The sequence below is a fragment of the Clinocottus analis genome, unplaced genomic scaffold (assembly GCF_023055335.1).
Source record: "Clinocottus analis isolate CAN_PGR_092001 unplaced genomic scaffold, fCliAna1.0.p SCAF_16, whole genome shotgun sequence".
Classification (NCBI taxonomy): domain Eukaryota; kingdom Metazoa; phylum Chordata; class Actinopteri; order Perciformes; family Cottidae; genus Clinocottus; species Clinocottus analis.
The window spans coordinates 13,460,031-13,530,185 of record NW_027175887.1 but is presented as its reverse complement, the minus strand read 5'-3'; the positions used below and the strand labels follow the sequence as shown (position 1 = coordinate 13,530,185).

The 70,155-nt window shown below is 42.3% G+C and overlaps 6 protein-coding genes across 11 annotated transcripts in view; 3 read left to right on the top strand and 3 right to left on the bottom strand.

The window, feature by feature from the left end:
- The first annotated feature begins 19,200 nt into the window (after window positions 1-19,200).
- emc10 (ER membrane protein complex subunit 10) lies at window positions 19,201-24,428 on the top strand. Of its 2 annotated transcripts, XM_068577828.1 has the most exons (8): window positions 19,201-19,344; window positions 19,475-19,541; window positions 20,084-20,196; window positions 20,394-20,507; window positions 21,117-21,301; window positions 21,619-21,712; window positions 22,981-23,078; window positions 23,855-24,428. In XM_068577828.1, the coding sequence occupies exons 1-7, from the start codon at window positions 19,252-19,254 to the stop codon at window positions 23,065-23,067; spliced, it is 753 nt and encodes a 250-aa protein (XP_068433929.1). In that variant the 5' UTR covers window positions 19,201-19,251; the 3' UTR covers window positions 23,068-23,078; window positions 23,855-24,428. The 2 variants fall into 2 exon arrangements, with proteins under 2 accessions (XP_068433929.1, XP_068433928.1); XM_068577827.1 differs by lacking the exon at window positions 22,981-23,078.
- Window positions 24,429-30,347: 5,919 nt separating this feature from the next.
- Window positions 30,348-36,479, top strand: zgc:195001 (uncharacterized protein LOC567531 homolog). Its single transcript, XM_068578396.1, has 4 exons — window positions 30,348-30,369; window positions 34,773-34,838; window positions 35,124-35,263; window positions 36,069-36,479. Exons 1-4 carry the CDS (start codon window positions 30,348-30,350, stop codon window positions 36,477-36,479), a joined length of 639 nt encoding a protein of 212 aa, XP_068434497.1.
- Window positions 36,480-37,026: 547 nt separating this feature from the next.
- akt1s1 (AKT1 substrate 1 (proline-rich)) lies at window positions 37,027-41,889 on the bottom strand. The gene is made up of 7 exons (XM_068577904.1): window positions 41,736-41,889; window positions 40,684-40,732; window positions 39,978-40,592; window positions 39,612-39,891; window positions 39,442-39,525; window positions 39,170-39,342; window positions 37,027-38,510 (listed from the first exon to the last, which is right to left on the bottom strand). Exons 3-7 carry the CDS (start codon window positions 40,371-40,373, stop codon window positions 38,373-38,375), a joined length of 1,071 nt encoding a protein of 356 aa, XP_068434005.1. The 5' UTR covers window positions 40,374-40,592; window positions 40,684-40,732; window positions 41,736-41,889; the 3' UTR covers window positions 37,027-38,372.
- On the top strand, window positions 41,633-51,100 carry LOC137786199 (phosphoribosyl pyrophosphate synthase-associated protein 1). Of its 3 annotated transcripts, none has more exons than XM_068577903.1 (11): window positions 41,633-41,718; window positions 43,239-43,502; window positions 43,698-43,750; window positions 44,274-44,340; window positions 44,426-44,598; window positions 44,738-44,853; window positions 44,976-45,031; window positions 45,286-45,431; window positions 48,546-48,616; window positions 48,974-49,120; window positions 49,726-51,100. In XM_068577903.1, exons 2-11 carry the CDS (start codon window positions 43,420-43,422, stop codon window positions 49,882-49,884), a joined length of 1,071 nt encoding a protein of 356 aa, XP_068434004.1. In that variant the 5' UTR covers window positions 41,633-41,718; window positions 43,239-43,419; the 3' UTR covers window positions 49,885-51,100. The 3 variants fall into 3 exon arrangements, with proteins under 3 accessions (XP_068434004.1, XP_068434003.1, XP_068434002.1); XM_068577902.1 differs by lacking the exon at window positions 41,633-41,718 and adding an exon at window positions 43,053-43,150; XM_068577901.1 differs by lacking the exon at window positions 41,633-41,718 and having other exon boundaries at window positions 43,093-43,502.
- Window positions 51,101-53,259: 2,159 nt separating this feature from the next.
- Window positions 53,260-55,151, bottom strand: rasd4 (rasd family member 4). The gene has a single exon (XM_068579096.1). The coding sequence runs from the start codon at window positions 55,043-55,045 to the stop codon at window positions 54,419-54,421; it is 627 nt and encodes a 208-aa protein (XP_068435197.1). The 5' UTR covers window positions 55,046-55,151; the 3' UTR covers window positions 53,260-54,418.
- Window positions 55,152-67,290: 12,139 nt separating this feature from the next.
- LOC137786690 (uncharacterized) overlaps window positions 67,291-70,155 on the bottom strand; it is an 11,079-nt gene continuing 8,214 nt past the window's right edge. For 2 of the 3 annotated variants that reach the window (XM_068578741.1, XM_068578740.1), the window contains exons 4-7: window positions 69,428-70,155; window positions 69,221-69,314; window positions 68,040-68,363; window positions 67,291-67,964 (exon numbers count right to left, since the gene is read on the bottom strand). The exon at window positions 69,428-70,155 is cut by the window's right edge and continues 137 nt beyond it. In XM_068578741.1, coding sequence (XP_068434842.1) covers window positions 67,609-67,964; window positions 68,040-68,363; window positions 69,221-69,314; window positions 69,428-69,430 — 777 coding nt within the window. In that variant the 5' untranslated portion in view covers window positions 69,431-70,155 and the 3' untranslated portion in view covers window positions 67,291-67,608. The remainder of the gene's footprint in view (window positions 67,965-68,039; window positions 68,364-69,220; window positions 69,315-69,427) is intronic. The other variant, XM_068578742.1, reaches the window with a different exon arrangement.

Sequence of the window (70,155 nt, the reverse complement as noted above, 5' to 3'; positions counted from 1 at the left end):
TTAATGCAAATCCCTACTCTCAGCACTTTTTCATCCTAATGTTTCTTTGTCCCACTTTAATCTGATTCCACTCTTCTTCTGGAGGGGGGGGGGGACAAAAAAATGTTACGCAAGATGGTGAGGCAAGAGGTGAAAGCTAAAAGAGGGAGAGAGAAGAAGACGAGGCCAACGGGGGTCAGGGGTGGGGTGAAGCTTCACCTTAAGAGCTTGAGGATTGGGTTCTTCTGGAGATGAGACATTTATATTTAACAAATATCATGTGAGAGGATTTTGTTTACTCGTTTTTCGCTGACCCTGCCACAGTCAATAAATACTGCCTTCAAATACACGCATGACTTGATGCTCTCCGCATTCATAAAGACAGTTTTTATTTCAAAAAGCTTATCGCTCATATAATTTGAAACCCAGAGGGCTTTAATGCTTTAAAATATGAATCTGCCATGAACTCATTCACATGAATTGTGTGTAAAGTAAGTGTGTGTTGGTTTTCAAAGAGCAGAGCACTAAAACTGACTGAGCTGGGGAATTGTTTCTGACCACAGATACTAAAAGATGTATGCATCCTTATATCTTATGATTTAACCATCCACTAAATGGCATGGGACATATATATATATATATATATATATATATATATATATATATATATATATATATATATATATATATATATATATACTGCACTAGATTCAAAGCTTAGACATGTTTTATTCAAAATGGTATGCTTTAAAATAAAGTTCAATTTTACCTTTTCTTTAACCCACAATAAACATGTTTTTTTTTTTGTTTTTTTTACAATTTGAAAGCAGATATTTATTATCATTAATTTGGAGTCTTTGTGTTTAAGTCACCTAAGTCCAATATTCTCTCTTTTTTTTAGCTTCAACTTTGGTGTCCAGATGGAAACGTCTGTCTCTTTAGCCGCTAAACGCTTCCCTATACTAGTACAAACTGCATCTCTCTGTTGTTGGTGCTGAGCAGGTGGAGTACATTGAGTCTTTAGAGCTTTTTGGCTGCGAACAGATTAAAGCAAAAGCAACGAGAGGAAACCAACACAAAAGCTGCAACACGTTCTCTTCCTGACTCGTCACATGCAGATCCGTCACTTTCTAATGCACTGACTGACCAGCACGTCCAACCAAGACGCTCCACGGTCGCAGTAAACATGAAGTTTAGCTCTGCAGTGCGGTCGGAATTTTTTATGTATTTCATATTCTCAACTCTTGTATATCTTTTTGTTGAGCAAACGAAAGGGCCGCATTGTGAGGCTGGTGGTTTATGCAGCAGCTGTCTAAGTAGCAAACATCCTCTTCTCCTGTTGTGTATGAATAAGTCTGTTTGCATGTTGCACATGTTAGTTCGGCTGTACGGACGCAGACAAAGCCCTCCTGCAGGATCCATGTTTATATCTATATGTCTTGTGACCCCGCTGAGAAGTGCTCCTTTGTTTTTAAATGCCAAAGTAGTCTTTCTACCGCTGTGCTGTATTCAATAAATACTTTAAAAATAAGTTGTTGTTTTTTTAATATTCGTCATTTCAGCCTCAAAAGACGTAACACAGGTACGGTACATCAAGTCAAACACGTCCCAAACATCCATAACGGACAAAACCAAAATAACTTTTAACACTAACAGTGGTTTCCTGGGTAAAAGTCATGTGACCTCTGTGATATGAAGCGCAAAGATAAGCTGTAGGTGAACAAAACCAAGAGTAATAACACACTAATGAAAACTATCATATTCTACTGTGAAAAAATATGGAAATACTTTGAAGTTAGTTCCCGCTGTGGCATACGATAAAAAAAAACACCATCATTTACACTATGCAGCTAAATTCACATTTATTAATGAATATATTTAGCAGGGATTATTACAATGTGAACCAGTAATGTGTGATGTTCCTTGAGGATTATTTTATCACTTGCTGGAAAACAAACATCAGCAACTCTTTATACTGAAATACAAAGAGTAGATTTGCATTTCTGTGCTTCTCCCCCCACAGTCTCTCTCTCTCTCTCTCTCTCTCTCTCTCTCTCTCTCTCTCTCCCTCTCTCTCTCTCTCTCTCTCTCCCTCTCTTCCCGGTTTGCTTTTGAAGGGTAACCTCTGTGGAATGCGCTTCGTTAATCTCTCTTGACATTTCCCTGTCTTCCTTTGCCGCGTTCGTCTCCTGCTTGTTCAGTCGGTTCAGCCAAAGGAGTCGGGCAAGGCCCAACATTACAATCTTGAAATATTTCTCTCTCGTCGCGGAGCGAAAAGCCCCAAAAAAGGGCACAACTCCTCATGTGCATTTCCTTTGCCTGAAAGTGTGTGTTTTGATGCTGAGCAGCTGCGTCTTTAAGAGCCGCCTCACGCTGCTGCTGAGGAGCGCCACCATTAAGTGGTTTTGTTTCTACTGGAGCTTGATGTTGGAGGACTGCTGAATACATTAAGTCACTTAAGCGTGTCTACAACCCTGAGCTATGGCAGCAGCAAACATGCCAGCGAGAGAGAGAGAGAGAGCGGGGGGCGGGTCTCCGGGCTGAGCACAACCCCAATTGGCGCTAACTTATTCCCCGCGACTCATCCTCTGCGATGGCAGCCTGACTCCACAGTTGCATCCCGTAGACTGGACACACGTGTTGGGTGGCGGAGGGGGGGGGGGGCGCAGGTGCATCTCTGAGCTCATGTTACCGCCATGTGGTGAGGGCGTGGCGGGATACATCCAGATCCAACACGTAGCAGCTTGCAGTTTTTAAAGGAGTCTGATATGCTCTGGAGGGCAAAATGTGCAGAGAGCCAAAGAACCAGAGGATATTTCATCCATGTTTCACTTGTAAATATTTCCGTTAGATGCGAAAAGTTTATTTGTCAGCAGATGGCGACTCTGAAAAGCAGGACCGAGAGAAGCCCCAAGGTATACGTGGCAAAAAAAAAAAAGTCTGTTTCAACCAAGAAAGTAAAGTCTGTGCATCTTAACTGATCGTATTAAGATAACACAATCTCACACACTCATCAGTCGGTGATTACGTTCTATAAAAGTGTGTTTTCTCCTTGATCGTTGTCCACAAACACACAGTCTCGCATCAGTATTCAGTTGCTCTCTTTCTTAGTTAAAGTGAGCTGAAGAAAAGTGAAAAAGAAAAAGGTCTGAGAGAGATTATTCTTAAAGTAGCACTCCGCTGGTTTTAAACATCAAGATTAGCGGCCCATAAAAATGGCTGTAAAATGTCTTCGATTTCTCTGGAGCAAGCTAGTTGGTAAAAATAACCCCGATGGAGTCATCAGGGTTGTCTGGAGTTGGCTGTAAAGACATTTTAAAAAGAAAGTCTGCTATCGAGTTGCATTGTGGGAAGTGTAGGGTCTGCATTTTCTTAAGCTTAACTGGGGACCGACTGCATTGGATTTCATCTTTCTTTAATACCGAGTCCCAGAACTTCATGGAAGTGCAATCCTAAATTGTTGGAATGACCCTTTTAGCGCAACTCTCTCGGTGCAACGGTTTTATCCTCAAGCTGGTCATATTTTCTGATTTTAATTGTGGAATTTTGTTTCAAAATTAATAATGAAAAACCGCCTCCACCCACTTAGATTGAACTCAGCAGCTCTGCTTCTGTGGGATGTTTTTAGTCACTAAGACTCCAATCCACTCCAATTTCTATGCTTATTTGGCAGCGCTTCAACAGGGAATCACCCAATGCCTTAAAAGCACCTTAATCCCACTTTAGAAGCAACTCATTTTATTATTACGCCCCATGATGACGCGCGGCCAAGACGCTGCTACTGTACTTAAACCACACTGAGATGTGTGTGTGTGTGTGTGTGTGTGTGTGTGTGTGTGTATTTGCATAATGTTTAAATATACATCATCAAAATGGGGACTAATAGGATTCATATTCAAGTAATCTATTCATAAGCCGGAGTGTGTGGATGAGTATCAGCGGTATTATTGGCACGGCGTCCACGCTGAGGCGAGAGCGTGACTGATGGAGTTTCACCGTTTTACGAGAAGGATGAAGAGTGGTGCTGTCGGCAGAATAGGGGTGAACTTAAGCCTCGGCCTCTCGACCACTCAATCACGTCCAAGTCGACAGCCTTGATGATCTGACTCATTATCCTGGAGCGATCGGAGTGGCACTCGAGACATTTAGTGCCCGTTCTAAAACTTCTTCACGATCGGTGACACTGTTTTTCTTTTTGGCCGAACAAATGTTTAGATCCCTTTAAATTTGCATTCCTGAAATAAATAATAGGGCAGCAGCGAGGCACGTGTACACGTGTGTGTTTATTCGCACGTAACAATTTGAAATAGTGCTCTCTGTTCCTGCAGAGCTGCTCCTCTACACTGTGTTCCCTGTAAGAGCTGCCAGCTTTAAAACTGACCAGAAATTAAGTGTTTGCATATTTGGTTGACCTACTTCTTGTTTTTGGCTGGAATATATTTTATATTTTAAATATTTTAAAGGATTTTTCTTTTCTTGTGAACCTCTTTGAGAACTTGTTCAAGTTTAACTTTAGCACTCTCCTCTAGTGTGTCTATTAGATCCTTTGTGGATTAAACCATTTTTGCTGAAAAAAAAAGAGGTTTATTTCCCCCCAAATAATGCAAAGTAACAAGTTCATTGCGTATTACGGTCAAATGTGTCCTCCTAGACCATTTGTCAAATGATTTATGGGTTGAGGTGATACAATTGAAGTAATCTGAGTATTTGCAGAGCAAACGATACATCAATTAATCCATAATATTACAATGAATAATGGGAAATTGTGTTTGTTTCAGCTGTTACACCGAAGGACCGCGGACTGTCAAGGTTGTTCTGTTTATATCTGATGTATTAAGCGGCGATGGAAACCCCAAATGTATTGCGTTTAATGTCGATCTCGGGAACATGCCGTGAGCTCTGCAGAGACCGCTCTACAAAGAGAAAGGTCACTCTAATGCTTGTCCAGCTGAGTAGATGAACCTTGAGAGGCGTTGACATCCCTGCGATATTTATTCTACGCCGCTGTAACGGTCGTGCATTAAGCCTGTTGTGGCGGAGGACTGAGGGATTAGACACGCAGGACTGTGCAGAGAATGTTAGGAGGGGGAGGGGCTGTTTATAACATGGGTTATAGTGATGATGATAAGAATTATGGCTTGTTTGGATTCCACCACTCTCCTTGGATCTCCTCCTCCTCCTCCCTGCCACACGTGAGGAGGAAGATTTATGGATTAACATGGGATGAGAAAGAAAAGGACTTGGTAATAGGGTTGGAAGAGGAATAAAAGTGGTACGGAACAGCAGATTAGATTTTATGGCAATGCTGTAAACTTTCCTGACCATTTTAATGAATTGTTATTATGTGAATAAAGCAGCCTCAACACCAGAAAACAATTGCCAAATGCGACTCTAATTTAGGGATGAGGAATCTGTGGTGCTCGGGAAACAAAGGCGGCTCTAAATGCCGTATTAAGCTGTCATCCACTTCGGCTTTCCATTCATTTCCCTTTTGTCTTCCAGCGCGCGTCGACACAGACCGCGCTCCAAATAGGCTAAGGCCTCTCTCAAATCACAGAGGAAGCTTTTAGAGGAAGGCATATACGTTCTGGCGGTGTGTCCACGGCACGACACAGCACTTTGGGCTGCGTTTGGAGAGACTTTGTTAACGATACAACGTGACGCCGTTCGGTCTTCACGCCGTCGTCGTAGGACCTCGTCGCCGGGTCGCTCGCCTCTGCATCTGTCAGTGATCCATCAAGCAGCGGGGGAGGGGGCGGAGCTTTGGGAGCTCGATGAGAGCCTCGGTATGAGGTAACGCTAGACTGGATCAGTGGTGAGACGTGCGGTTTAAGGGGTGCCAGGATGTTGGTCTCTTTCGAGCCGGCAGCCAGTGGGGTGGAGGTTTAACCTTCCACTGAACAACTGCTGCTCTCCAAAAACAACAAGGTGGACACGTAGATGCTTAGCGGGCTCAATTTCACAAACATATTTCAGACGGCTCTATAGTGTTTCAAAAGACTCAAACTAATGATCAGACTACAGCTGGACGTCTAAATTCATCTGCTGCAAACTATCTTGGGACGAGCGCTGCAGGAAAAAAACCCTGAGCTGAGTCAGCATATTTGTAGTGTACAAGAAATGGTTCCTAAAAAAAAAACCACTCGCCCCACAAGGCCATTGATGACTGCAGCGGGAGGAGGTTGAATGATTTAAGATATTTATATTGATACTGCAGTGTTGCACAATAGCATCAATATCTGATTTTAATCAAAGGTGATATGAATACATTTAGAATTATATTGGCCTCTAATTAAAATTGTAGAGTAAAACAGGATGACGTCAACATCATTTTGAATAGGTTTACAAACTTCAACGTAAGGAAATATACAATCCATTGGTTAAAAACTTTATCAGCAAACAAATTGCAGGTTTCTTAAACTTTAAAAAAAACAATAAAAGCAAACGCTTTTATCCAAAGCGACTTACAATGAGTGCATTCAACCATGAGAACAAATTTAGAACAACAAGAATCAAGAAAGTACAATTTCTTCAAGAAAGTCTAACTACAACGTGCTATCAGTAAAGACATTAAGGTTATACTAAAGTGCCACTACGGTGCTACCTTCCTTATTCAAGCTGTAGTCGAAATAAAGATGTGTTTTTAGACTTTCTGCTGATGTCAATGGGGAGCTCATTGGACCATTGAGGATCCATGCCAGCAAACAGTCGTGACTTCGTTGAGTGTTTAGCTCGTAGTGACGGAGCGACAAGCCGACTGGAAGAAGCCGAGCGGAGTGAAGGAGCTGGACTGTACGGTTTTACAATGTCCTGGATGTAGATTGGACCCAATCTGTTCGTAGCACGGTACGCAAGTACCAATGTTTTGAAGCGGATGAACGCGGCCACCGGCAACCAGTGAAGGGCGCGGAGGAGCGGAGTAGCGTGAGTGAATTTCGGGAGGTTAAAGACCAGTCGACCTGCTGCATTCTGGATGAGCTGTAAAGGTCGAATGGCGTTAGCCGGTAGACCTGCCAGGAGGGAGTTAAAGCAGTCAAGGCGCGAGATGATCAGACCCTGGACCAGAACCTGTGCCAACATCTTCTGAGTGAGGAGGGGACGTATTCTCCGGATGTTGGACAGCATGGACCTACAGGAACGTGTTGTTGTGGCGATGTTGGCTGTCAGGGAGAGTTGACTGTCGAGAGTCACACCGATGTTCCTGGCAGTCGTTACAGAAAACTGTAAATCATAGGTTGTTTTATGATTTTTTTTAAGTAAAAGGCTAAGAAAATTCAAATAGCGTTCAAATCGCCCAAATGGGCCCCAATGAGCCTGAACCTCGCCTGAATCTCCTGTACTAAACCCTCTAACTTTGTTCTGCTTCACTTTATCAAAGTCAACCTATTGGGAAAAAAATTTCCAATACCCCTAGTGGTAGCAGAGATACACCCTTTTTAGTTTGGGTATGCCATTTTCGAGCTAAGGCCTAAAAATAGGTTGGTTTTTAAAAGGTAAAACATGTCTGGACCACTCGGACAAGCATCTAAAGAAGAAACCTGTTGGTACGTGTGATTCTAACATGAGGCCCAAAGAGCACACGGGCTAAATCCGACATGAGACTTCGTATCAGGGAGCAGGCAGGGTGAAGTCTATTCAATATCTGGTTCAACTGATTCAGACATTTGCGTTCTCCTGTTCAGCTCCTTCTCGTAATGTCTAGATACTTTGGCTTTGGCTTTAGAAACATGACTCTTAGTTCTGAGTTAGCCTGGCGGTTGGGTGGCTGTCTCTCGAGGCGCTAATCTAAGCGCAGAAATAGGACTTATGCTGTGTTCACACCAAACGCGGCGCAGACATTTCGCACGAGTAGATTACAAAGTCAATGCAAAGATGTGAATGGACGTGAAAATTCGACCTCTTGCGTGCGAGTTGACATTTATTTTAACCACACGGCGCTGTGTCGCAAAAGCCTTTCGGCGTTGAGGTTCTTCTCCTGTCATCACTGACGACCTGCCGTTGTTGAATCAGAAACTACGGAGGAAAGAAATAGTGCAGCCGAAGATGGGCACCCCGAGCTCTATGATGCCTGATATTCATAGCGACCGAACAAAACTATGTGTATAAACCAAACGCTACAAGCAATGAAATCAACGCTTGACGTATTTACGCCTATATGACGTTACTCTGCATGTCGATGCAGCTGCTGCAATGTTAGCTTAGCCTAGCATCGATCGATCCAAGCTCCATTGAGAAAACATGCGTTTTAAAAGCGAAAACATGAATTCCGACACAAATGATCCCGGGAGTGACGTGGAAACACGCAGCACAACGACACAGACTGTCCAGAAAGACTTTGTGAAACTGTCTTCAGTCCTAGGGCTCTTAGATTAGTCTAAAGCCAGACTTAAACTTGACTTTGAAGAGCTGAGATCGGTGGCACCGATGTTTCCAGGTAACAGGCAATCAGGGACACCTTCTTACCAGCGGCACCGAACGACAAAAACCAGGGAAACCATTGCTCATAAATTGTTGTTTTCTTACAATGTAGCGGAGCGAATAATGAGAACGAGTTTTTGAGGCCGCAGTAACCTGTCGCCGATATACAGCAGTGAGGACGTCGACTGATTGTTTCTGAGCCATCGTCAAAGTCTGTCTTTGTGAGTCCGGCCCTCAGAGGGGTAGAGGGGCGTTTGGTCCCTGGCAGTGTTTGCTTGTAATTAAAAATTGGACCGTTATTTCTGCACGCGCTCAGCAATGGAGCAGCGCCAGTGAATCACAACCCTGGCATCTTGAAATTATCAGCATCAACACTGGTGCACAACGCTAATTACTAACTGGTTCCAAGGAACCCACTGGTTCAACACGCAAACACAAGCCAGAGCTGTTGGGAGAAACACTGACAGCCTGCTGGGCTGTTTTTGGCTTTTTTTTAACCGGGTCAACGAGGGGCTAACAGAGTGGACTCACACCTCCGATCCCAGAGGGATCTGTCCCTTCGTTGATCCACGCAGCCACAGCTTTAACGCTTCAGAACTATTCTCGTGGCTGTTTATTGGGATGCGTGCTTCCTCCTGATCCCCCGGGGGCTTCTTGAGTCGGCCTTTACCGCCGAGACCAAGACGCCTCAGGGGAGGGGGGGGGGGGGGGGGAGTCACAAGAGCTGAGGCCAGCTGATCGACAGGGGCAGGGGGGTGTGAGGAAGGTCAAGAGGGCCAGTGATTTGGGATGGGTGGAAACACAAGAACAAGAGGAGCCCGAGAGGAGCTATGTGGTGTGGGAATGTGATACGTGTGATGTCAGGACGCCGGATTGGCACCACATGCGTACGATATAATGAGAGTGGAATTACTGAGAATGAAAAGGGAATGCGCTCCGGAGGGAAAATATTTCAGGTCCGTCCAAATCTTCCATGACCGTATTTCATCACATGTCAACGCTGACGTCTTCGACGTGATCTTTTGAGAATCAGAGAAAAAAAAAAAGCACTTTTTTTTGTTTGTTTTTCAGTTTGAAATTGTTCGATAAACAAAATGAGGATCACTATCAGCCCATGACGGAGGATGTGACACCTCGACTGAAATCCATAAGGAGAATAAAAAAAAAAAAAAAGGAGTTGTGACTCTTTCCACACAATAACAGCGATACGGGGAACTTCCTGCAGATCGGCGAAGGGAGATGGATGCCAGCGGAGGAGACGCCGTAATAGAATGAGGGAGGCAATCAGGGTCAGATAGATTAGGTGTCTGAGGTGCAGAGATACGATGCAAGGTAGTTACACCTGACTTGGCAGAGGTCCCTCTAACAAATCATCCCCTTCATCTCTTCGCTTTTTATCTGTTCCCTGCTCCTCTCCTGCCTTCATTCCCTCCTCTGCTCATGCATGCATTCCTTCCTCCGCTTTCAAGCCTGAACCGCTGATTTACAGTGCTTTGAGGTCACCGTTGACAAAGGCAGCGGGCCATTTATCAGACTGACACTAACATTACGACACGCACTGCAGCCGGGACGGTCTAATGTCACATATCACGCTGTTGTATCAATATGGTGAGGTCATGCCGTGCTGGGATATAACGTGTGTAGTTTACGGGGAAATTACTGGATTTGACGGTGAGGAAACAAGGGGTTTACTTTCTTTTCTATGTCATTATTAATTTTAGAACTGCATTTTCATTCTTATGAACTAAAACATAATATAACTATAAATCTGCACTATGGCTTTGTGACATTTGGGTTAATTTTGCAGCATTGGGTTTATACATTCAATGTTGTAAACATGTTATATTTGTTATCATTGTATAAACATATTATTATTATTATCATTATTACAAATAATATTAATATCATTTGCTCAGGCGTCCTTCTCTTTTCTGTCTTATGCCGTCCATAACCACATTTAGAAACAACAACTTTGGATATATCTGGTTATATCTCCTGTGTTTTTCTATCTGGCTTCTCATTTCATTCTCATTTATATTCCTGTGTTTGTCATTTTGTTACCCTTTGTGCCAATAAAAAAATAAAAAATATGAACACTGTATAAAAAGACCTTGAACCTTTCGTCAGACGGGAGTGTCAGCAGTATTCTGGTTTTCCTCGGCTTAATGAAGCTGAGCAGTGACACACAACACCACTGTACGCTCCTATAAATGAGCCACCGGCTTCCTCCTCAAGCTGTTTTTCTTTCCATTACTTTTTGATGACCAGCGTTTAATCAAATAAAACAAAAATTGAGCAAATACTGGAACCAAACTGCATTATATTTTTACTCTATAATGTTAAGAATCGTTGACATTCACATGTTCCTTTTATTATTAGCATTTCTCTCCTAATTTTTTTTTTTAAAGAAAAAGAAATCTTGATAGTTGTCCCCCCTAAAAGATCGATGTATAGTCCAACTGCAGCTGCAGAACAGAGTCAGCAAAAGAGCAGAAGGTAGAGCTGATGAAGACGTGAGGATGAAGGTAAAACTCCTACCAGAGAGCCCATGTTTAACAGCTTTGACTGCACATGAAGAACAAATAAAGCATCGTCTTTTCATGTTAGTGTTTCTTTATTATGAGTGGGCTATTAATTTAATACTTATCTTATAAAAACTAGAATTTTAAGTCTGATTTCTCCCAAATTTAAGAATTTTATCAAGAATTTCCAATAATGCCTTCACATCTTTTTTGTTATTTTCTTCTTTTTTTTTTGAACTCATGTGGACATTTCACTCACATCATCAGCTTACACTTTTGTTTTTGCTCAGAGAGTTTGTTCTAATCCTACAGATTGGACCAGCTTACCTGGCTCCGGCATGTCTCTGTCTGTTTACAGTGATTCCTCTCAAAGCTTCTTTCTCCTTTCTTGTCTGTGGATCTGCCTGCATTTCCTCCCTCATCTCTTTTTATCACCTCAACACCCCCCAGAGTCCCCCTCCCAAAAACACACACCACCGCTGTCGGTGACTTCATCCCCCCCCCCCCCTCCCCTCCACCCCTGACAAGTGGAACAAGGAGGGAAGAGTGACAGAAAGGCTGTCACTTGAAACCTTGGCAGGAGCTGCGGAGCTTTGAGGAGCAGAAGGAAGACACCATTACGGGTAAAAGCCCTTCGGAGCAATAAAGAAAAGTCCGGCCCTTGAGGAAACCTGCCAGCTGATTAACTCATTAGGCCCCGGAGCTGGAACCAGCTGACTGATGCTAATAAGCACTGACTGACACTTTGATGGAGCGATGCACGTGGCTGAAAGTGCTCAGATGTGTTATGAGTTTACTTAACTTGTGTTGAATATCTCTTTCGTGGATTACGTGTTCAGGTGGGATCCGAGTTACAGTATCTATCTTTTTATTTTGGCAGAAGGGAGGGAGAGCATAGGTGGGTCTTTCATTTATTTTCATCTTGCAGGACAGAAAGATCAGATTCATCGTTTTTGTGCAACAGTGACACAATGCAGATGACAACGCGTCTCTGCATCAGGGCCTTATCTCCTGGTTTGTTTTGAGGAACTGTAGATGTTTTATTGTTAACAGATTGAACATACTCGCTTTAAAGAGTAAACCATTTCTTCACTAGCCAAAAGTCTCCTTCCTGTATCCTGCATTGGACCTAATGTGAGACATTTCTAGAGTTTACCTGTAATACGATGTCTGTACAACCCAACCTGTTAAAGCAACAACATGACGTTGAGAGTGACGACAACTGTTCACTTGGAAGCTCTTTGTTCAAAAGTACAGAGCCGATTGACTGAATTAATTTTATATATGCAATTTGGACAAAAGAAACATTTAAATATCTATTAAATTCTGAAGCTTGAAATCAGGGTGGAGTAGAGAATACCCGAGCCAACTATCAAAAACCCTGAGAAGGCTCTTGTAGAAGAAAAAAAAGGAAAATAAGGTCCCAACCCCAATAACTTTCATATGGTCCCAATCTGAAGCGAATAGGGAATAGAATTGAGAGCAAAGCAGCAGCAGCCTTGCGTTGCTCTCGGCTCTGACAATCCCATTTGTTCTCGGGAGCCGTAGAGCTGTCAACAGCATGTATTTTATGGGACCGAAAGCCCTCCGCGGGGAAGTGAAGCACAAGGTCAAAGACAGTAGAAGGAGGTCACTGACCTTGTGAATTCCTGCAGAGGTAAAGTCTCCTGAACCCACTGACATGAATATCGACACATACAGTACATGTTTGTAATAAGAAATAGCCATATATTTCCCATGTGGTATTCAATAAACAATATATAAACAGTATTTTTATTATTGTACATATAGGACTGTGGCCTTGCTTTTCACTTTCCCTTCTTTCGCCTGTCAGCCGTCGCTTTTTTGGAATCCCGCGCTTGTTTCCTCGCGTCCAAAATTTCCCAGGCTGCCGTAACCTTGGCTGTAACAATAAACATTCTCTGAGACTTTAATTTGGTCAGAAAGAGAGGCAGAGATTGAAGAGCGGCTATTTGAGGCAAGTGCAACTCGAGATTCAGATGTTCAAGGAGAACAAAATACCCTCGAGTAAGATTATGGAGGGCTGTTTGAACAGCACATAAAAGGTCCTTGAGTCTGTTCGACGTACTGTATAGTCTGGCTTTACATTACACATTTAAGATGAATTATATTTGATAAGTCTATTATAAGCATTCTAAGCTCATCTGTTGTGATTTATACTCTGACTTTGAATAGGTTGAACTCATTGTGGATTTAAGGTGGATATAGGAGACTAACTATAGGAGTCCCACATGATCCAGTGATCCGCTGTAAAGGACGACATCAGAGTTATTTAACGCTTGCATTAGTTAAGCCTCAGTGAAGTACACGTTAAGCCAACTGAAGCAGGTCCTCTCCACCTTCCCAGCGTCTTTCCCTTCACTGTTACACACCAGTTTAGAGATGAAAGCAGCCAGTACGCTGTGTGAAAATCTGCAGGTTTAGACGAAGCTAAATTCAGCATTCAAACAGATTTGTTTCCATAGATTATGGTTGTGAAAAGAAAGACAACATGCCATCAATCTAAATGGTGGTTCATATTTGTGCAAAAACTAAGTAAGCTTTCTTTAAGTCTGATTTAGCCAGGTCCAAACCGTAGCACAGGTCTATCAATCGTTCTCTCATTGTTTTGTGTTTCCTTGTGGTTATTTATGTCTCTTTGTAGTTATTTATGTGTCCTTGTAGTTATGTTGTTTCTCTTTGTAGTTATGTTGTTTCTCTTTGTAGTTATGTTGTTTCTCTTTGTAGGTATGTGCTGTCTCTTTGTCGTTTTTTATGTTTCTCTTTGTAGTTATGTTGTGTCTCTTTGTAGTTATGTTGTTTCTCTTTGTACTTATTTATGTTTCTTTGTAGTTATATGCTGTCTTTTTGTAGTTATGGTGTGTCTCTTTGTAGTTATTTATGTTTCTTTGTAGTTATGTTGCATCACTTTGTAGTTATTTGTTTCTTTGTAGTCATGTTGTGTCTCTTTGTAGTTATTTATGTTTCTTTGTAGTTCTTTGTGTCTGTACTTATGCTGTGTCTCTTTCTTGTTATTTTGAGTCTCTTTGTAATTATTGTGTTCTCTTTGTAGCCGTGTTGTGTTTCTTTGGGGTCATTTTGTAGGTGAAGATCAGGAGGCAAAGAAACCACGAAATTCCCTGCACCTTAAGGACCTCTGTTTTCCAACCCACGACCTCTCTATTACATTCAACAACTCAGTGTTGGCCCCGACCCTGACTTTCAGGGACCTCGGTGTGATACTCGACAATAAACTCTCCCTGACTGCCAACATTACCACAACAACACATTCAACAAACATCAGGAGAATACGTCCCCTTCTCACTCAGAAGTAGTTGGTGCAGGTTCTCCTCCAGGCTCCGATCATCTCGCGCCTTGACTGCTTTAACTCCCTCGCACCATAGTGGCATTTAAGTAGCACAAAAATGTCTCTTTATTGATAGCACTTTGTAGTTTGACTTTCTTAAATAAATTGTACTTTCTTGATTCTTTTTGTTCTGAGTTTGTTCTCACGGTTGAACGCACTCATTGTAAGTCGCTTTGGATAAAAGCGTCAGCTAGGAAAATTATCACCCTCCCAATGGCATTACAACTTACAGGCAGTCATGTAAAACAGACGATTGTGTCATGTTATGAGGAAGTGAAGAGATTTATAATTAAATATCTGCATAGCATTAACTGGATCTACTGTTAAACAAAGTGTTTTTACTGTTCCCTTATCTCCAGACATAATGTTTGACATAGTTTCTACCCATCAACTATATGATTAAATTACTCATGGTGTTTTAAAAATGTTGATGTAAAAGGTTTCATTCAGACATTTCAAATGTGGCAGTCTCTATTGCAAGTGACATATGACCTGAGTAGTTAAGTGTGTCCCTATGGGGTCATTATGGTGAAGACGATAAGATAAAGTGGGTTATATACAAGAATACTCGCTTCGCTTTTAATAAACCTTGCGAGGAAGAGCCGTTTTAGCAAAACTATTCGTTATTGATCCTTGAAATTCTTCAGCGATTAACCCTAAAAGCACTTTTTTTTTTCAACATTTTGTTGACTTTCCTTCTCATTTTTCCCAATGCTCCATTACTCAACAGCACACAGACTGAACATGACAGCATCTTCCTTCAAAGTCCTGTTGTTGTTGTTGTAGTTGTCATATAATTATACAAGCTTTCATATTTGACCAAGAATAGTAAGGAGACACTGTTGTTTAGGCCGGTGACAGAGAGTAATGTGCTGTACCAGGAAAGGGGAATAGATACTGTATGCACCGTTTCAAAGGCAGTGCCGAGGGGAGTCACATGCCTCAGTCACCATATGCTCCCCTCCCCCCCCCACCTCCCTACCTCCACCGAACAGGAGCCCGGAGAGAGACCGACTGCTTCATACAGGCAGTAATGTGATAACAAAAATGTGCCAAAAGCTTGTTAAAAACAATTAGTCGCAAACGATATCCATGCAAGTAATTTTACCTGAAAAATCAGAGAAAACCTTTTCTTTTTTGTTCATCATCAGCCGTTGTCTTCTTTTAGGGTTTTTTTTTTTTTGTATTCTCAGGTAGATATAACATTCGTGGAGGTGTTCTCGTGCCAATGTTTTTGTCAAAAACGTTTGATATTTTTGTCAGTGAGCCAGATTGTCATTCTTGCAAATGCCGGGACAGAAGTTACAGTGGAGGTGTGACAACATCCAACAAAGTAATTTTGAGCATTAAGTCTTGACTTCTTGATACTCTAAACTTTCAAGGATTAAAAATGGATTCAAAACTTCTTCTCAGCACTTTGATGCATAAATGTTGAAGTTTAAAATGATGGATGCCTTTCACTTGGGAGGTTTTCTTGCATGTCAGCAGAACTCCTCAGCCAGGAATAAGCATTGAGGAATAAAACACATCAATCAAATCTGGCAGAAACCTACTGCGGATTCTCTTTTCTCTCTGGTTCGACTCGCCCAAGTTTTGAGGCTCTTTTGGCCAAAACCCAAGATAAGTAGAGCTACACACATGCTGCCCCTCAGGTGACCCTTGTACTGTTAAACAGGGATTTGACAACTGCAAATACTTGTTAAATTAGTTACTGGAGTCAGCATCCAGTGTGCACCCGCAGGCCTAGAGATGTAAAACAACGATCCATGAATTCTGGTCTGGAGGTGCAACATTTTAGAGCCTGTTCTCACTGAACCTGTTCAGCTCGGGGAACGCTCCAAAGAAACAAGAGTTATTGCCATATCACAAGCAGAAAACATGTCTGTGAATCACTGAGGTGCGTGGAGGAAAAACAAATTCATGTAAGAACCGAGATACTCGTCTTCAGATTCTGAATTGATTCAAACCGTCCGAAAACAAAAGCTTTTTCTACAGAAGTAGATATTGCTACCGATGGACAGTAAGCCTTCACATCAAGTTCAAGTTGTCTCAAGTATTTGAGCAAAAATGCAGCTATGAAAGCCTACCAATTTCACTTATGCAACATTTTAGTTTTGTATAACTTGAACTTATCTTGCAGTCACTGACAGTTCAGAAACACAACCTTTGTGGTAAAATATGTTTAATTGTGCAAGTTTGGAATTAATAAATGTTACCTTTTGCCTTTGTGTGTTACATTATTGCAATCACTGACTTTTTCAGATATAACATCTTCATAATCGTCTAAGTTTGCATTCCTCCATTGACAAAAAGATAACTTATCAATACATAATCTATTCATTTTATTTGCCTTCACTCGACTGGGACAGTGGAAACGCAACATGAAATGAGGCTCCGGCTGGAATTGAACAAGAGACGCTGCCATTACATGGTCCCTGCTTACATTACAAGCCTCCCAGACACACTTGGGTAAAGAAGATGCGCCTTTATGTCTATAAAAAACAAACCTCAAACAAGTTTTTGGAGTCAGAAGCAAGAGATGAAACAGCCACTGCAACTCTCCTCTAGTGTTTCGCTCCAAGTATTTTCTCTGCTCGGTAACAGTCACAGTTCCCCTCAGATCACAAACAGGTCACATCTGATCACAAGGGGACGGTTGTTAAGTCCACTGACTTTCCTTGGAGAGCTGTAAATCTCTCTCTCTCTGCTTTCAGGTCGGCCACGCCCCTCGAGTGCCCTAATCACCCACACCTGAACCTCGTTTGATCGTCAGTGGAGCTTAATGGCTGTTTGTTTGTTTGCCTGGCTGCTGCTGCTTCTGTGGCATGTGTTACTGTTGAAACGTTGACAGTAGCTCATACAGAACTGTTAAACCATCATTTGTCCCTGCTGAATAGTTAGGCGAGCCGTAATCAATTAGTTTTGCTTTAAGCCTCATGGGGGTTCTCTGCCTTTGGTATTTTTTCTCCTTTTTCGTGGTTAGTTCTGGAGATTAGCATCTTCTTTCTGTTTGATTCTGGAGAACAGTGTTTCACAAACTTTTCTTCTGAGACCCACTTTTTACAAAAATGACAAGCCATCGGCGCCCAATTCACAATAGACCTTATCTATAAAACGAGAGAGGTTTACATGTGTGCTTGAATGAACATTCATGACCATTTTTACTGCTATTTCCACATTACCGCATATCACATGGAATAGAACCAGACAGATGTAAGTGTTATGTGTTAATTAATGCATTTAGGCAGAGTTAACAAGCTATCATTATTTCCATTCCTCATCAGTTAGAATGTATTCCTTGTCTTTTATATTCGGTAGTAATTAGGCTATAATTATTACAATACAAACATTCAGGGATCCCTCCTGTGGCTGTTCACTGCTGGTTATAAATGTAATAAAAAACCCTCTCCTGCAAACCACGTGTGGCTTTTATTTTTAATGTGGGCTTATTGTTTATTATTTTGGCCTTGGAAACTGACACATTATTTGTTTTCATTATTATTTGGTTTATCTCTGGAAATTATTTTCATATAGGGTAAATAAATGACAATTCAGCAGCCTTTTTCTGTTGTTACATAAAGGATTTTATGTTCCTCCCTGTTCTCCGAGACATAAAGTAAAGGTTGTAGCAAGGTCATTGTTGTAGCAGCAGTCCGTTCCAGCTGAAGGCACAATATGAATATAAGATGCTGATCTTGGTCTTGAGATAAGTGCTACTTCAGTTTTCTGGTCTGTTTGACTGTATTTTCTCCTGTAAAGGGACATTTAAGTAAATAAAATGTAGTCTGGGGTAGAACAAGGACTGCTGACTATGAAGAATTTACAAACACGAACAACCCTCTTCATCACAGGATATAAATATGTATTATTCAGCTGATAAAATGGCACTTTTAGAGGCTGTCGGAGAGGGTGGGGGTGAGAGAAAGGCTGAGGGTCTTTTTTGGTCTATGAGCAGCCTCTGCTGGCCCTGCATGTGTCATATCCAGAATCAATGGGTGATGGATATCATCAACACTCGCCTTGTTTGTAATGTCAAGGAGAGTGAAATGGTGTCTTTGATATTTGTTTTTTGCGCTGAAATTAAGGGAACGACATACTTTACAGTAGTGCTCTAACGATACGGATATTAGGCCAAATATACATAACACATATGGGAATTGAACAACTCAATGTAATATTTTGTATGTATTATCAGGTCTTATTCATCCTGTCACAATCTTTGTTTCAGCCAAAATATAAGGTAACACTAAGCTGACAGACAACCGAAAGCAGTAATCATAATCATAATCTTTTTTATTTGCAAAGAAGAAATGCACAATAAACTGCTGCTGACAAGTTACAAGAGAACAACAATGTAAATCTCTATATATATTGCATTTTGGTATTTTATATATATATATATATATATATATATATATATATATATATATATATATATATATATATATATATATATATATATATATATATATATATATATACATTAACGGGATGATTTCTACAAATTTGGCAAGGGAACATTTTTCACATGAGCAACAGCACTGGCTGTAGCACTGGCAACAACAGATGACAGAAGTGAAGAATAAAATAATTTGACAAATATTGAGTAGGTAGGCCATGCATAAACAAACATGCAAACTAGGTCAGCACATACCTTAAATAGCTAAGGATGTTAAAACTCAGAACAAATATATAATGCAATCCTAAAATTTAGATATGTATTAAAAATAAAATAAAATAAATATGTAAAATTAATGATTAATGATGATTTGTAATGTTTTTTTCTAGTTTGTTAGACTTTTAGTTTGTTAGGCTAAAAAAGCTCCCAATTCAGCATTTGAAAACTCTGCTAAAAGGAAATTTATGTCACGTATTTTAAAGACCTTTATTTTGAAACGCCCTTCGGAAGTGTTCAAGCTGTTGTCGTTCTCTTTACGTTGTCTTCCGGTGTCTATTTCTGTCAACATGGCCCGTCTTCTACCATTTACATTTACAGTTATCTCCACTGTTTTGTTTGTCGTATGCACGGATTTTGTATATTGTAATAATGGCAGAAGGGTAAGTGTGAAATTATACAAATAGAACCTTGAATGGCGTTAACCGGAAGCTGCAACTGTTAGCTATGAAGTTAGCCGTAGCTTCGAGCCGGTGAATGCTAACGGTGCTATATCTTCTATTTTATTAACAGGTTGGCGATATCATGGACACTGAATTCAGTGGTTTCTCCGTGCCACTTGAACACTCATTTGAAGTTGGTGAGGAGATCTTGCTATCATCATTATTATCATGGTTTATAGTACGTTATTGCTAATGTTGTTAAGCTAACGTTAAGTGAGCAGCGCTAACACCAGGATGGAGACATTCATTCAAACGTCTGTCAGTTTAATCTGGTTGATGTATCGATACATTAAGTTTGGTTTGGTTCAATATATGTGGATAACTGCCATCGTAAGTAACTCTGCATGTAACATTTGAGTCAAACGTGACTACATTTACATTCAGTGTGTCTATATCTGATGGACCTTTCTTACGTCAGACAGTTTTGACTTGTCGTAGCAGGAAGAGCACAAGTGATATTAAAAACATTAACGATGGCACGGTTGCATTGAATGTTAGCTGTTGCATTTAGCCAACATGTGCAATACCAGGAACTCCATGAAATGGAATGCAGCCATCATTAATGTGATTAAATAAACCACTGTGTAATGTCAATATATACACTGAGAAAAAGGTCCCTTCAGTTATTCACTCAAGCTATCTGCTGTGTTCTTACTGCCTGTTATCCACACTGTTTCAGATGATGTAGCACAGTTTCGAGTGCGTGGAACACTGGTGTTGAAAGCTGGAAGGGAGCCCAGCGTCTCACTAACTCAGAGCCAGCTGTCAGAGGAAGACAGAGCTCGACTAAAGGTGAGACGTGATGCCGTTTCAAGAAGCGCTTTTGGGACCATTATGCTCATGGACATCCAGAGACCACAGGGCTGCCCAAGATTTCACACATTTGCGCTGAGCATGGACATACAATTCTTGCTCAGAGAGCCAGAGGTCATACAGAAGGATTTGAGTGCGATCAGCATGGCATAACGTCTGTGTTTTTTGAACTCCAGGAAGTGGCTGCAGTGGACGGACTGTACAGAATCAGAGTGCCGCGTGTTTTCCTGCAGGCCGACAGACAGACGGAGCGGCAGATGGAAGGTTACCTCACAGCATTTGTCAGAGCCGTATGTATTTCACTTATCTTCACTAGGGAATAGTGTTCAGAAACACAAAAAAAGTGCTTAACAAGCTTGTATTGAACTAAGAGATAATTAGTACATTAAGCGCTTTGTCAGTAAAAATGCACCTGCTCTATGTAAGACATGAACAATTAATGGGGCTTAATTAAGGTCTCTCTAGTTAAAACTTTTCTCCAATTTTTTTCAATTTCATTTTTGATTTATTGCATGTCAATGTTTTTGTTGGTTTACAAGATTATAATTGTTGTTTATTTTGTTTATGAAGAAGAGTGTTGCTTATTTGATAACTAATATTGTTTTGACTGAATCTACTAGCTTTTATGTTTTGGTAAGCACAAGACAATTGTATTCAAAGCAGTGTGGAGCTAGATAACCAGAATAGCTTTACAAAACATAAGTACATGCAAGAATGATATTCATGATGTCTTGTGAAATCTAAAATATCTAACCAGCCTGAGTTAATTCAGAATAAGGTCTTTCTCAAATGTGATTTTAATCGATCAGATGAAACGGCATCATAACCAAATGCTATGAATGTGAGTGATAGTAACTTTCTACTTCAACTCTAACATGGACCTCTATTCTGCTCCTCAGTGTGCCATGGTCGAGTCCCATCTGAGCGACGTCATCTCCCTCCACACTGATGTCTCTGGTTATGTCATCGGTGTTTCCATAGTGACGTTCCCCGGGGCTTGCAGGGGCATTGAGGTTGAGGATGAAGTAGATCTCGAGGTTTTCAACTCCACACTGAGCATCATGGTTCCTGTCAATGCACCGGGGTCAGTCCTAAACTATGATTTTTAAAAAATTTTTTTTATGTTTTTGTTTTTCTTCTTTTTAAATCTCAAATGCTGGATGAAGCTTGACTGCTTGTGCGAGCAGGTTGCTAGCATCCACATCTGTAGCTATCTGTGCATTAGTGAAATCCTCCTGTGTAGCTGTCTCTGATGTCTGATTCAGTTCTATTTGCATTGGCGTAGCAGCTTTGCACCGTTTCCCCATGGGGAGAACAAGTCTCTCGGCTGTGTTCTGCCTTTCACATACACTTTCTGTTCCAGGGTTTGTTTAAATTTTAATTGCCAACTTTTTTTTCCAGACCTGAGACGGCTCTGTTCCTTGAACGAATTGAACAAGAAACTGAGAAGAAAGGGAAGAATCCACAAGAGCAGAAATCTTTCTTTGCTAAATATGTAAGTACTCTTACTGAAAAGTGCTGATAAGGCCTTTTAAAGCGGTGCCTAAAGATATACTCGCTGCCTTCGGTAATTGGGCTCTGATGATTGTAATGGCCCATATAGTTTATTGATGCTTGAAAATGCTTATTTCAGCTAATCGTTTTTTTCCCATCAGAGCCTTAACTTTTCCTATACAGCATGTGTTCAGATGTAGTGTACCGGACAAGGTTTTATTTTTCTTCCTTTTAATTTGCCAATATTTGAAGCAGAAAAGTAGGGATGTCTCCCTAATTTTTTTTTTTTTTTCTTCTTTTCACTCTTTGGTTTTTCACGGGAAAATACCTGCACTGTTTGTACATCAGGGGTCTCCAAGCATTTGTCCTCTGAGAGCTAGATTGACAGAAGGAAAGTGGTTGAGATCTACTCACAGCACCAAGTTTCACATCACCAAGAGCAAACATCATTTCTGTCTTACTTTTATGTTCCTTTAATACCATTTTAGTCATCGCTGTTATGCAGGTGTGCTCTTGTTAGTATGATAACATTGATCACTTGTGTGACATCACTGGTTTAACAAAACGTGCAAGCAGCGCAACTTGTTTAATTGATAGCTGATTGGCAAATAATCATTTTGTGTCAAAAGGGGGTGGAATGTTTAAAAATGTGAATACATAGAAATTGAATCGGGTTTGCAGAGTTTATCTTTATAAAATATGGGTACGTTTTCTCTGAACCTTTTTAGAAAACCACTCAAATGGGTAGCAAACTACTGGTAGCTCACATGCTACTTGTTGGGACACTCCTGGTGTATGTTACCATAGTCATACAGGTTATATACAAGATACTTTATATACTTTGCTTTGCTTTCACACCATAAACCAACTGTACCAGAGTCTGTTTGCAACTGGCCCCAGACACCTCTTTTTTAGGTCTTTGGCCCAAAAAGAGGGTTTGCACCAGAGCTTGACAGCTGTCACACCAGCCTCAGCCCACCTCTGTGCTGCTACTGCCGTGCTGTCATAGTCAGCAGAGATTATTCTGCCCTCAAAGTTCAAGTTTAAACTTTGGTAGCATGTACATGTGTCATCTTTGGGACATGTGGGGCTGAGCTCCATGTCTTTCCCACACAGAAGCTGTGTCCCACCGCCTGGCTCCCTCTGACCTTTTCCTCATGATCTCTGTGCTTGTCTTGTGTATCTGGCTGTGTTCAGTGACCTGTGTTGACTCTGTGCTGTGCTGCATCCGCTGACAGTGTGTTGACTCGATGCTGTGCTGTGTTCCAGTGGTATTTGATTCTGGGAGGTGCAATCTTCCTCATGGTCAGCAACTCAGCACAGCCTCCAGCAGGGGGAGGCAGAGAGCAGAGCTGATTCCCACTGAAGTACTGTTTTCTTACTTGTGGCTCTTTCTGTCCTCCTCCCTCCTCTGTCAACTGATATATTTAACTTCTACATGACTAACTGAAACCCACCACTTTGTTTCCCTCTTTTCCTCTCTTTGATGTTTTCCCAGGGTCAGTGCCAAATGCATTCCTTAAAACTGAATTTGTTGTCTTAATCCGACTGTGGTTCAGTGGTGAGCAGGATCGTCCTTCAATCAGAGGATCGGCGGTTCGATCCCGGCTCCACTAGCTCTTGTTGATGTGTCCTTAAGCAAGACACTTAACCTTTTAATTGCTCCCGTAGCTGCGCCTACGGGGTATAAATGGTTGATAATACTGATGTGGCAACGTGCATGGTGGCTCATCCTGTCAGTGTGTGAATGGGTGAATGATGTCATGTAGTGTAAAAGCGCTTTGAGTGGTCGGAAGACTAGAAAAGCGCCATACAAGTACAGGTCCATTTATTATTTACATTTAATCCAAAATGCATTTTACAAGGAAACCTCCACTCTAAACCATCTGTAAATCTTAAATAGTAATTGTCAATGTGACGTTGAGCATGTGTTTGGTGTTGACACTGAGATGTATTCTTTATTCTTCACTTCCTCACCCTCTTTTAACCTTTCTTCTGTTCAGACAATGAGTAGAACCTAATCTCGGGAGACCAATCTGGGACTGATCTCTGTGATCGCTGTTAACAATTGTTGTCTTTAAAATAACTATTGTTTTATTTACTTCCCTTTTTTTGTTTGTTTGTTTTTTCTTGTCCTGTCCAGTGGATGTACATCGTGCCTCTCGTTCTCTTCCTCATGATGTCTGGTGCTCAGGACCAATCAGGTGGAGGAGCCGGAGGCGGAGCAGCCAATGGAGGTGGCCGATAATCAACAAGCAAATAGCTTCTGTTTTTTTTGTTTGTTATTGGTGAACATTTCCTGAACAGTAGTTCTCTTGAGCAGATTTTAATTGCTGTACATAACGTTATTTAAGTAGGATAAAAATGTATGTCATATACAACTTAAAATTGTACAGCGCAAAGGAGATATTGTGCCCTGCAGATGACTACAGTTTTAATACTAATGTGAAAATAAAGTATTTATTACTTGACCTGCCTTTTCTTTACGTCACTGAGACTGGAGAGTTTTAGACTCATAGTCTGGTTTTACTCTGAAGCTCAGGTTTAGTTTTACCACCAGTAAAGTCATAGAAAATAACTAAATTTAATATAAATACAATAGACAGTACCAGAAGTGATCGGATTAATGATGGAAAAACATTTGCGACTACATGTTGTAAAATAGTCATGGTTTTTGATAAGGATACTCTGAGAAATAAACACAAAGTTACATGAAAGTATAGTCAGTGTGGTGATTTGTATCGTTTAGTATTTCATTTTGAATGTGAATACACAATGTTTAAAGTCTGCGTTCTCTCTGTTAACTGGAAAAATATGAAAGTCTAGAAAGAAAGGAAAAGGCACAAACTCAATAAACATGTATGTTTACATGGTCTAATCTAATTCCAGTTAAAACTGGTCTGTTCCTGACTGGTTTCCAGAACCACTTCTGTCGGAGTTTAACACATTTGAACTGGAAAGCCTCCACTCAGCTGTTTAATCCTTTTTAAATACAATTGGGGGTTTACCAAGTTGGGATAAGAGCAGCTGCTGCTGTCTCCCAACAAGTGTCAACTATTGTGGCAATCTGTATTTAGTTAATAAGTTAATACTATGCGTGCATGTGTGTGTGTGTTTTCCTAATACTCCTCCAAAGGCTTCATATCATCATTTATACAGACCGTTTGTAGCTTCTTGCTCTAAAGCGTCCTCCTCTCTCCCGTCCTCGCTTCATCCAGCATCCTCTGATGGTTTTGGAAATCCTTGAAAATATATTTTTATTTTGAGAGAGTAAAATCAAAGACTTTGTTAAATTTCTGGTGTCCTGGGATGATTCACAAAAAATTGCTCGAAGAATCAGAACTGAATATTTACTTGATTGATACATTAAGTAAATTTACATTATATTCCATTACATTTACATTACAATTTGATTATTTGAGAATGGGAAATAATACATAAAATCCCAGTGGCCCACTAGTTATGGAAGCCCATTTTCGCCACAAAAAAAAAAGAAAAACACTTTTTTTTTTCCGTCGATTTTTTTCAAACCAACGAAAAGAAGAAAAAAAAGACAACGAAAAATAAAAAGTTGATTATTTTTTTAAACTTTTTTCCTAATTTTCTTTTTTTTTTTGGTCAAATTGTTTTGGGCTTCCATACACTAGTACACAATCTGAGTGGGAAATATGTTGCTGCTTTACTTTGTGAAGCCAGTAGCACAGAAACAAGCATCAACATATTAAAATTAAAGAAAAATGTGTTGTACCAATAGAATAATCGAGGTTAGAGCCTCATACTATCTAAGACAGGAGCTGACTTTGATAATTCGAATGCAAGGACAAACAATTTGAAGTCCTAAGCTCCTCTGAAACAACATCTAACAGACTGTCCAGTCCAAACTGAAGTGGGATCCCGGCTCCATTCTGTCTCCACTCCGTCCTCCTGCCACCTATCTGTGTTGTATTTATAATTGTGCTCCAGGAAGAGAGACCACGGATCCAAAACAGCCCTGTGTCAACATCGCCGGTCCTCTTCCTCGCGTCAGTCAGCCAGTCGGCTGCTTTTAGTCCCAGTGTCAAACTGTGAAGAATATCCTTTTTATTTCAGGAGGCTCGGCATCGAGCTTCAACACTTCGGTGCCCTCTGGCCTCGTCCAATCACCAGCCGGGCCTTTCTCAGAAAGACCCACGAGTCACAGGAGCGGCCCCATCCCGCTTCTGCTGTTTGGCTGTACAACGCGAGGAATCTGTGAAAACAACAGCTGAGGGAAGCAGGAGAGTAAGAATGAAGTAAGTCTGAGTGGAAAAAGTCATGTGTTTGTCAAAAAGATCTGCTAATGTCGGGTAGGGGTGACGGGGAGGACGTTGTGAGTCGTGATTATACATGTTTCAAAGGGTGAAAGGGTAAAAACGCAATAATCTAATTCATTTTACTTTCAGCAGAAACCCTGATGAATCATGGGAGGCCTGCCGGAGGCGACTGTGATGTATGTCCATCTACCAGGAAGCTGCGGGGACACGGAGACTGTTGTGATCTTTAGGAATGGAGTCGTGTGTGTTTGCAGTCCCACGGAGGCCACACACACAGTAAACACATGTTGCTTTCAACAAGTGTGGAAAAGACTCCAGGCTGAAATTACATTCACCTAAAAATAACAAGTAAAATGGACGTAATGACAAATTATAGTATTGAAATGGTATGCGATGGATTTTAGAAGCAGTTGTTAAAGTGCTGGCGGTAAATGCTAAGCTAAGAGACTTGTGTTTTTTTTTAAACATTTTAATGCAAACTCTCTCACCTTCCCACAGCTGAGCTATCGCTGCATGAGGTGGGTGTGAACGTTGATTGTCACGGTTTGCACCCTCGACATTTGGCAGAACAATAAAAAGTCTCACGGCTACTGAAGAGTTGAAACACAGAAGCTGTGACAGAATGCTATGCTGCTCCGTACTGGAGAGCTTATATTAATAGCAGTTAAACTTAACTCATGTAGTTTCCCATATTGAAAAAATTATCACATCTCTTTTCCTCACTTTAACGTCCAGTTTTTCACCTTGCGCCTCATGTGTGTCCTCTCGAAACAACTGGAAACTTGTAGTAGTTGAGCATAAACACACAGCTAAACGTTGAACACAAGCAGCTGCAAAGTGCTGCGTCACAACAAACTACATTTTGCTGCGGACAGGAGAAGTGTTTCCTGTTTCTAGCGGGAAGAAATCATTTGTAAAGCAGAACCCTGGCTGCAATTTCCTACCAAAAGATAAACTATCCCCACCTTTTAATTTGGCCTTTCTCACAGAATCAAACCAGCGGCTCGCCGTTAGCTAAACCGCTGCTCTGAACCGCTGCTCTGCTCTGCTGCGTTTCCAGCGTGACTCAAATTTCTCCTTTGAGCTCGGTTTTGGTATCCACCACCTCCTGAGAACATGATCTGCCTCAGTCGGTCTGCCAATGGGCCCTGAACTAACTGAAACCCATTTTAATAGCTTTTAAAGTGCGTCGCATTTGGAGCAACTGGCAGAAATGTAATTTCATATTACTAACTATTGAGTGAGTCTCTCTTTCCTGTCACTGCACCCTCGGCTCGACTGGAGAACATTATACTTTGACCTTCACCCCAGCCACAAGCCATTTGTTAGATACCCACATTTCTGGAGATAAAATTCAAATGATGAGATTGTAAATCATTTAAAATGACTGGGCCGAGGGTGTGGAAGGGGGTTACATACATGGAGCAGGATGGTTACATGGCAGCCGGTACTCATAAATCTCACGGCCCTCTGGAGACCACCAATGCTAACATGACAACGATTTAGGAGCAGCCACAAGGTTTATGTTGCACTAAAGTTGCTGTCGTTATCACGCTGTAAATCTGGACACTTTAACCATGCAGGCATTATTAACAACTAAAATGTAATATTATGGCATTTAGTTTCTCAAATTGTACAAATTCATAGCATAACTCCTCTGAACACCTAAGAGCTATTTGATTTTGATGACGTTTAAATGCGGTTACAACATCGACGTCACAAAACACCCAATTGGTTTTGAATGTGTCATCTCAACTTCTCACATGGGCTCATTCAATAACAGTTAAAGGTCATAACGTTGCAAATGTATTACATGTTTCACAACATCAGCAAACCCGGAGAGAGGGTGAAAAGTCCATAAAATGATGTTCTTCCTCTCTCCCATTAATCATCTCGTGACCCTTCACATTTATCTGGTGACCTTTCGGAGGGCCCCGCCCGGCAGCTTGTGAACCCTGGACTAAATGTGCATAAAGCAGTTTAAACTCGCTTCACCTCGAGCAGCTACAGCAGTATCATGCTGCTGATGCATATGAACAAATTCATGTTTGAGCTATAATACGTTTACTTTTGATTCCTTCAGTGCATTTAGGTGATAATACTTCTGTGCTTCCACTCGATTTTAAATACAGGACATTGACTTGGAATAGAAGATGCATACATTATCGTAGTACTTTTAATAAACTAAAGAACCTGAATCCTTTCTGGTTTCTGAGACTTGAGTCACACACTCCACCGTGCTCACAGCCAGCGCCCCTGAAAGCACCAGCACAGTGTGAGGGAGGTGAGGAAGAGGAGGAGGCACCTGCCTTGTCAATCAGAGGAAAGCCAAGGCAACTTGAAGGAGGAATCCCTGAGCAGCATCCCAGCAGGCCTCCACAGATTACAACCTCACACTTATTGTGTCCAATCGCGCTAAACATGTCACCACGGCACCACCATGATGAAGGAACCCGATAGGCGGTTTAATGGCCCGGCTGGGAGGTAATGTACACTGGGATATTACGGCGTGATCCTTGTCTGTACAGTGTTTTGCATAGCGCCCCTAAACACACCCGAGGGTCAGGGTACTATTTAAGCCCGCGCGCACTGACAGCAGTAAGCAGCAGGTGTCGAAGTTTGTTTTCATGCCTCACACATGATCTGGTATGATGTGAGCCGGCGCTAAGCGCATACTTACGCTTCATTAAAGTTCTCCTTTTGATAGCGTTGGGATGCGGTCTCATGAGGGAGGAGGAGGCGTTTCCTGTGAAGGGGCATCAAGACGCAGCAGCAAAGGAAACACTGCGAACATTGTCTGATTCATAATTGCTTTTTCAGTCGGAGAACACGTTTTACTGTCTGTGGTTGTTAGTAACGAGACACGTTTAGTTAAGTTACTTAAAGTGAATGTGGTAAAAAGAATAACTGGCAGATATCACCAAGAGACTTCCCCAGTGGATCACTGATATCAAGACACTTGTTTGTAGTAGTTTAAGTATCTCATGGTGACCTTTGGGGAATTTAGGAGAAATGTTCAGATGCAAATAGACAAAGTGGTGAAATAAACAACTAAATGTATATTTTAGATGCTGTCTTCACACTAGTCTGAAAGAAGAAATGTTATAGAGGGAAAACAGACCGAAATCTCTTTAAAAAACTATGTTGGCCTGAACAATGTCGAAGTATCTGCACTTTATTTGACTTTTTCCATGAAATACTGCTTTATAGTTCTGCTCCACTACATTTACCAGATAGTGACTGAGGATTTTACATAAATATATTATATGATGCAGTGCTATAGATTCAACCAAACCATAAATAAAGTAGTTACATTTAAACAACGCCAAGCCCAGTTGTGTGTCTCTTTGTCCTATTCTCCAAACACATCTGTATTCATTCCTCCACGCTGATGTACGTATTAGGCCCTCACAAAAAAATACAAACGTCCATCTGGTCTTAAATCAAACGGCTGAAATGTTTCATACTTTTAAACAAGATGAGGGAGGGAAAAAAGCCACAATGGCGCCTTCCAAATGAATCTTGTGCTCAATTAAAAGTGGTCACTTGAATGTCAGCAACATCTGCGAACACAGACCAGTTACACGCCGTTTATTTTCAAGCCCTGACCACACCAGCATTTCAGGACACTTTGCACTTTTCTCTGCTGGAGTGGACTTACTTACTTACTTACTTACTTACTCGCAGCAGCTGCTGATTGATGGCATCAAAAGATTGACGACAGCTCCCCGGTGAGTCGCTGGCTGCCATCCTCAAAAACTGCCCGCCCCTTTTCGCAGACACACAAACCTATAGCTCGTGTTGGGGGGGGGTGGGGGGTGGGAGGGGTGGGGGGTGGGGGGGGCGCCCGTTCCATCGAGTCAGTGGTCATCATGTTTCCAAGGTGACAAAACATTGCAAAAGTGCACACATGTGAACTCAGGCACCGACATATCTAAATATTCCAGACACACGGAGTCCACCTTTGACCCCCCAGAGAGCTACAACACCATCTTTCCATGACTCTAATTAGTTTCGGTCACGCCACACGAACGGGCCTGTCCGATGCGGGCGGCGTGCCTCACACACACACACATTTTAGGCCCGTGTGTGTGTAGACGGACAAGCATTCTTGGGATATGCTGGGTATTTGCCCGTCTCCGAACACTCTGATCCCTAGAAAGGGTCTGCAGTTTCATGTGAAAGGACCGTCCCTTTGGGTCACCGCTTCTTCTGACCAAAACTGCCCCCTCACCCTCCCCTCCCATCCTCATTTGGAAGTCAATAAGAGAGACCCTCCAGAGATGCAGCGCCCCACTTTCACAAGACCTGATACCGAGCGGCGCTGCGAGAACCAAAGGAATCATGCCCGTGCCCAAGAAAGCAGGTAAGACACCATCACACACCTGAGTCTCTCTATGGGAGCCTGTGAGGGACAAGAGACCACGGGAGGGAAATAGTCACCTGTTGGTCTTTATTCCAGGTGAATTAAAGTTGTATTTCAGTTTAAATGAGTGGTTCTCTGCTCTTGAGATGTGGCCTCTGAACCCACAGCCCCAGCTTCTACATTCAGAAATAAAATGCACTCGCAAATTATAACTCCTTTCTTACTCTTAGCAGCGTTCTCTGTCCTTTATTTTTCTCTCTTTTCAGACAACTCTATTTGCAAATGTGCAGATTTTTGAGTGTCACAACACAAGCAGACAACATATTTATTGCTTGTCGCGGGAGTTTTATTATCAGTTTTCATCATGGGCTTCAAATGGGGTTAATTTGACGCTGAGTTACCACATGTCGACCGTCCCTGTAAGTCGGCACCTTCTGGATCATCACTCATGTCAACGAGCTGCATGAGCGATCCTCTGACGGGTGCGGTTATGGTTTCTTCTGAGCTTGTGCCGTCTCTTACCAAATTCCCCTTAATGTCACAGCCTCATCTGCGATTTCACAGCCCACCTGTCCGCCTTTCTCGTCTCGGTGTTTCCTTGTCCGTGATAGCTTCCATAACTCAAACCTCCTGTTTTCCCGGAATCCCTCATCCATCTGTCCCTCCGTGTGTTTCATTTCCTTCCTGTCTCCCCTTTACATGCTGGCAGGGCTTCCAGCCAAGGAGGCTTGACAGGAACCAGCGGGTCGAGATGAGGCCCGAGCCAACTACGCTCCGCTTTCTCCTTCGATCGCACCTCCCTATTTTCTGATCTTGCTGCCTCAGTGGGATGTTTTGAACCTGATCTGCACAGATAAAGTCGCTCTCTCCCGCTGAGAGGCGACTCTGAGGAGGGAAAGGGTCCAAACTCACCGTCCATACCAAACAGCCATCACTGAGAGCTTGACCTTTTTGGCGAGGACGATGTGCTCGTCTCTTGTCGTTGGTGTGAAGCCACACCAAAACCCGATCGTTAGTGTTACACTAATCCAACTCGGTTACTTTTCTTTTTTTGCTTTCACTCTAGAAACTTCATCATCTCTATTTTTTTTTCCATAGCCCTTAAATATTTCAACGCCTCACTCTTGCAATCGCACTCCATCTCCTCCGCGTCTCTATCGCTGTGACGTAAAGTCATCAATCTCGCTCCCTGTGTGTTTATCTCCGCGGGGCTTTTGCGGCTGATCCCGCTGAGCGTGGACAGGCATCCGCCCGGCCTCAACCTCCTCAGAGCGGCTCTCTGGCCGCTCTCCAACCGCCCGCCACACTCATACCACTGGCCTGATATCTCAATCCAAATTTACCCGAGGTCGAGGTGTCCGTCTCCTTCTAGCCGGAAACGTCCTTTAGAAGTGAGGATGGGTATATTATACGTCCATCTACGATTCTATCCTCAGTAATTCCTCTTAATGCCTCAACCCGACACTATTCCAGAAGCCGTCACTCTGCTCCACCAGTTTCCAAAGGCAAGGTAACCTTCACTCTCCGTCCGGCCAAATGTGTCTTCTCTCCCCGTGCTCTGTCCATCTGCTGGTCCTGCAGGCCTGCCGCTGGACTCAGAGGGGACACGTGAATATTCAAACTCAAATCTGCTCTGTAATGAGACCGTAAGCCTCAGTATGGTCCAATTAATAATCCCGCATGCTCAGTCAATTATCACATTTTCTGCTTCTAATGGCTGGAGAAGTGTGTTTTACGTAATGGTTTTAGCGTATGCTTCGATTTTTAATGGCAGTATGGTGTTTAAGGCTGTAATTGAGGAGCCGAGGGTCTCAAGCGTTTTGAAGTCGGCCCTCTCGCAACGCATTGGCCACACTTAGGAGAACCGGGCCGACATGATTTAGGGAACGCAATCCCACCCGCTGCATCTCATCCAGGCGACTGCAGATGTTATGGCAGCCTCTGGTCTGCGCTCCGGGTCGCTCTCCTGCTGGCTTCCCCAGCCGGGGGGGGGTCCACGCAGGCCGGAGAGGTCATGTTTCCTCAGGCTCCTCCATGTCACGAGATAAATCACCCGAAAGAGATGATCCTCCTCTTCGGGCTCACTTACAGCAGCACCGCCGGGATCTGAGTGCAGTGAGCCGCTCGTCACAGACACGCTTTTAACTTTCTGCGGCGTGTTCAGTGTCAAGTCAAATCTAATGTCTTTCTATTGCCTTTGTTTGCTGGAGGCGACCGCGCATATTTTAAGCCGTTAGACATATTGATTTCTGCAGCATGTAACTGCTTTACTTTGACTGCTACTGTACAATATTTTGGCATTTCACTTGTAAAACTGTGACTTTATAGCTTATTTCTTCTCATATGATTTTCCTGAGAGGAAGTTTTATCAGATGATATTTTATCCGGATTATCATGTTTGAACTGTAGTTACTAAATTAACGACAAAGTGAACTCTCGGCAATTAGTTATCTTTGCAAAAAAACAAAAAAACAACCGTAAGTGTGACATTTCACCAGCAAAAACACAAGCATTGTTTAGACCCACAAATACTTTTATGTTTTAAAAGCAGTGTGTATTAATTCAGGGGGTCCATCAACAGAAATGGAGCGTAAGATTCAGTGATATTCGGTCGGTTGTGATCATATATAAAGCAAACAAACTGTCCCTTTAATAGAGCTCCCAAAGATATCAAGAATGTCCAACTGAAGTAAAGGGAAAAGCGTATTTAAAAAACAAGATTATGACAATACTTTCCATTTGCCGGTACGATGGAGCCATATTTCCCTCGATGTAATCAACACGTATTTCCAATGAGTAGAACAAGCTGACACAGAACATACACTTGAGATATTCTCAGACTTAATGTGAAAATGCTATTTTTAACATTAAAAAACTAGTCATTATAATATGTCCTATAATACGTGTCCCCGGGCCCGTTAATGCGTTTGCTACACAGTCGTGATCTGGATGAAAATCGCACTTTGAAGCGTCCTTATAAGGAATCAGGAAAATTGAAGCTGTCTAATTTTGGCAATAGCGGAGGACGCAGTAAACAAGCTCACGCGGTGACGCAACAGCATGAACGACGACTTGGTTGTCTCTGTGAAATGTGAGGAACCGTAACTTGAGCGAGGATGACTTGGGGGGTGGAGGGGATGATGATGATGATGATGATGATGACCTGACCGGCCAGTATTGGATCCCAGTTTTTCTCTCCGAATGTCAGAAGACGCAGTGACTCACAGACTGGAGGAGGAACAGACAAATAGAAATTACCACAGTGGCCCACGACAGGACAAATAAGCCCTCGGCGGTGTGAAGTAACGGCGTCGCACAGGGATGCTCTTAGAATAGGACTCCCCGCTGTCAGCGGCCATGATGTGTGTCCTGAATTCTCCGGCCTCCGGATTCCTTCTGTTGAAACCTGAAACGTCAGGAGTCGGTGCCGAGCCGCCATAGCGCGCATGCTGCTGCGCGGTCCGCTGCGTGTCGATGTACTGTCGATGAATAGAGGTGTCGATGGAGTGAGAGGCTACAGAGGAAGATGAGACAGTAGCTGATGGCCGTGGTCTTGAAAAGTGTTGTCGTGTATTAAAGAAATGTGTTACACGAGTCCACGGAGGCCATAACACATATTATTGTATATATGTGTGGTTGGAGACGTCAGAGCTTTAGGCCTTCAATTAAGAAAAGTTGAACAGTTTTTGTGTAGTTTTATTCACTTATATTGTTGTATTTACGTTGTAGAATTTAGTTTTGTTTAATGAATCACTTGTTTTATTGTATTCATGTTGTACAATTTAATGATATGTCATTATTTCATTATTCACTCACTTCATTGTATTTAAGTTGAATCATGATATCCTATTTCATTGATATTATATTAATCCCATTTTTTATTTCACACTGTTTTACTAATATTACTGTTATTATACATTTTATATTATAGCTCTCTATTTTATTACATTTCCGTTTTTTTTTTTTGTTCCATGCATTGGTCTTAAATTGTCAAAATGTGAAATTGCTGACTTGATTAAGTTTTATTTTAGACTTGTAAATCCTCTCTGAAGCACGTTGAACTGCACTAACTACACACACACACACACACACACACACACACACACATATATATATATATATATATATATATATATATATATATATATATATATATATATATATATATATATATATATCGGGTATTGTAGCCATATCTACCATATATATAGTATTTCTTTGTCTCTTCACATAATTGCAGCAAAATGACACTTTTGTTGTTTTGCAGGAAGGAAAAACAGCAGTGCAGCAGAAGGTAAAGAGCAGCATTTGTAGCATGAAGACAACCAATAAATACATTAAATAATGTGATGGAAATGTGTTCATACACTCGTCCATAAAGTCTCTCCTCTCTGTCACCTCAGAGAAGCTGCCGCCTCCATATGAGCCAAATGTCCCTGAACCCACCACCAGGGCCGACTTCATGAAACGTGCAGTATTCATTTAATTGTTTAGGAGCATTTAATCATCTGTTGCATTAACTAATGCCAAACATGAATTCCTCATTAGAAAATGAAGACTATGTAGTGCGTAAGAAGAAATATCATAAATGAAACAAAAGTAATATATAATTAAAACAATAATTGGCTTAATTAATTAGAGATCACTGATAAGTGGAACTGATTCATGTCGATATGGATATTCTCCGCGTTTAGGCCCCGCCCTTATTACACACTTCCTCTTCACCTCTTTCTTTCTCGTGTTTCTCCTCACAGACTGGCTCCCGCTCTCTCTGGATGATAAAACTGCACAGAAGCTGTTGTGGATTTCAGAGGCCGGGTGCAAAGTGGCCCGCACGTCCGATGCCGTCTGCCCGTATCCCAACAGGCCCGAGAGATATGAACACTCCCCACAGGTAGACCGGCTGTGCTATAAACATATATAGAGATGTACATCTATACATATATATGGAGGAATCACACTGCAGTGTTGTTCTCATCGCTCAAACTTTTTTACAGACCAAACCAAAGCTTGTAATCTGTCACATAATTTGTTAACATGTCATCTCACTCACGTAATACACTTATCTTTACATGTAGATGAACATAGTTGACTTGTCTGCTCTTTTTGCAGAGTAAAAGTTACTTTGTCTTTATTAAAACATTTTTGGGGATAAGTAATAATGACGAGCAAGATCTTCTTTTCTCAAAACTCGGAGACAGCTGGATGTGCAAATATCTCCTTTCAAAAAAACATAGAATATTAGAAAAATGTTCTAAAGGAGACCTACCTTTCTAATTTTTAGACTTATACATGTATTTCGGGTTTCTGCTGGAACATGTTTACAGGCTTTATTGATCAAAAAACTGTCTGAATGCGCCTGCTTTCATCATCAGTCTGGGACAGTACGTCTGAGCACCTGTCTCTTAAAGAACTACTTCAAGTCTGCTCTGATTGGCTTGCAGAAAACATATGGTGCACCTTGACTAAAGTAAAGGGGCCACATATTAAAATGAGCCTGCATGTGAGACAGCGAGGGCGAGCCACAATGTCTAGTTTAATCCCGTTGTCTGATCTAGGGAACCCCCAGACAGCTGACTGCGTGGTCCTATTTCAGTTTGTGGGTTTAAAGGAACTCCAGATACGTAAACGTAGGTCCCCTTTAACTTTGCACTGCAGCTCGCCTCATTTCCTGCCGTGTGCCTCCTCCTTTTCTTCAGGTGCTGTGCAAGGAGGGTGTGATGGGCTACCGAGGGTACTGGGAGGTGGACTACGACGGCTGGGTGGTGATCGGCGTGGTGCTCGAAAGCGCTCCGCGGAAGGACCAGGACGCTCGCGGCCCCTGCGGCCTCGGGGAGAACAAGAGCTCCTGGGGCGTCGGCTGGTCCGGCTCCTGCTACCAGGTCTGGCACAACAGCGAGAACGTGGAGATCACGCTGCCCAATTCTTCCACTATGGGCATCTACGTGGACCAGCCCGCCGGCATCATCAAGTTCCTCGCGGTGGAGGGCGAGGCCGAGAAGGAGGTGCGGCTGATCCACAAGTTCAAGGCCGCCATTCAGGAGAAGATCTTCCCCGTGTTCTGGGTCGGCACAAATTCGTTCTGCCTTCTTCGGAAAAAGGATCAGTGACACGGTGGAGAGTTGCTGCATGAAGGGAGGGGGCGGGGTGGGGGTTGGGGAGGGGCTGGTGGTGTAAATCTGAGGCGTCAGGAGGGGAATGGAGAGCTTGTGATGTTTGGGGATCAATGGTTGGAGTTGTAGAGCAGCACTGAAGCACGTTGTGACGGTTGCTTCCTCTGGTTGCATGAAGAAAGCCTATTCATCTCATATTGTGAACTAAGACGACTCCTTATTTTATTTACTATTCTGTATGCATTTCATTTAACTTAGCTTCAGGCAAGGTATTGTATGATTTTGTAACGGGCAGGACTTTGCATGTACTGGAGTGCCTGTTTAACTTAAAACCTGCATCTTTTTTATGTGCTGAATGTAGTCAATCAATTAAACTATTGTGTAATAACAACGGCATTGCTTTTTTTTTTTTTTACATGACACTGCATATCAGGGCTGAGCAGGAATCCAACATCAAATCCTTTTCTTCAGCTCAGTAGCGTGCTGACGCCCTCTAGAGGCCTTTAATAGCGTTGCATCCTCACACACAAATACGCGACAAGTCTTCTTCTCTTGGTGTTGCCCCTTTATTTGAAACATATAAGTACTTATTGAAACATTTTTATCTGCTGAAAATGTCAAAGATGGACATCTGCTTCTTTCGAATCAACCCATCACGCTCTCTCTCATACACTCTTTTTCTCATTCATTCAGTCATTTTAACAAGATATCTGGAGCAACGAGAAAAAAAAAAACCTTTAACTCAGTGTTGATTTACAATCATTCCATCAGTCAGTCATTCGTTGGCAAAAGTAAAAGTACACGTAGGCGTGTTATGAGGAAGTGCCGGTGTCCTCCACTCACATTTTGAAAAACCACAAGCTTCCTGTTAAGTCAATAATTTATCTGATTCCTACATTTTAAAAAGGAATAGATTGTGTTTTTGTGGGGGATGGACAACATAAACAACTGGCCTGTTGGTCAACTTGCTCAGTGAATAATAGGAGCGTGCAGGCGAGACACCCATGTGACCCATTAGCTCTTGTGCTAATGCCAAAACTTCAGCATATACTGTGCTAATAAACGAGCTGGCGGACGCTTAGCTTAGCATAAAGACAGGCAAGCAGCGGAAACCTCGAGCCCGGCTCTCTCTGAAGACCAAAAATACGACCGACACTTTTAAAGTTCACTAATTAACAGGTTGTATTTCTTTTGTTTGATCTGTACACACGCAAAAATATTTAAAAAAAAATACATTTTTAAAAGTATTTTAAAAACACACTGGAGCCGTTTTCTTGCTCTTCTCGGTTTCTATGAGACGCTTTAGTGAGTAGATGGATAGCTGTTGGCTGTCATGAAGTAGTTAGAAGGACGAAACTTATTAGTTTACACTCCCACTTGTGTACCAGAACATGCTGTAACATTTGTCAGCTTTAGAGGTGTTGGCAAGTGCACTTTTTAACCTCACAGAAGCCCAAGCTCAATGTTTCCCTTTGCTGCCGATTTATGCTAAGCTAAGCATCTCTAGCTCCAAACTGTTCCTTTGCAGTTTTAAATTTCCTTTGAAGTTTTAAATTTCCAGTGAGGTTACTACACACCCGGTTGTAATGTCTTGTCGGTCAGTGAGCGCTGTGGGGCGCTACACACCCTGATGTCAAATCCTTATGTCGTGAAGAAGCTGGTGTTGTGGCATGTGTAGTGTGACACGGTGGGCGGGGTTATAGTGTTGAAAATGTTATTAGTGTTCACAACATGTTGTCTTTCCTCAAAGCAAGTGCTGTTAATTTTGGTTAGAGGGAAATAAACAGAGCAGCTAGCTTTAACACTGTTTCACATCCGTCAGCCCAGACCTCTGTCTCTCTCTCACCCTATCCCTTTCTCCTTCTCTCCACTGGCGCCTCTCTCTCTCTCTCAGTGCTTCAGGGAGAAGTCCCCCGTGTTGAGTCGGGGCCGAGGCAGGGCCCCGAACATCTCCGTCCCGTCACTCGCTCCGGGGGCCAGCAGGGCCTTCATACTGGCAGCGATGTGGTCCAGGTCAGCGACGCCCGCCTGAAAGGCCAACACACCCATGATCACAAGCGAGAGAGAGACACAGCCACTGTATGGCTGTGGCATGCAGACTTTCATGGACACAATCTGGACTGAATAACACAATAAATAATGAATTATAGTCTGTTTTTATGCTGTCTTCTTGGAGGATTTGTTTTTCATTCTCCTAGAAAATGATTTTTGGCGTTGTGCAATGTTTTTTTTTGTGAAAAATTTGCTCACCGCAACCCTGCACAATTATTATGCACACTTTTATGGTCACATGAACTGATGATTAGTTGGCGCATCAGAATACTGAGAACTGAATAGTTCCTTTGTCTTGGTCTTCCGACAGCAGGAAGTCAACTAACATAAAAACAACAGCTTGTTTAAACAACAATTATTTCATTTTCGAACTTTTAGAACGTCTGCTTTTGATTTTAAATGAGAACAATGAAAATGGGTTATACAGTGAACATTATTCCATGATCTGATGACTTGTGATGTGAACCTGCTCCAAAGTGGAATAGGTTACCATGGGGATTCACACCTGTTCAAAATAAGCCAGCTTCATGTTATCAAACTTGAGCCCAAAGACAGCTGGCTAACCCGCTAATCCCCCAGAACATTTTAATCTCGGCATTCAAACCAGCGGCTCGGTCCTCTTCGTACGTGCTTACCCGCTCTCCGCTGTTGTTTTCCCCTTGAGCCCTGGTTCCTCTGCAGCCCCACACGGGCACGGACACAGGCAGAGAGCGGGCCATGGCCATGGTGTGCGCGTGACGGGACGAGAAGGCGGACTGACCCATCGCCATGCCGCGCGTCGGCGGAGGGGCGTCTTCGCTCAGAGAGCCTAGGACAGGGACAGAAAAATGCATGTGGATGACGCACCAATGTGGCTCTAACATGAGCACGTACGCGACTACTTTCAGACAGCGCGCCCTCCTCCTACCATCAGTGCTCTCCTCCTCCCCGTCGGACTCAAAGAACGGCTCGCAATCCCGAGACAGAGAGTCCTCGTCCATGGAGAAGACACCTGAGGCGAAACGATGAGAAATGCATTATCATGAGTGCACGTCAGAGCATTTTAGATGTACAGATTAACCGGGGGTCGCTCCTCACCAGCACTTTCATTCCTATAGGGTCTCCTTTCATCCATGTCCTCCTCCTCTTCCTCCTCCTCTTCCTCGTCCTCACACTCTTCTTCTAAGTCCACAATCCCAGACCTTTGTCGGCCTTCCTCGGCCTCCAGGGCGCACTTCTCCCGCTCCCCCTCTCCGTTGACGTTCTGCACGCCGCCCTGTCCGGTCAATGCTCCTGAGCTGTAGATGGACGGGTAGCTTTGGGAATACAGTCTGTTATTGGGACTGACTCCGCCCACCACGCCGTCGCCTGCAAAGGACTGTTGGAACAACAACAAAAATGCAATGAATGGGACCTTTTTGAATGTGTCACAGTGAAGTATGCAAGCGCAAGAAGGTCACTCACCCCCCTGTTTCCAGGGTCAGAGGTCAGGTCAACAACCAGTTTGGTTCCTCCCCCTGTCCGCGCCTGGCGTATGTGCTTTTGGGCTGTTAGCATGGTTGTGGAGTGCAGCACGCCGATGTCGTCCATGTAGCGGCGCGCCGACTCTGCCAAAAACCCCTGACCCCAGATGTTGTAGGAGAAATCACACTCCTTCGGAAAGGCACTGCTGCCGCTCTCCCGTTTCCTCGTCCCATCTCCGCTTGCAACCGATGACCGGAACTTCTTACACGCTGTGAGTATGGCCAGGTCGCAGCCCGACTTTTGGCAATAGGACTCCGCAGCAGAAAGTAGCGCCAGCCAGCTCTCTTTGTGGTTGTCTGGGATATCAGGCTTGGATGACTGGGTGATGGAGGCCATAATGGTGCAAAGTAGTGTTTGAAGTTTTCTAAAATGGACTGACCTGATGAGAGAACTGAGTAATGCTGATAAAAGGGTTTTGAGGTTTAGTCTTATCAGAAGCTTGGATATGGTTGGATTGCGGGGCCACTGAACTTAGTAAAGTATCAACAGGTAACTTTGGTAGCTGCAGTGGATTCCACTTGTCTTTCTCCTGTCCTGCTGGTGTTAGCTTTAGCACTGGTGAAGATGAAGGGCAAAATAATGATCGATCAGGTAGAGAGGCACTGGGTGACTAAAGATATGACGTATTCGGCGGTGGTGTCCTTACACGCTGGAGAGCCAGGGGAGAGAAGATGTTGCCAAGTTGCTGGTAATACCTGTAAAACAAAACAACAAAGAATTGACTTTAAAAGCCTGCTGCTGGTTTATAAAGCACTGAAGGGTTTAGGGCTTAAACACACTTGTGATCTGCTGCTATCTTACGAACCATCCTGACCTCTCAGAACTAAACACGGAGAAAGCTGAAAGCTGCAGGTCTGCTCAGACCCTCAGCTCCTTAAAAACCAGATTGAAGACTTTTCTGTTTGCTGCTGTCTTAAATTAAAACCAGATTCAATGATATCAATCATTTTTTGCATCTCAATACTGCATTTTATTTCTTAAACTGCAATGCAATTTTATCTTTTTTTTTTTTTTGCTTTTTGACTGTTTTTAATGTTTTAATAAAATGTTTTGAATTGTTGTTTGGATCTCGTTTTCTTCTGCATTATGTTTTGATGCTTTTATTGGTTTTAAGTGAAGCACTTTGAATCACCTTGTTGTTGAAATGTGCCATACAAATAAACGTGCCTCACCTACAAAAAAAAGATGCATGAACAAAATCAAGTCAACCCAATGAGTTAGCTGTACACTTTTAAATGGACATACCTACAATCATAAATGTCTTTCTTCTCTTGAAAGGATTTATGAGTTGATAGAGTTTAAATATGGGCTAATAAACAGACATATAAACAACCTGCCAGGACTAATCTGTCATATTGTCGCAGCACCACGAGCTGCTCGACACAATCTCTGCTAACTCTGCTGCTGTAGCTACTGTACCGTTAGCTGCTGTAGCTTCACAGTGAGCCTGCTCGCTATTGATCCGCTTTCCTGCCGTCTTTACGGTCGTTTCTGTCTCGTTTTAGTCGGTATGCAACGGATTGCTGTTGCACGGTTACTGTCGCGGCTGCAGCTGTTGTTGTTGATCTTGTTGTTTATTCAGTGGTGTGTGCAGCCTTCTCATGATAGGACCTCATTTCACCTCGATTTTTTCAGGCTCACGCAGGAGCCGAGACGCGCAAGTATAAATGACAGAAACGAGGTAAACCGTTCACGTACCTGTTTAGTTTCTTTCATCCACGTTGCCAGATGTTTATCAATCCTGAACTTAACTTATTTTTTGTCATAGGTATTCTACATTCTCCTACGGGTTCCCTCCCCTAGCTAGGCTCTACACCATCAGCAAGTTAGCAGGGATTAGTAACGGCTTTACCGGTTGAGAGTTTCAAAATAAAGGTCTTGTCAATGACAATGACACAAAGCTATGTAAGGAAATAGTCTATGGAATGCAATCTTTTGTTTTAGTCCCGAAAAGACAGTCAAATAGGATATATATATATATATATATATATATATATATATATATATATATATATATATATATATATATATATATATATATATATATATTGCTTTCAGTAAGATTCCACAACAACATGATGTAATGGGTCTGTAATTTCTGATTTATATCTCCCAAAACTTTTAGGAAATAATGATGTAACGTTTAATATTGGGAAAAAATTGAACAGTTGTTACGATTAATAACAGGTAGTGGCTGGCATAATCTAGATAAAAGTATATTAATTAGGGCACAGCAGGTCAACTGAACATAACAATATTAAAGTACTCTCCTTTTTGTAATGGTCTTATATATTGAGAGCTCAACATTATAGAGGAGTCAAACTCAACGTAATATGTGTTTTTGTACAATGTCCTCCTTTGTAGACGCAATTGAACATAAAATGTACTGAATGTATCGCGTGACAACAGTTTTTTAATTTGAAGGCTAATGAGGTCTGCTCTTATCCGGTTTTGTTTTAGGTGACTTAGCTGGCTAATTTGACGCAGCTCTGTTTACTGACTTCCAATCGAACGCACGTTTAGCACGTGACGAGTTCTGTGGGCGGGTTCGTCTTGTCTTGTTCGTGTGCACGTGTACACCCTACAGACTCCTCCTCCTCAACTCAGCTTATCCAGAGTCGTGTAAAGCAAGAGTTGCGTCAAAAGAATCCAAAACTCCCTGATTGACGTGATCCACGTAGACTTCAGATAGGTACGAAAGCACAGCACGAAAGCTTGGTCAAAAGCTTTTAAAAATATGTTTGACCATATTTTTATGTTTACTTAGTTTGTTCCTGTAAACGTGTCTATATATATATATATATATATATATATATATATATATATATATATATATATATATATATATATATATATATATATATATATATATATATATATATACACACACACACACACACACACACACACACACACACACACACACACACACACACACACACACACACACACACACGCACACACACACACACACACACATATATCGCCATGTTGTAATACCTTCCGTTACAGTAGGTGGCGCGTTAAACGTTGGTTTGTCGTCTGCCGTTAAATTAAAAACGAAGAAGAAGAAGAGGACCCTTTACACAGCTCTGGTGCTTCCTAACAAACAGGTATTAGCCGGTTGTCCGCCGACAATCGGACAAATTTGTAGAAGAGAAGACCGTTATTAAAACTGTTGTTTTTGTATCTGTGCTGTAGTGAAGTTTACGTCACACACTGGACACTACACTTTGTGTAGTTAGCTCACCTAGGAGGCTATTGTGCGGTAGCTAGCTGGCTAGCTGGCTAGTTAGCTCACGAAAACATCATAAGAAGACAAACGTGGGGGCCAACTGATCAGAGCTGCCGCCGCCTGCGTCTGTGAAATAAACCACCAAGAATGAATATCGCTAAAAGTGGCTACCGCGTCTTCTCCGCAAACTCTTCTGTAGCGTGTACAGAATTGGCCAAGAAAATAACAGAGTAAGCACAACTGATCATTTATTTCATTTTCATTCATCTGTTACTGACTGCGAACCTCAGTTATTGTTGTAGAAAAGCCCGTGTAGCTCTTTTGTTTTAGCAGCGAGTGTGTCTTGGCATAAACAAAAGAACATGTCATCGTTTCATGTCACACTCGGTCACATTCTGTCTGTAAATGTGTGTTTTTCCTCGCAGGCGGTTGGGAGTCGAACTGGGGAAATCTGTCGTCTTTCAGGAATCTAACAGAGGTGAGGGGGATATTATGGCTTTAAATGTGTGACTTAACTACATCTTTATTACAAGAGCCAAGTACCCAGTGGTGGGTTTATAACCACCACCTTCAACAGTATGAAATGTGAACATCTTGTTGTGCTGCACATATATCCACCACATACTGTGACTGAACAAACAAGAGTTAACATGTTCACATGGATAGTTTTAAAAATGTCGTCGGCCTAAGATGATAATGACTCATTAAGTATGGTATGGAGATTTGTTTTGGAGGTGAACTGTAGCGTCAGGAAAAACTTGTAGTCCATTTATTAAACAAAATATTGAGCCATATATACATGTTGATTTGCATCGCATACACGGCATTATGTGGCTATTTTACTTTAATTGTTCTATTAGAGGATTATGAAATGTAAGGCTTTAACCAGGTTTGATAAAGTGCTGAACAACTGAGCATTCAGCTGCTACCAAGCTCAACATGACGCCCCTCCTGCCCCGATCCAGTAACTGACTGCGACTTAATTCTTTCCATCACAATAGAAACTAGAGTGGATGTGAAAGAATCCGTTCGAGGACAAACTATCTTCATCATCCAGACCATACCGCGGTGAGTTTACTGTCTTCAAGCTAAATCTGGTGGCAAAGTTTTTATCAGCTAAAGTTTAAATGCCTTTTTTTCCCAAAACGACCAGAGATGTCAACACGGCCATCATGGAGCTGCTGGTTATGGCCTACGCCCTCAAGACGTCTTGTGCAAAGAACATCATTGGGGTCATTCCTTACTTTCCCTACAGCAAACAGTGCAAGATGAGAAAGCGGGGCTCAATAGTGAGCAAGTTGTTAGCTTCAATGTTGGCGAAAGCAGGTACAGAGAACAACATGAATCTCAACCTGTGATGTTTGTGCCCGTCTCTTTATACCTCGTCATTTAGAAGTTTGATCTTATTGATGATCGTGTTTATTGGGAGGATGACCATGCTATTACTCTGTTTGATTTCCCGAAGGAATAACACACATCATCACCATGGACTTGCACCAAAAGGAAATCCAGGGCTTCTTCAGCTTTCCAGTGGACAACCTGCGTGCCTCCCCTTTCTTGATTCAGTACATCCAAGAAGAGGTGATGAGCCCAGTGCATTGTCTAATTTGTGTGTTCAAGTGTAGGTGCTGGTAACCCAACCTATTAGCCAAATTAATTAGTTATAAACATTAAAAAAAATGTTTTTTTCTTCATCCTGTCAGATTCCTGATTACAGAAATGCCATCATTGTGGCAAAGTCCCCGTCAGCAGCTAAGAGGTAACTGATGCATCAACATAAACACATTTCACATGTTGTAGCTATCCTCTTCTGTTGACATGGTTTTGATGAAATTACATGTTCATGGTCTTAAAATGGAAACGTTGTTTTATTGAAGTTGTTGATGCCAGAACTAATCAATCATGCAAATGTGTTTTTATTTTCGCAGATGCAGTGTGTCATTTGCAATTCACGTCACTTGATATGTGTAAAAAAGCATATTTTCTCTGTTTTTCTCCTTTTTTCCCCTCCAGGGCTCAGTCCTATGCGGAGCGCCTGCGTTTGGGTCTGGCTGTGATTCACGGCGAGGCTCAGTGTTCAGAGTCTGACATGGCGGATGGAAGACACTCCCCACCTTGTGTACGCAACACCACAGGACACACGGGACTGGAGCTTCCTCGTAAGAACAAGAACACCCATTCTGTTTCATTTTGCAGGTTTTCAATGCTTACAGAAAACATGTCCCTGTTACTTGTTTCTCACAGTTGGATTCCTTTTGATTTGTTCACACCATGGTCAGATTCAGATTATTTCTGTTAATTTAACTCCTCAGTGCTTCAAGTTCACGAAACTTCACTGCATTCATAATATAAATCCTGCCGACCACCCGATACAGCTTTTCTTTGTGCTAACGTGTTTTGAGCTGATGATTCTGCTGTTTCTCACTCATACCATCAACCATACTCCATTTGACGCCATCATTTGTCACTGCATGTTTTAATTGAGATACTCGACATCGACTCATGCTGCATCCTCCGCAAGCTGCAACTTCTAACTTGCAAAGAGTGACGTGCTTAAAAGTCATAGAACCATACTCCATGTCTATTTCTTGGCACATGCCGGTATTTATATTAGGTGAGAACTTCTAACGTGACTCTGGCTTGTAGTTTTTAACATATTTGCAGCCATTGCTTCAGTCTGAGAAAATATGATTGTGTCATTGGCAAATGACTCCGACGTACTTGCGTCCAGTGTTAATTTAATTAGTCAGTACAGATATTTATTGTGTTTTTCTATTCTCACCCTTGACTTAAAAAATCCTCATATGGAACAATAACTTGCTTATTAACTGCTTAAAAAAAAAAAGGAGACATACATTTTAACATAACAAGTATTATATTTTGCTGTGAAACATTTAAGCTAGTGAGAGGATTTTCCAAGTCTTGGCATCATGTGTTTGTCATGTCAAATATGTGTGCATTTTGTGTTAACGTGGTGTTTATTTGTTGGTAATAGCAGGCAAACAACAAGCTCCGTTCCCTGGCATAGAGCTCCCAAGTACGACCGTAAACATAACTTACATCTGACTATGAAATGATTCCTCTTCAAATGGCTCCTCAATTGGTGCATGTGTATCAGGGTTTGTGTTGCATCTTGTGATGCACAAACGGATTGTTTCGTGCCGCAGACAGTTTGCATCGACGCAACATTTTCAATCCGCAACTATACAGTGTGCTCAACACTATCTGCTATTTGCATGGCATGTTGACTTGAAATGAGCAGCTCACATGTTTACTGCAGCGTTCTGAGAGTCCAGACAGTCGTTCTGCAAGATTGACAAACTCCTCTTTGTTTCGGTGTGTTCTGATTTTATTTTGAAATCCATGAATCAAACCAGAACCACGCCAAACCTTTTTTTGTTATTGTTTTGGTTAATTTTTTTTTAACTTAAATATCTGGACTCATCTTGCCAATCAACACATGGTGCTTCCATATGAAACCCACCGTTAAAAACCTGGTTAACCATTGATCCTAAGTGCATGTGATGATGACAAAAGCATGCTTTTGAAACCTAACATCAAATAGTGGGTAGAAGAAACATAACGAATGGGATTGTTGGAATGTTTTAGCAGCGAATGAAAGTCAAATCAAAGTAATAATATTTCTAACGAAAACATTTAGTGTATTCTTAACTTGTTGAAATTTGCTGCTGAAGTCATTGAAGCTTTTCAAATCTATCAGACAACGTTGATTTTTTTTTTTTCTTGAATTGATTTAATTTTATCTGACCAAATATTTCTTGGGGAGCAAGTTGTGTTTCATCTCAGCAAACTGTAAAATGTGTGTGTGTGTGTGTGTGTTTGCGTGCGTGCGTGTGTGTGTGTGCGAGTGTGTGTGTGTGTGTGTGTGTGTGTGTGTGTGTGTACTGCTAACAACATGGCTTTTCTTGGTTTTGGTTAATAGAGATTTAAGTGTGAAGGTGACTGCCAGGTTTTCTGAAGCTGTGGGACTCACAGTATTCAGCAAAGTGCTCTGCAAGGCATGCTCCTCCTGTCTCTGCTTCTTTATACTTTTTCCTTCTCAATCGGCTTGACTGGCTGATTGTTTACCAGTTGATTGTTTCCTTCTACCCTTTTGAAGAACTACATTTACATGCACAACAAAACTTCAATTGCTGCCGTTAAAAAAAGGGACAAAAAAATCACCTGCTGTGGCCAAAAAAGTATTTAAGAGGTCATTTAAATACTCTAGATTAAGTCTAATTTTAGTTGTAGGTTACACACTCTTATTATTATCAATATTATTATTATTATTATTATTATTATTATTATCATAAGCCTGTCACAAGCTCAAGAACGTTCATGTTTTCTTCAACATGTTATGTTTTAATGTGCCGAGTTGTGACAGTTGATCTTCAGCAAAATGAGAAGTTGCATGGTCTTTTTTTTCCAGCAGCTAAAATTACACCGGCGTGTTTGCAGCTCGTCAAACTCAAAGTAGTGTTTGTGGTCGATAGGATCGTACGGACAGATGAACACACTCGTTGTGTTCCGATGAGGCACAGCGACCTGGCTCAAGTCCTCCCAATGACAAATGAAGCCGCGTAGATGTGAATAATGAAGTCACATCTCGTTTGTCGCGTGATGACAGGTGTAGAAGATGCAGCGGGCATCTCCTGTGATGGAGATGCAGGCGGAGAATTGTCTGCATGTAAAAGTAGTCGCTGCGAGCCGTGATGTTCGACTGAGGACTGAACCCCAGAACATTGCCGCGTGTGTTTGAAGAAACCCTCATCAGTGCTTGTCAGCCACTGTTGTCCTGTGTGAAATAAGACTGTCTGGTCCATTTTGGTTCATATGCAGACTGCTGCCATATGCGTGCCGCGGCCTGAGGCTGTGTGTGTCCAGGCAGTTGTGTGTTGCCTTCTGATTGGGTATCCTGGGCAGAAAACCCTGTCATTTGATTCTGCATGGCATGTGCTGTACTAAGTTTGGCATTTCAGTTCAACCTCGTAGGGGTAGGTGGGGTACAATGGGGGTAAATAATTGAAACTGTTGATTGCCATTTTTGATTCATTACAGCGTTGTGTTGATCTAACGGAAATCAGTCGCATGATCCAATGACGGCCCCACAATTCAGGACGCAGATTCGTCTAAATCGCAAAAAAAAGCAAACATTTTCTCGACCCATTTTACCCAATCTACTGAGACTTGTCTGCGATTTGGATGAAGCGCAGTACACGTGACCTCTCCGACGTGCTCTCGCAGGTGACAAGTTCTGCTTTCCTTTTCAGTGATGATGGCCAAGGAGAAACCTCCCATAACTGTAGTCGGAGACGTGGGAGGGAGAATTGCCATCATTGTGGTAAGATGCTGCGAATTCACTTTCTGCAGTGTTGGTGTAAGTCAGTATTTCTCAGACTGGGGCATGTACTGTATTAGTACATTCAGGAAATGCAATTTCTTTTTTCTTTTTTTCCCAAGAACTTTATTGAGAACTTCACATATTCCAAAGTACACGTACATACCACGAAGTAATTAATAAATACATGGCCACATGCCTGTACTTTCAGGTACATTTTTGCGTTGTTAACAGGTTACATTCTTGGCGTCTTGCCAACAGCTGATCTCAGGGGAAACGCTGGATATCATGCTACTGTAAGTCAGAGACACCACGACAGAGAAATAATTAAATAAAAGTGTTTTTCCTTTCTTCTTCCAGGATGACATCATAGATGATGTCGGAGACTTTGTTGCAGCGGCTGAGATCCTGAAAGAGAGGGGAGCTTATAAGATTTACATCATGGCCACTCACGGCTTGCTGTCCGCTGACGCTCCGCGCCTCATCGAGGAGTCGGCCATTGATGAAGTGAGGACCCCGCAAAGTGTTTTCAATAATACGTGTTCAAGTTTCACCCGCGAAAGTAGTTCTTGTCGAGGCCGATTCATACTGTACGATATCAACATGGATAGCTAAAGAGGTACAAACTGAAACGCCTGTTTGAAAGCAGCAGATAATGTTCCCCTTTCTCACTCCTGTATCCTTTATCAACGCAATGTGAAAGATGACACTTCCTCCTAACGGAGGATTTTTCAGCTGCATTGTTATTGTTATGGAATGAAATGACTCGGCTTTAACAAGAATAGAGCATTATATCGCAGTTGTATTTCTGTAAACTTGTAGTTTCAAATGTCAGTTCCTCAGAACTGTCCAGTGCCCAGAAATCAATCTGTATAATCAACCTTTTTTTTGTGCCTGATTTCACCTTGCATTATGTCGGCTTGTAGTTCTGTCGTCCACGTGCAGCACTTATCAGAGCTGCACAAGGGTAGTGTTTGTACAACAATAGTCTCGAGTTTCCTCATGACCAGATCCAGCGGTCACTGTACCGTAGAAACCTTTCAGCGCGCCAAGAACCTGCCTGTTGCTGTCTCATTAAGTCTAAACACAATCTGTGACTCTTCAACCCTCAGGTGGTGGTGACCAACACGGTCCCCCACGAAGTTCAGAAGCTCCAGTGTCCCAAAATCAAGACCGTGGATGTCAGCATGATATTGGCCGAGGCCATCCGCCGCATCCACAACGGAGAGTCCATGGCCTACTTGTTCCGCAACATCACCGTGGACGACTAGAGAGAGTCGGGGAGGGCGTGCGAGGTGGGTGTGACGCTGACTGAAGACGGGTGCACTTCTCCCCGGTGCTGTAAAAAAAGAAAAGAAAAAAAGAAACCAACATGCTCATGTTCCATGTGTTTTTGTCAGGATTTAATGTTCCCTAATTCGTTGGGCGATTTTTACGTTTTAAACTTCTTTCAAAGTTATTTTAGGTTCATCTAAGGGCGTAAACATGCGTTGTGTAGGTTGAGAAAATTCATCTTGTTGTTTTTGAGAAAAGATGAGAAAGAAGCAAACATGACTGTCACCTTTTTGATGCATTTTGAAGCCCCCCCCCCCACCTCCCTCGTCCTGCTGCTCGTCCAACAAAACAAGTGATGTAGTCAAACACTGCAGTATCTCATAACTAACAGCTGAGCTTCACCTGCAAAAGAGAACAGAGAAACATCTCTTCATCTGGACTGTCTGCTTCAACAACCATTTTCCAAAAGGCTCCTGCTGGCGCTCGCCTTCACGCTGCTCAGCACTATGACGACTTTGCGTTTGTTTTTTTGTTTCCGAACAACAACGGTGGACAAACTCCTGCTCTTTATTGCCCAAACTCTATTTTTACGCAGCTGTTTTTTCACCATTTGTGGGAATGTTTGGTAAAAGGTCCCATATGACACAACAATATCTGTAGAAGTAAATGACTCATCATTTTTGTATTGTATATCTTAGGGGGTCAGTTCAACAAAACACATGTTCCTGCTTACTCCTCGAATGATCTGAGAGGATAGTTTTGGTTAAATGCTGCTGTTTTGAGAAATCTGTGTCTGTGGTTCCTGCTGTTTGTTTACCCAGGACAATTGAGTTTTAAAGTCATTTCATTTATGATGAATTATCAATATGCTATGTTTTGAAAAAAAAGTGAAACTTGGGGCTCAAATAATTTTAAATGGATTTAACTCTACAATGTCCACAACGATGTCTTTGGATCATACAGAGTGACTTTGACATGTATTCTGGAAGTGTGAGTATTTAAAAGATTGAAACACTTCATGGTTAACAGATGCTGGATCACAAAGTGGGACATGCTTTTATTTTTTTTATTATCATTTTGGATGAACTGACCCTTTCATGATAATCTCTATCTCTATAGACTGAACACACCTATAGTTCTCATTTTAAACGACTGATATTGTAAACTGACTGACATCATATTGCATATGAATTTAATAAATAGCCAAACGGACTCTTTTGTTGTAGCCAATGAACCACAACCCATGAGTAGCATGTCATACTGCAGGTTGTCTTCCTGTGTTGTTCTTGTTTGTGTTTTCATCGAGGATTTCCTTCATTTAAGTGCTTCGGTTGCCTCCGGCTGGCTCCCTCGTCCTCGCAGTGCAGTTCGGCAAGTTCTCAATCTAATTTTCTGCATTTCTCTTTCCCCCTTCTGATTTTTGAGTTTTTTGGACATAACGACCTGCGTGTATTAAGTGCATTACAGCAACCAACGTTGAAGTCTTGAGACGTTGAGACCTGAGTGTTACACCAGCACTTGAATGTACCATAAAGGTGGACCGTGTATTGATTACTTTATAACTGAAGCTGGGCTACTGGAGGTGTTAAACTGACTAAAGCAGACAATTGGCCTAGAATAATGTACAATATGTGCGTTTTCAGTAAATTTGCAAAAGCCCCAGTATGGTCTCGTTGATGCTTATCTACAAATCTTTGTGGCATTTTCTCATAAAAACATACCAGTTTGCTGTCTTAGTAAATGTCAAAGTGATGCCTGAGATGAAATGAGTGCATTTCCAGACTGATTGAGCCGTTTGCTTAGAGAACGTTACGCAATAAGCCAGTGCACAATTATTTGTTCTTGTGTCTTTGATGGTTTGTTCTCACTTCACATGTCTTCCATTGAGCAGCACTGAACGCCTTTTTTGCTTTTTTTTTTACCGTATGTTTTTGTGACGGACGCCGTGTTTCTCCTGACGCACACGCCGGTGTTGCGTTGGAGGTCGTCGGTATCGCACGCTGCTGCTCTGCAGGCTCAAATGCTACGTGTCGTTGTGTAGTCCATCGTGTCTTCTCTGAGTGTGTGTGTGTGCGTGTCTGTGACGTTGAGGACGCGCAGTGTCGACATTTACACCTCCTGTGTAGCTCCACGGCGTTTGTTGATGTGTATGGAAATAAAACGTTGCCTCCTGCTGTTTGCTCCCTTATTGTGAAGACAGGTGGTGACGGGGCTCTCTTCTTTCTCTTTTACCAACATTAAATTGTTGATATCTTTTGCATTAACGTGACAGAAGACGTTCAGATCTTCACAAACTATTAAATGGTATTTCTATTAAATATTGATTTTGATCAGAAATATTAAGATTCCTAGTCAAAAGGTTATATTTAAGTGCACAATAATTAGCTTGTTAGTGACATTAAGAAACCGTGGTGGATGTGAGAAGGCCTACCTTTTTTGAAGTTAGACACTCAGTAATACAAGTCAAAACGCCGGATGCAGAGACAGTCAGAGATCTTATACTTGTTCCAAACTTCTCAGGTACTTGCACAACACTGAGGAGCTTTGACCAAGTCTAGGAGCAGAGACAAACCCAGAAACACTCCTTAACGACAGAAAGTTACGTCTGAAACTAACCTTTTGACTCATTGCACTGCTTTTCGTGTCCTAAAGCCGGTTTCTGTCTGTGAAATGAAAGTCGAGTCCGCACCTGAGCTTCAAACGGACCATCTGCCTCCCTGCGTTCCTCTGTGTGCCGAGCCGACGGGTTTAGCGCTGTGGAACCGCAGTTTAAACGGAACAAAAAGAGGAACCAGAGATCTGATAATCGCAGGTCACTTCCTTGTCCGCTTCTAGGGAAACAATGCACCTTGTCTCTGAACGTTTTTGGAAAGAGGAAGCATACCTTATTTTCTTTTTGTCTTTGGGCCTGTGTCCTTTTCAATCTAGGCTTTAAGTCTAGAAATGTTGTTACAGCACATATTAAAAGGTACTCTGACGAGAACATGGAAATGACACGAGTCGAAGGAACTCCATGTTTTATAGCAGGTGGAAAGTATGTTATCTTCATAAACTAATCATACTTTAAATTGTATGTTTTCACCAAGTCGTTTAACAAAAACAGCATTTTTAGTTACAGTATATGACTGTATTGTAGCAGTCACTAGAGAAGGACATTGAGGAACCATGTATAGTTTTCTTGGTTCCCTTATTATTGTGTTTGTCATATTTAAAAAAAGACCTGCTTCCTCATATTGACTTTCGCAGAACATTCGTCTCATGTTGACTGTTTATACATGTTGACCACAAGGGGGCAGAACCACACAGAACACGTGTGTGCACAGATTAAAACCAAGACAATTAATCCATCATTTACTTTATTTCACCAGGATAACCCACTCATTATCAATACAGCCTTTTAAGGGATTTTTTTTTTTGGGGGTTGGTACATTAAAATCAACACCAATCACTTTGAATACAGAACAGCCGTTCAAGAGATGCAACACTTCCTGCTCTGCTTACTTTTCTCACATTTCTGGTCAGACCAGTTCTAGTTTTGTGAACACTATGCAAGTGAGAGTAAAATTACATTCATCTGATACGCTATTGAACGAACACACACCTCCACATGCCATGACAGAATTAGTGCACAATACAGGCGACAGCACAAAACAATTAAAAGTCCTTTGATTCAAACTGTCTTTATTTGAGCTTTGTTTTTATTCCATTGCCTTTCAGTTTGGGTCGTGGTAACGTATCATTACTACTTCCTTTTTGTCAGCTCAGACAAAAAAACCCTGCAAAATCCAAGTGAATTAACATTTAGAGTGAGTAAGACACGCGTCAATGTGACTGGAGGTATTGGCAAAGGTTTTTCATTTATTTATCTTGAAATACATATTGAGGGAACAACATCATCAAATATCACCTTGGCTTTTTGTGCTTTTATTGTGAAAAAGAAAATACAATAAAAATCCTCCCATTGACATCAAAAATGTATTCGTCAGCCACCAAAAGACAAAAAACACCAGTATGCGTTTAAAAATGACAATAATTCACAACACAATATTTGATGCGCTCTAAACCGCTCTCCCTCCACAGGCTGTCTTATGTAAACACACGTGCGTAAACACCCATCACTTCACAGTTATCGCACATTTTTACCAACAATAACGCACACACATTCAACACATAATGCTCGTTTTCCATGTCACGATTTAGCGCGCCGTCATTCGAGACATTCGCAGTCGGCGGCGTCTGTGCTGGTTCTTCACTTTCTGTCTGCAAACGGCCGCTCGACCGCCGCTCGCGCGTGTGTCAGGTGGCGTCTGTCTGTGTTGGTGGTCACATGATGTCATCGCTGGTGCATCTGGATGCCTCCAGTGGTTTGGTGGCTTTCTATGCCGAGCTCTCCGGCCTGATGCAGACTCCGTTTCATGAGTCTCAACACCGTCACCTCTGTCTCTTGGAATGCAGCCTCCCCTCCACCCACAAAGCCCCCTTCAGTCTCTTTTGGGCGGTTTTCTCTCTCGGCGAGCGGCTCCACCTCCCCTATGTGATGAGGCAGCTGTTGGTCTTGTTCAGAGAAGGTCGTTTGGCGCTCTCCTTGGGGAAGGTTTCCCGCCTCCGGCACAGCGCCGGGCTGAGCCGACTGGGCAGGTTGGCCTGCTGGAGCAGCTCCCTGAACGCCTCCAGCACGTTGACGTTGTCCTTGGCGGAGGACTCCAGGAAGCTGTGGTTCCAGTCCAGCTCCACCGTGGACAGCACGTCCTGGCTGGACACCTGGCGCTCGTCGCGGCGGTCGATCTTGTTGCCTATCACCACGATGGGCGTGAACTTGTCCTCTTTGACCTCCAGGATCTCGTCCCGCAGACTCTTGACCGCCTCCAGGGACTCGGGGTCGTCCACGGCGTAGACCAGGGCGAAGGCGTCGCTGCTCTGGATGGAGAGCTTGCGCATGGCGGGGAAGGAGTAGCTGCCGCTGGTGTCCATGATGTTGATGGTGACTTTGACGCCCGCCACCTCGTACTCCTTCCGGTGCAGCTCCTCCACGGTGCGCCGGTGCTTGGGCTCAAACGTGTCCTTGAGGTAGCGCTGGATGAGGGCCGTCTTCCCAACTCCGGCCGCTCCCAAAAACACGAGACGCACCTCTGTCTTCTCCTTCACCTCAAAGGACATGATGAGCACTTCCTTTAAACTCTTCTTCCTTCCTGTGAGAACCTGGTACGATGTCAGGGATGCAGCTGGATGCAGTCTCTGTTGGAGAGGACGATGATAGCAGATGCATGTGAGTGTGCCCGTCGAAGGCTGCACTCTTTTTTTATTTATGTTCACACATCACCCGCCCCTTTCTGCTCTTAGCCAATCAGGAGAGGAGGGCAGTATCTCCCGCCCCCTGAGCCTGCAGCAGCCAATCACAGACGCTCATGCAAATCACGAAGAGTGAAAGAAATAGTGATTTTACTTAGTTTGCTCGTTTCCAGTGAGTGTTAACGGGATCAAAGATGGTGCGGCCTGTTTCATACTCGCTGTCATGAATCAATCATCTTTTATTAATATTTGTACATCACAGTTACAGTCGTTAATTAAACGTGCAGATATTACAACACATGCTCAAATACAGATGACAGGAACTACAGTGAAACATCTGTTTGAGTTAATCTGGTTATCAGTTGAATTGAAAATTCAATTTCTGCATCATAATCAGGTCAACTGAGCAAAACAAAACATGTCATTATTTAGAAAGAAAAGCTTAGAGGAAGAAAATGATTATGTTTCATTATAAGAGGGGAAAATGTTATTATAATGCGTAATAAAAAAATTGTTTCAATCAAAAAATACAAATTCAACAATATGTTAAAATGCTAATGTCCAAAATAAAAGGTTGTTTTTGACCCTAGTGAGACTGTTTAGTTGAATATGAAAAATCTCACTTTCCACAAGGGGAGATGCAGCGAAGTCACCATTGATGCTAAAAGTACGACTCTGCATCAGGATAACACCTAAAGTGTGTTTTTAATGTTCATACTTGTGACTTGCAGGCTGAACTTCGATCTTTTTCTTTCAATATAAATGTATTCTCAGTGGACGGGGGCTGCACGGTGGTGTCGTGGCTCTGTCCCCTCACAGCAAGAGGGGCCCGGGTTCGATCCCCGATCCCGGGAGGTTCCTCTGTGTGGAGTTCTCCCGTTCTCCCCGTGGCAGCGTGGGTTCTCTCCGGGTTCTCCGGCCTCCTCCCACAGCCCAGAGACGGGACTCTAAATTTCCCGCGTGTTGTCGGCCTCTGCGTGATGCACTGGCCTCGGCCCCCGGTGTCGGCTCCGGCGCCCTCCAGACCCTGAAGCGGTTTGGGTAAAGGAACGTCATCTTCTCTCGTTTGCATTTGCATTCAGTCCACACGACGACAAAGGGGAGACGTCTCGTGGTCGTGTGACGCTCTGGACGGTGTTTGATGGCCTCGGCTTCATCATTGTGCTGCTCGGATTCAAACGTCAAGTGTGTGTCGGAAGCTTCGCGCTCTGCAAAGTCGAAAAATTGAAATGATCTGGCGGTGATTCATCTGGTGCCGACATCGCTCTCTCACGCGCCCTGCGCTGAGACTTGGTCACTTGTTGCTAAGATACCAGCGAAGCCATTACCCGAGCTGAAAGGGATTCATAAGTAGAAATGTGCACCTTGTTGTGTCTGTCACTCATTAGTGCAACTGTTCCCTCTGGAGAGGGATAATCACCACTAATGGGGTACATTGTCTCGTTAGGCAAATTAAAAGCGCACGTCACCATGTTCACACATCACCTGAGTTTTATTTATAGTTTTGTGTTTTCAATCTTAAAAGTTGTTCTGGTAACTCTGTGTGTGTGTGTTATCCTATGTATGTGTGTGTATACACATATGTGTGCGTGTGTACATCCCATTTTCTCCTGAGGAAAACAGATATTTCTCAGTAACTGCAGCAGGGACGGTTTCTCCTTGAAAATAAATGTCCGTCTGAATAACAATTCATCTCCTGATGGTGAACGGTCACGTGCAGCATTTCATAAACTAACCTCTGGATTCCCGACCTCTGCTCAAGGCCCTCGAGCAATATGACTCCATCGCTCAGGTTTTTCATTTTCATTAAACGAGATAGGCATGGGAGCATATATATATATATATATATATATATATATCCCTCAAATGTACACAGACATGACTTTGTGTGAAAAGGTGACTTGAACAGAGTCTTCAAAGCAGCTGTAACTGATATTTTTGTCCGCTTTAAATTCAATAAAAAAAACTAATTGGAAATGCCTCAGAAAGGCCGATGCAGAGTATCGACCGCTGCCGTTTAGTTAACACCAAACATGTTTTCTTATCTATTTTCTTCAAACCCTGTTTTTCTTTCGGCCACTCTTCCATAGAAGCGATCTCTGTGCAGCTCAAAGTGTCCGATGGTCAGGCGCTCGTCCGTCCTCTGAGAGGCGTCCGGCTCCTTCAGGCTCGTCTCCGGTCTCCTCGTCGTCCCTGAGCGCTCGGTCCTCTCTCGGCTGGTGTGTTAGCGATGCCGTATCCTTTCCATGTTGTAACCGTGAGATAAACGGTGCTCCTGTCGCGTCATGTGACATTTAGATCACGAGACTTCCGAGGACGCCACATCTCCCTTCGGGCCATCGCATGGCCCGTGGCTGCTCTCACCCGTTAACCTGATGGGAATAGGAAAAAGGCCACGCGGACGCAGTGACCCGGCCATTATGTTTATTTTAAGCCACTATGCTCCCATCACGTGTGTTAGTTTACAGGTTTAATATAGGCCGGCTCACCTGCTCAACAACTGATCTTCTTTTTAAATACTTGCCTTTTTTTTCATGTGCATCTCTCTCTTACATGTTGAAGTCTCATTGAGAGATTTTCTTGAACAGGAAGCTAACGTTCTCACCATCGGATTCAAAGAAAGGTGTATTATTATAGTTCCTTTAGTTCCTTATAGTCAGCGGGTGTTATCCTGTTGCAGTATCGAGCTGCTGGTCTGTTATGATGACTCCTGATGGAGGGAACGAGCTGTTCTCAGACAGCGAGGCTTCACATTTGGGCACATTAAAGGGCAACAACCTATCTCTTGATCGAGTATCAGTGTTCATTGTGCACCGCTCACCAGCTAATTAAAGTAGATAGTATAGTTATGAAGAAAGAAAGGGAGGTTTGTTCTATATGCCTGTGGATTATTCAGCAAACTGGTCCTGATGAAAAAAAACAAACGGGACTGGATGGCACATGATGGCGTTTACGTAAGTCACTCAACAGTGTTTGATCGAGGAAATGATGACAAAACATGTAGCCGGAGGAGAAAGGCCCGCATGTGTGTGTCGGTGTGTATGTCAAGTTTCATGAAGTGTGACAGGATTATTATCCCCGTCACACTTTGTTGGTCCAGAGCCAGGGATGTGCACTCGGGGGGGGGGGGAAGGCCGCCGGTCTGTACTCTGCATTTAAAGTTTACGCCGCAAAACTTAAGACCAAAAAGATTGTGTAATAATTGCTCATATGGGCAATGTGTGTGTGTGGCGTGAATACACACGCGTACCGTAAGGTGGCGTCGAGGCTGACCCGGCAACGCCGCTCCACGCTGTAAAGCCATTTGATCTTTACAGCTGAGCTAAGTGGGCAATTCAAGCACTGCACTCCAGTGGGGGGTGTGATGGAGTCTGAACCGACGCAGGGTGTTTACCAACGGATTAAATGTGAGGTTGATTGCTTGAGTAGGCTGTTAATCCCATTAAATTACAGTCAGAATAGGAGTGCACAGTTTGTTCTTATTAATTGTATCGGCCGCCAGTCAAACCGGTTCCTTCCATCAGCGGCAGGAGGTTAAAACTCCACTTCGATGGACTTTTTAAAACAGTTTTGGGGCAGGATGAACAGTTACAGTGACATCACCTGACACGGATCTACCACCGAGGTCTGCCGCTGCAGCCTCGACGAGGGAGCGATCTGACGGCTCGTTTTTCAAACGACATTTGAGTTACTTTCTAAATGAAAGGCCAGAACTTACAACCGTGGCTTCACACGGGGTCTTGTGGGCCGGAGGGACAGCTTGATTCAGCTCCGTCTGCTTTTATAATGAATCCCGAGATGCTATGTTTGTCCTACCATGCTCTCATATTTGTCCTAATCTACTACTCATCCTGCAAATTACAGACCTCTCTTTATGAGCATGTGAACAACAAGTCCAGGGCACAAAAGCCCCCTGACACCGGCCCTCTAAGGTCTCCTGATCCTTTCTTTTCATGCGCGGCTTTGTGACTTGTGAGCGCGCACAGGTGGCTCTCACGAGTGTGTGTTCAAACCGTATTTAAAGTTAGGCGACAGGTCTTCTGATATTGTCCTTTGCCTCTGGAACACCATGTCCTGGATAAGAGGTACAGGGGTGTGTGTGTGTGTGTGTGTGTGTGTGTGTGTGTGTGTGTGTGTGTGTGTGTGTGTGTGGTAACAGCTTGTAGCGGCGGCTGTTGTTGTTACACCTCTCTGCAGCAGAAGCTGTTCCCTCCTTCGAGGAGGCATTAGTTGTGAGTTAATAGTGTGTGTGTGTGTGCGGTTTATTCGAAATTAAGACATTAACCTTAAGGGCACACACTCCAGGGGTTTAATATGTTTAAACGTAAATGTTCTGGGCCTGAATCATCACTTCTATATCAACATAGAGTCTCCTCTTTCATTTTTTCAGGGTCAACATGGATGTGACGAGTCTTGTGGGGCTCAATACGGGGTTCAGATCTGATCCAGAGTTCTCAAAGTATCAGGAAGCAGTGCAGGCGAGACACGAGGGGGAAACAAAGGGACTGGAGTTTCACAAAACTGCAGTTTAGATTTCCGAGTCCGAGATGAAAATGTACGCTTATATTTCTAGACGCCGTAGAATGTTTTGTACTAACTGGATGCATCCGTTGGAGCGTGAAACCAGAGCTGTTGCTGCTTTTATTTCTTCTTTTTTTTGTGTCCCTTTTGACCCAATTTTACATTTTCCACACAGAAGTTTGCTCAGAAACCTTTTGCCCTCCGGTTTCTTATGTCGCTCACCAGTGTTGCTGCTTCAGCATCGTGTGCAAAATGATACTTTGACACTTTCACACACATGCAAATGTTAAAAAAAAAGCAGGTTTCCCCGTGGATTTCATGGACTACTGCGAGCAGCTTGTACTGTCTCCTGTCACTCGCCAGTGGAAAGTAAAACCACATGATGGTGCGACATGTCCAACGCAAATGCTGCATCTTTACCAGCTGATCCAGATTCAAAATCTCTTATTGAAACACCTTCTTAGACGAGGAGATGCTGCTGCATCTTTGGCCTTTGAAAGGTGAATAAAAGATGCGTCACCATCCAAACTGGAGTATCGCTCTGACTGGAGCCCCCAGTTGCTCAGTAATTATTGGACGTTTGGTGTAGGAGAGAAGAGTTCAGCAAACTGACCTTTGTTAAAATCATGATACAGAACCTTGAATCAAACCTGGATCACCAGTGGCCTTTACCAAAAACTGCGTCATAACAGTTTTTTGTGATATTATTCTGTGTGTTCATTTCTTCTGGTGCATATTTATGAGGCAGCGGCATACCAAGTAGTTCTCTCTCTCTCTCTCTCTCTCTCTCTCTCTCTCTCTCTCTCTCTCTCTCTCTCTCTCTCTCTCTCTCTCTCTCTCTCTCTCTCTGCCTTTTGATTTGCATCGCTTTTAATTATGATAACGTTCAATAGAATTAACACTTTCATTTTTTCCTCTGTCCACCCGATTGAAATACCTTTGTGATCCGAGGAGAAGCGAAGGCAGATTTATTTTAGTCTTCCGTATCATGAAAGCGAGTCGGCTGAATTGACGTATATGACCTTTCTTTTCATTTACTGGACAGCGTATGTGAATGAAATCAGCTCATAATTAACATAAAATCTAATAATAAAATCACCATAATATCTGGTGTGAGCTTATCAGGTCCTCACAACTGTGTGTGTGTGTGTGTGTGTGTGTGTGTTTGTGTGTGTGTGTGTGTGTGTGTGTGTGAGAGAGAGAGAGTGAGAGAGAGGGTGTGTATCTATTGAACATTTTGAATTAAAGTCCCACTTTTTTATTTATTTTTTAGGTTTCATGGTCCTCGTGCTCAGCTTTGACAAAATGGCTCGCCAGCGCCCACTAGAGGTTCGCCAGGCCACGCCCCCTCTCTGTGTCGACTTTAACCCGTTGAAAACCAGACCTGCTTTTCCCTGTTTCAGTGCTTTCCCCTGTGTTTGGGTCGTCGTCGTAGGAACAACACATTAATTCCAATACTTGTGTTTATTGTATGTATTTGTTCAGCAAAGTCTTGGGGAAAAAATGTATATCTGCAAAAGAAATAACTTTAAAAAAATGTTTGTATCATAACTATGAACATCCAGCATGATATGAACCAGATTCCCCAAAAATGCCTCCAATTAATTCAGTGGGGCGCTAGAGTAATTCAGACATCTTTTAGGTAATTTTCCTGGTTTTCAGGCTTTTTATTTTTAACAAACTGAAACCAGCGAGAGCCGGCACTCCAATGTACTGATGCCGACTTTACCCTATAAGGAAATTGCATAATTGCGTCACCTGAATCTTTTCCTCTGCTGATCTATTTATAAGTGATCGGTGAATCGTGCTGCAGACCAACCAACGTCGTTCAGTCACGACAAACTATTGTTGGACACGTCTATTGTGTTCACACAGAGGTACAGTGCTGTCAGACGGACAGACGCTCAGAAAACATGAAGATAACCAGTTTTCTTACCCAAATTAATTATTCATCAACAGCTTACGCAACATGCTACACCTTCGGGAATGTTGGGTGATAAACCACATGGGGACCGACGGAGAATGACTTCATAGGTCTGTTTGTTTTCCGTCTTCAAGCGCATTCTGCCCTCTGCAAGATAAACATAATCCCTCATCTCATGTTCAGAAGTCCGTTGGTTTGTGCCTCTCAATCCCTTCAAGGTCAACTCGCTCTCCGAGCGCGGCCGCTGTGCAACCACCGAGGTCAACTTTGCATCAGTCCACTGGAATGGAGGAAGACGTTGTGAAATTATACGAGTAATTATAGAAATGAAACCAGAATTTGTGAATTGAAGGCATTCTTGAAACGGTGGTAGTCTCAACGCATTATTAAAGATGTAATTTTATTATTCTTGTTTTTATAATAACAAATGAGATCATTTTATAAATTGGAATCGAGCAACAATGATGTCAATTGTGAAATAATACTGTTCAGCTGCTACTTTAAATGAAGACATATTGTGTTATTATAGATGTTCAAAGTTAGTTTGTGTACCTATGAATTGTGTTACACAATATGTAGGTTACACAATACATAGGTACATAAAATAACCGATACATTGGGACATAAACTAACATCTCATTTTATTTATTTAGCTTTTTTTCTCACATTTTCTCACATATGTACTGATGTGTTTGTTTTGTTTTTGTCAAACACATGTTCACCTCTTTTCACCACGGCTAAAATGGGACTTATTGAAATCTATCTGACATAAGCTTTTGTCTTTTAACGCGTTTAAAAGTAAGGTTTCCGCCCGCTGGGAGCAGTTGTTGAGCTTGCTAAATTAAAAGAAGGGCAGGCGACATTTGAATATCTAAAAAGTCCCGTGGTGGCGACCACACCCGTGTCCAGAGAAGTGACATCAAATAAAACGTTCATCATAATGTAATTACAGCAAATCACAAATTGTTGGTTGATACAGCTTATGCATTTTACCCAATGAATGACTATGACGATGTCTTTATTTCATTTCTCTAAGACGCAGAACGCTGTGTAGTTCCAGGTCTCTGTTGTTAGTACACAGAGCTGATTGTGTTGAATCAGCGATGACGTCGTCCTCCAGTGAGTCAGTGAGTTCAACTGTGACCTCTCGCCTGATTTCCCAGTGTCGGTCCTCATGTTAGTGGGCTGTCAGCTGCGCGCACACACACACACACACACACACACACACACACGCACACACGCACACTGCACTCTGGCTCTTGAGTGTCGTGAAGCTCATCAGGATGGCGGTTGGTGTGTTTCTGTGTTTGGGTTCAGACGTCGTTGTTTGACTGTGTAACGCAGCGAGATGATGGGGAGTAATGTGATCGGCCGCCTCGACCAATCGGACGCCCCCGTCACACCTGGGCTGGTTTTCCTCTGATAAATTGGGTGAAGCTGTAGTTTAATCTTTATTCGTAGACATATTCCAAAAAATAAGGTTTGTTGAAGTTTTAATGAAATGCTTTGGTTTGAGGAAGACAAAGGTGTTGCTCCAATAGGGCTTTTATACTTCTGCTCAACAAACACACAAAGTTAATTAAATGTAAATAACCTTCCTGTCTATTCTTTAATGCACCTGTCATGACCATGACGCTTTTTATAATCATTTAATCCAACATTGTGAACAGCATTCACTTGGCATTCAGCAGGTCACGGGCATTTTAACACGATTCCAGTGTGTATTAAATTAAATGTCAATAAAATTAAACCTGAAAACTAAGTAAATAAGATATAATAAAGTACGTCGACATGATGAATAAACTATAACAATGAAGCAAGTGCACTGGCTTCATCGAGGGCGAAATGAAATGAGATTATACACATTTAATTCAACGAGAATCATATTCAAGTTTGGGAAAGATTTATGTGAAATTAGCCAAATGTGATTATTAGAAACCTCAATGATAATATCTGTGGGCGTAATTATGATAAAAAGATAAATGAAGCCATTAATGCTCCATACAGTTAGAGATATGGCACAGTAACAATCACCTTTACACCCAACGTAATATGAATTTAATGTAATAAATATATCGACGGCAAACGCGTGAAAAGGAACATTTGACACTAAAATGTGAAAAAAAAGCAAAGAAAGTCAGAAGAAATATACTTATTTTGAAATCGATGGAAATGTATTCTTTTACAAATACCCTCAAATTGTGTCTCTTTATAGAAATACATTGAAAATGTGGCAAAGTAATATATTAATTGTTCTGTTTCACCAAAGCTTGAATCATAATTTAGTTTAATCCGTCTCTTTACCTATTAGACGCTTACCAACCGTCCTCATCCTCATCGTGTGTGCCACATCTTCCACGCCGCTGCAGACCTGCTGCGTGTGCAGTCGGGTGGATGCAGGGGATCCGAGCGGAGGGGAGGAGCCTGAACGACCGCGGTTACATAAAGTAATTGGAAGGTTGTGTAACCGCTCAATTGAAGGTGTTTCTGCTGCACTTTGGCTGTCAATTAATCGCAGGCCATTTTGTCTCTGCACGTGCACTTCAGTCACTTTGACTCAGAGTACTGGCCGAGGAGGACTGCCACATGTATTTCAGATCAAACTGAAGTGAAATTATAAATTATGATTGCTTTTCTTCATTGAATAGGAACATATGAAGGGATGAAGTTCAATAACAAACACTAAGGCCGCCGTACGCATTCAATGTGTTCAATGTGAGCAACAGATGGAGCCGTTACGTTGTGGAGAACGTTTACTCATCACACTTACATTTTACTACAAATATCAAGAGGAGGTTTTTGAAATTTGACATGTAGAAAATAGAAAAACGTCGCATTCAGCTGATGAACTGTCAGTGACAGACTTCTGCAGCAAAGATACAGAATGGTAACGAAAGTGACATCGTGTCCGCCTGTACAGGTACGCCTCTGCTTTCCCCTCCACTTCGTAATGCACGGCTGAGATGATATGTTAAAGGTTTGAAGAAGAAGAAGAAGTTACATATACATATGTGCTATATGTGTAACCGCTCCACTTTATCTGAGAAACCTTTTCCACTCATGTGCAATACGGTGAAGCAGGAGCTGCTGTGAGCTCATGTCTGAGTTAATCCATCCTCTGACTACTATCATGCCATCAAGTCGTGTCTGTTCAGCAGTTAAAGGAGACGTTAAAAGAAGAAAAAAAACAAACATTAAAAGAATATCTGACCAACAGAAGAAAGCAAGTGGGAGATGAGAGATGAATAATGTGTTGCGCGTAAGTAGAGACGTGCTGTACAACTGAAAAGCAACTTCTGAGGATCTGAAAGGAACACCAACAACCAAAAAAAGTCAAAAGTTGTGCTACCCACTGACATGGAAGAGTATTTATTCACTAGTCCAGCCACTACATTGCAGGCTCAGACGCTCATCAGTTATGTCCGGACACTGAATAATATTTCTTTTGACTGATTAAAGTGAAATTTTAACCAGGGAACACCTGGTTAATTAATGGAAAGTCCCTTGACTATACGATCGACTCAGGATGCTTGAAATGTTCTTTCTTCATCACTACCAACATATTGTATGTCCATGAAATGCAATATTCCTACCTGACGTAGGTTTAGGGAGCTGGAGGAGGACTTCTGGTTGGTTCTCAAGGAAGTTCTGACAACCCACAAGACGAGGGATGAGAGCCATCTCCCCCACGGAGAAAACAGCCGAGACATTGTCTCCATGGAAAGCTTCAGCAGCTTTAGTTCACCATGGCAACAGTGTTTTAGTGTCGCCGAGAGAGCATCAGCTCCATCCTGCTGCTTCAAAACAGTTATTTGCATGTTAATGTTACCGATTCTGTGTTTTGAACATAACACTCGGTGAACGATTTTTGTTCCCATTGCGGCGTACGAGCCTCTGCCTTTGACATTATGGTCTGTTCAGCACATGATTACTGTGCCGTTATGAAACCTTCAACACTTTAAAGATCCACATATTCAGTTTATGCCTCGAGTTGGACGAGAAGATTGATCGATAATACATCAATATGTAAACTGAACATGCAAACAGTGGTACCAAAGTATCCCTTAAAGGCTTCATAAGAGAACTATATATAATATATTGTGTGTGGTAGAATATGAGTCCCCTGTGATATTATGATATTCATATTAAGCCTGAATGAATATAGGTTATGGATCGTGTTCTCTGGCTAAAACACTATTGATCCTCAATGAATGCAACTGTGTTTGTTGTGTCGTTTGTGTGTCTGTGTTCGGTCCTCAGTCCCTCACCTGCAGTGTCTCGGCTCTCCACGCGGCCTCCTGAGGTTACCTGAGCCTGCTCACCGGCTCAAAGCCTCGGCTGATGGACATGTTTAGTCTTTATTCGACGGTGTCAGAGCAACAGAAGCTGACGCTGCTCTCCAACCTGCTGCTGCTCCTCCAGGTGAGAGAGCAGCGTCAGCTTCTGTTGCTCTGACGTCTAGTTTTCTCACTTTCTTGCAGTTCATGGAAAAGTTTCTCTTCGTGGCTTCGCTCCTGTTTATGCAACAGTGTCTGCTGTGAAGAACGCCTGAGAGGAACTAGACAATGCCTGCACATGTCCTCGCTCGCAGTCCCTCGGCTGACATGCTGTTTGATTGCGGCGATCTTACCTCAGAGGCTCATGGCTGGCTTTATGTAAATCCACTTGAAGGTTGCAGTGTTTTGCCACTGATGCAAGAGACGGCATCGGGTCTACTGAGGTTGTTTTCAGTTTCACGAGGTTTTCGCTGTCCAACCGAGCAAAACCGGGTGTCATTTCAACGTTGCATCATGGAGCGAATCGCCAACAAACTAAAACTGATGTCCAAAAATCTGTAAAAGGCTGTGACACTTTATTAAAAACACAAAACTAGAACAATCAAAGTCTGTGTTCGCGATGGACCCAAACATCTCAGAGGCCACGAGGTTCACAGCGAAGTGCAGCGAGGAGAATCCAGATGTGTGAACACGCATCACCAAATACTCTTTCCACAGATGAGCAAACACATTGGCTTGGAAGAGAAACTGGAGCTGTGAGGCTCATCGTGTGTACAAAAGAGAGGATGTAGGATTTGAACAAAGCTTACCTCGATGAAAATTCAGGAAATTCATTATATTTTTACACTTTTAAGAAGCACAACTACAACACAGATTAAGAAAAATAATCCTTAATTTGCAGTATCAACTTTGTTTAAGTTTATTTGCACCGTCTTAGATCATCTTAGATGTCCTTAAGCCATGAGTGGAAAACATCCTAAAAGCAAAAAGTTATATATATATATATATATATATATATATATATATATATATATATATATATATATATATATATATATATATATATATATGTATGTATGTATGTATGTATGTATGTATATATATATATATATGTATATATATATATATATATGTATATATATATATATATATATGTATATATATATATATATATATGTATATATATATATATATATGTATGTATATATATATATATATATGTATATATATATATATATATGTATGTATATATATATATATATGTATATATATGTATATATATATATATGTATATATATATATATATATATATATGTATATATATATATATGTATATATATATATATGTATATAGTGATTCTCATCAGCTAGATATTTAAATGAAGCATGTCTTCTTTCAAGATTTTTGCATTTTTTTTCCTGACAATTAGAGGATGAATTGAATCTGCGTTTGTTTTTAAATGTTCATGTATTTGTAGTAAATTCAGAATACTGATCCAACTCATTTAAAGCGTTTAAAGCATTTAAAACGTTTACAATAAAAAGGTGTGTAACGGCAGTAAATACACTCTCCTACATGAGAAGACTGCCACCTTCTGGCCATCCGGATGAAGTGAAGGTTTGTTTGAATAATAAAGTACCGGTAAAACAAAAGAGATCGTGACATTTAAAACGTTACATTTTCGATTGTAATTCAATGTCAGTTTCCTTCACATCATCAAAGTCAAGACTCCCACCATCACGCAGACCCCCTGCAGTGAGGCCCTGCCTCCTGATGACCTGACCAGTTTCTCAATCGGATGAAGCGTTTGGCTGGCGAGCAGCTTCCTGTCGGAGGGAATCCACAGAGTGCATTCATACGGCTGGTTCAGGCTTCCTTCCTTTACCTCGATCGTACTGGAGACGTTGTACCGCCCGTGGCGGCCCATCTGTTGCAGTGTGCTGGCCGAGTGTGTGAAGTTAACGTCTCCCTGGACCCAGTGGACGGTGCCGATGGGGTAAACTCCACTGAACCAGCACTCAGCGTGAGACTCCTGGATAGAGGAGCCGTACCTTTCAACGCAGTCTGTAAAGATCAAACACTTTTAGACGGATTCAATAGAAGAAAAACGGGGTTTTTAAAACACGTACAGGTGCTCACCTTGTACTGTCACTGTAGTTCTGCTCGACTTTGCTCCAAAGGTGGAGCGTAGTTTGCAGGCGTACTCTCCCTGGTGGGCCGGCATCACGTTGAGGAGAGTCAGACTGAGTGTGTGGACGAGCGGCTGCGGGGTCGTCCTCTCACACGCGACCTCAGGGTCATGCCAGCCGTCTCCGTCACACACACTTTTGTTATTCGTATCCAGCCAGGAAAATAACTTAATGTCCAACCGGCGCGATGAGTTGGCGTCACATGTCAACGTCACGTTTTGGCCACACCGAGTAACCACCTGGGCATCGGTCCGCAGCGTCACACCTTGACTGGCTGAACCATGAGAGAGAGAGAGAGAGAGAGAGAGAGAGGGGGATGAATAAAAGCTACAAAACACGGTCTGATGAATGATTTCATTGTCATTTCTCAAATCTGATCCACGAAGCAACACCTGTAAAAAAAATCACTTTGTTTAATTTGCTCTGAGCCCTTCTTTATTCAATAACTTGACGCGCTCTAGCCGGATGCTAGCTGCCGAGCTAACGTTGACAGAGGTCTCACTCTGATGAAAAAACACTGTATGAATTCATGTTTAAAAGTTTTGTTAAATAGCACATCGTCGATATTGTTGTTGTAGGAGAAAACTTGGACTGGTATCAGGAAGAAGCAGGCGAGCTGTTCCCATTATTTATGTATCTAGTATTGATCTTCTCATCTAACTCTCAGCAAGAAACACAAGGACTGTAATTCTCAGGATGTGGAAATATTCCTACAACTCATGCTGTGCGGTTATGTATGTGGATGAAGATATGAATTTATGAGCGTTTGTCGGTGTCGATGTGCAAGTATATAAAGGTTAACATTTATACTACACGCTAAACTGTTCATACTAATATCACTGTTTTTATTATTTACGATTTATTTTCATTTAAATGTCGAGGATTGTTTTGTTGTGTTGAAACTGCAAAATAAAAAGAAGAAATTAAAACAAATAAAAAATAGAAAAAAAATATGTATATGTAGCTCAAGGTTGGACTGTGACAGCTGGAGGTCTCCTCGTTTCTCTTCAAAAGCTACTTGTCTTTTGATGCACCATCATCGTTCTGCCTGTACGCTGTGAGCGTTTCAGTCAGTTTGAAGCAAACAGGTTTTGATAAACGTCTCCTTTCATGCACAAAGCACAACCTCACCAGCGATGGCGACTGCCGACGAGAACCAGAGGACGGACACCCAGCCAACAGCACGCCCAGTCTTCACCCCCGAGGAGAAACTCATGGCTTTCATCTGCGTTGAAATCCATAATTATCACATTAGATGAACCAGATGAAAGCCCAACACACACAACTGGCTGGACTGAACCTGTGTGTGTGTGTGTGTGTGTGTGTGTGTGTACTCACCATGCAGAGGATCTGTTGTGTGTGTAGCAGCGCTCACAGAGCCGAGCTCAGCGTTTTGGGGGAAAGTTTCCATGGCGTTGGCAGCACGTCCCAACGTGAGCAGACTAGTCCTGGAATGATGGCCGAGGAACAAGAGTCAGACGTTCCTCCTTCTTTCCTGGTGTCTGGATGAAGATCTTTTCTCAAACATTCAATTCCAGCTGAACATTTTAGTGTTCTTTCTTTAATGAAAGGTTATAGAATGTGTTATTCTGAAACGTGTACATTTGATATGTTTAATATCGTATCGATTACTTTGATTTAATCGTTTTTACTCCAGAGAGAAGTCTTAAAACATATTTATTCATCATTCAACAATTCTGTGTTCCTTAATATCAAAATCAAGGCCCTGTAAATATATATATTCAGATGTTTTCTGTCTGCTTCTGTGCTGTTTTGACAATGTGCAGTGTGTGCCGTCGGATCGTAAGAGGTTGACTTCTTTCCACTTGGGTTTCTTCAGGAAGTTTGATTACAGCACATTGAAGTAACCTTCCGTATGAAAGATGAAGACAGTTTATACGGACACTCTTTACTTTATGAACTGGACCCATCAGCTGCCCCGCTCATCTTCCTGGGGTCCACGGAAAAGACAAAACATAACATTTAAAACATGACGTAAAGCAAACAGTTAAAACAGTCAAACACAGTTTAAACAGTCCAGTCAGATGAAAGCAGTCAGAGACTAT

Bases quoted from the DNA above. Each gene is read 5' to 3' on its own strand.
- rasd4 (XM_068579096.1), bottom strand. From the start codon at position 55,045: ATGTCCTTTGAGGTGAAGGAGAAGACAGAGGTGCGTCTCGTGTTTTTG.
- emc10 (XM_068577827.1), top strand. From the start codon at position 19,252: ATGGCCCGTCTTCTACCATTTACATTTACAGTTATCTCCACTGTTTTG. The intron at 19,542-20,083 runs GTGAGGAGATCT...ACACTGTTTCAG, and splicing joins TGAACACTCATTTGAAGTTG to ATGATGTAGCACAGTTTCGA. The intron at 21,302-21,618 runs GTCAGTCCTAAA...TTTTTTTTCCAG, and splicing joins GTTCCTGTCAATGCACCGGG to ACCTGAGACGGCTCTGTTCC.
- zgc:195001 (XM_068578396.1), top strand. From the start codon at position 30,348: ATGCCCGTGCCCAAGAAAGCAG. The intron at 30,370-34,772 runs GTAAGACACCAT...CTGTCACCTCAG, and splicing joins GCCCGTGCCCAAGAAAGCAG to AGAAGCTGCCGCCTCCATAT. The intron at 35,264-36,068 runs GTAGACCGGCTG...CCTTTTCTTCAG, and splicing joins GATATGAACACTCCCCACAG to GTGCTGTGCAAGGAGGGTGT.
- LOC137786199 (XM_068577903.1), top strand. From the start codon at position 43,420: ATGAATATCGCTAAAAGTGGCTACCGCGTCTTCTCCGCAAACTCTTCT. The intron at 44,599-44,737 runs GTACAGAGAACA...GATTTCCCGAAG, and splicing joins TTCAATGTTGGCGAAAGCAG to GAATAACACACATCATCACC. The intron at 49,121-49,725 runs GTGAGGACCCCG...TTCAACCCTCAG, and splicing joins AGGAGTCGGCCATTGATGAA to GTGGTGGTGACCAACACGGT.
- akt1s1 (XM_068577904.1), bottom strand. From the start codon at position 40,373: ATGGCCTCCATCACCCAGTCATCCAAGCCTGATATCCCAGACAACCAC. The intron at 39,892-39,977 runs GTGAGTGACCTT...TTGTTCCAACAG, and splicing joins CTGACCCTGGAAACAGGGGG to TCCTTTGCAGGCGACGGCGT. The intron at 39,526-39,611 runs GTGAGGAGCGAC...GTTTCGCCTCAG, and splicing joins CTATAGGAATGAAAGTGCTG to GTGTCTTCTCCATGGACGAG.